We start from the raw sequence: 72,089 nt of genomic DNA on the forward strand, positions 1-72,089 counted from the left end.
TAAGCAAAGCTCCATCCCTAGCATGGAGCCCCACATGGGGCTTGATCTCTCAATCCTGAGATCATGAGCTGAGCAGAAACCAAGAATCTGATGCTTAACTGACTAAGGCACCTAGGTTCCCCAAGAATTATATCTATTAAGATAACTCTATTTAATAACTGTTTATGGAGTGGCAGGAGGGCTAATCAGGCTAGTTTTAAATGCAGACTTTCGAGGGGATTCATTTGTATACAAAGATAAATGGGATATTGAGAGTTTTTCTAGATAACAAAATAAGCTTCTGAACTGCAGTAAATGAGCAATTTTGTATCTGCCTTCTCCAGTTTTCATTCCTTGTACAATTGGCTATAAAGCCACCAAATGCTCTGTGCCACGTTAGGGAGACATTATTCAAACCTGTGGAAGGGAAGCCAGTTCTGTTGGATGCATCCCAAATGATACTATTTTTATTATTTGTGTGCCATTGAATCTATGATTTATAGGACACTTCATGGAGAGTAAGAAATGAAAGATAAAGGAACCATATTGCAATAGACAGACTGAAGACATAGATACCATTGAGCTTGGTTGAATTATATATGTGACCTGAAATCACACTGACCTGGATTATGCCACTGGTACAGTAATTTTAAGTCATATGGTTTGTCCTATATTGAATCATTTCTCTTTCATTTTCTGAATGCGTGGTTGTATGATTTCCAAAGCAACACCCCTCCATTTGATTTATAATGAAACTAGAGTAGCCAAGAGCCCTCTCCATTTGATCCATATATATACTGAAAGGCAACTGAATCATTTCTTGCTCAGGAAGTTAAGTCCCTGAGAGAACTTGGAACCAGCCTGACTTCAGATGAAGGATAATGCAGGACTAATAACTCATAAAGTGCAAAATTCAATACAGATTAAGGAACCAATGCATAATTAGTTTTGCTGGGAACTTCTTCAATCCAAATCGGATTCTGAAACTATCTGGGGAATGATTTCCTAAGGTCTGGAATGGAAAACACCCTGGTTGGCAGATGCTTTAGGTTGTGGTATAGGCAGTACCAGTCAATCTGATATTCCTTGCTATTATTTGTAGGGTATATGATAACCTTAATGGTCTGTAATCAATCAGGAGTAATGTCATTGAAACTTCCAGATAACTAAAGCCTAATTCATATAGTTTGAAAACTTAGTTTTAACTATTTTCATGCCCATCTTTCTAAAAGAGAATACATTGAGTAGGATGTGTTGAAGATAATTTAGGTAATATAATTGGACCTGAGTGAGTGCATATGGCAAGAGTCTTTATGAATGTCCTCCAGTAGGCACCAGGATAAGTCTTTATCAAAAGGAACAGATTTTATTGAGGCACACACATATTTTTACAGAGGGAAGTGACATATTTTCAGTGATTTTTAGTAAGCAATATCAAATAAATTCATATGGTAATCAGTAATGGGGCAAAGGAGTAGAGAAAACTCATTTCCTTGACATCTTCTCTGAGTGGTTGGGCTTGCCTTTGTGTGGCATCTTCTAGTTAATGTTAGAATTTGTTTAGCTGCAAACTTGAGATCATCATTCTCTAAATCAGCCTTTGAAGTCTCCTCTGGAGACCAATACAATATTCTTGGAAGTTTGCTTATCTTTGTAGAGGTGCGTGGTGACCCAGGTATCTTTAACATGGCACAGTGGCCCCTGAAGGCACTACTGAGATGTCCTTATGCGGCAGAGTTGTAAATTCTCCATTTTTCTCATTTCTGGTTCTGTTCTGTCTTCCCAGTGCTTATTCTTTGTTGTCATTTTGAATTTCTAAGATCACTCTTCTGGTTTTTTTTCCTCAATGTTTTGGCTTTTGTACTATGTAGATTTTTTTGTGTCTAAAATCTTCGCTCTGATTTTAAGTAATATTTATTATTAAAAATTGGAAAAAATTATAAGGTTTAAAGAAGGAAATTTTAATCACCTTCTATTTTATAATTACATATACGCCTTTTTGTTAAACTATTAAGACTATACTATACATTCAATTTTGTAAACACTTAAAAACTGGACATACTATAAGCATTCTACAAAAGATTATTTTGGGTTTTCTATTCTGTTTCATTGATCTATGTGTCTGTTTTTGTGACAGTACCATACTGTCTTGATGGCTACAGCTTTATAATAGAGCTTGAAGTCTAGGATCATGATGCTTCCAGCTTTGCTTTTCTTTTTCAGGATTGCTTTGGCTATTCAGGGTCTTTTGTGGTTCCATACAAATTTTAGGATTATTTGTTCTGGCTCTGTGAAAATTGCTGGTGGTATTTGGAATAAGGATGAAGATGAAGGAAGTAATGAGGTAACTAATATTGCCTTAGTGATTCCTCTGTGCCAGGCCCTGCTCTAACCACTCTATTTGCGTTTGTTCAATTAATCTTCTATCACCAGTCCTGTAATAGGACTTATTATCCCCATTACAGATAAAGAAGCTATAGTATAGAGAAATAAGTAACATGCCCAATATTCCATAACTAGTGAGTGGTTATATATATATATTTAAATTGACATTCATTTTCTTATGTCAAAATATTTTATAAATCCCATTTAAAATGATTGAATACAATTTCACCACATGAATACATCATACTTTACTATTATTGTTAGACATTGAAATTGTTTTTCAGTTTGGGTATCATTCAGATAATGCTGCTATAAATATCTTTATTGGCACTTTTCGTTATTTCCTCATGACAGATACCTGGACATAAACTGATGTGTCAGGAGGTGAAGATATTTGTGGCCTTTGACATTGCCAATTGCTTTCTAGAAAGACAGTGCCCACGTATAATTTATAATTCACAAGATAGTATCTGAGATTATACACCTCATTGCATTTTATAAATATTAACATTTAAAAATATCTTGTTAGTTTTAAAAGTAAAAATAGTGTTCCATATATTTTTAATTTAGTAGTATGGATTTTGTTGTTGCTGTTACCAGTCAGTGGGATTGCTCACAGCACATAGAAAATTAGGACTAGAACATACCCTTATTCCCAGTTGTGGAAATTGAATAGAACAATCAATCCTGGTGCTTGGAATCTTTGCTTGTTATTCTTGGTTGCCTTTGTCACAGCCCATTTTTTTTCAGAATTGCCAGCTCACTACCAGACATGCATATCTGATACATGAGTTCCCACACATGCCCAGTCCTATCCTATAGTAAAACAGAGCCATAGTACAAACTACTGGATAGTAACTAAGTTGTGTTATATTAGCAAATTTGATCCACACACTATCCAGTGTTAAAAGAGAAAAACACTTAGTGTAATCTCCTCCAGTCCCATCCAAGTTGATGCAAAAGTTGAATGCTAAGTGAAATAAGTCAAACAGAGAAAGTCAATTATCATTGGTTTCATTTATTGTAGAACATAAGGAATAGCATGGAGGACATTAGAAGGGAGAAACTGGAGTGGGAGACAAAACCATGAGAGACTATGGAGTCCAGGAAGCATATGGAGAGTTTTAGAAGGGAGGGGGTGGGAGGATGGGTGAGCCTGATAATGGGTATTCAGGAGGGCACAGATTGTGTGGAGCACTGGGTGTTATATGCAAATAATAAATCATGGAACGCTACATCAAAAACTAATGATGTACTGTATGGTGACTAACATAACACAATAAAAGCAAATAAAATAGAAAAACAAAACAAAGAAACAAGTTAGGCAATGACCTCTGTACGGTGAGGTAGCAAATTTGATTGACACTCAATTCTAAAGTTAATAGCTGTGTTGAGAACAGTTTCTTGTAATAGTTCTATGAGCCTGCAGAGTTTTCCTCTTATTTCCTGGTTCCTGGATATAGTGTAAGTGTAGATAAGGAAGGTACACAGGACGTTGAATTAAAAATAAAATGTGTTTCCTTATGGAGCCTTAGCTACATGATTAAAAAATGAGGTCTATAAGGGGAACATTTAAAAATTATTTTCTGGGACATTAGGGAGGGTATGTGCTATGGTGAGTGCTGTGAAGTGTGTAAACCTGGCAATTCACAGACCTGTATCCCTGGGGATAAAAATACATTATATGTTTATAAAAAAAATAATAAATTAAAAAATTAAAAAAATATTTTCTGAAAAAAATGCATGAAAAACTGGTTAACATGAGATTTTAGTTATGTCAGATAAAATAGTTCCTTGTACTATTATTCTAGAAACATTACTGATCATCTTGTCTGGGTCAGTTGGTTTAGTTCCACCTGTCTGCAAACAGACCTGACTAATGTTAAGATGGATCTATGAAACGAGAAGGATGATTCAAAATAGCAGAACTGCCTGTGTTCAAAATGCTAACTTTGTCACTATCTGTGTGACCATACTCAATTTGTTGGACCAGTCTGCCTCCGCGTCCTCATTTGTAAAATGTGGATAATAATATTACCAACCTCATAAACTTTCTGGGAAGATAATGAGATAACAGAGCAGAAGCTCTTAGAACAGTACCTGGCACATAGTAAATGTTTGCTCTTCTCATTATTACTACTAAATAACAATAAGTATTCTTGTTATTCTTATTATTCTGTGTATTCTAATTATTACTACTAAGGAAAGTCACTTGCCTCCTCTCTCTTCATCAAGCTAATGTTTTATGCATAACAATAGTATCATTGCCACTATGTTGCTGGAGCCAGTCTGCCAATGAATCAACCTGGAAGTTCTTGGCTATGGGGAAAAGAATGTCTGAAAATATGAGGCTTGTACAGTGTTGATCCAGTTCACACAACTAAGTGTCTGTTTCATGAGGGACTAAGGTAAACTGATTAAAGAGGTTGGTGTCCAGATTTCCACCTACTGTGCTTAAATACTACTGAAGTCATTTACCAATGGTTTCAGGCAGCTTACTGAACTCCAAGCCTTAGTTGCTCATCTATATAACTAACTTTCTTTCTTTCTTTCTTTCTTTCTTTCTTTCTTTCTTTCTTTCTTTCTTTCTTTCTTTCTTCTTTCTGAGAGTATTAGTAGTGTGGGAGTAGAGGGACAGAGGAAAAGGGAGAGAGAGAATCTTAAGCATGCCCAGTACAGAGCCCAACACAGAGCTCCATATCACGATCCTGAGATCATAACCTCAGCCACAGTCAAGAGTCAGGTGCCCAACTGACTAAACCACCTATAGCCGTTTAATGTGACATTTCTACCCTTTAGAGTTCCCTGCTCTGGCTCTTTGATAATTGCATCTCCCCCAGGTCTGGCTTTACAGGCCTCATCTGTGTAGTCACAAATGGCCCTCTACTCAGAAATGCCCTGTGCTTGGTTTAATGCTTTGCTGTCATTGTCTTGAAATTCTCATTAATTTTGTCTTTGAGCTTGTGTTTTGTAAATGAAGCCATGCATTTAAGTAGAGGAAATACATGCACTTGAGCATGCACCATTCCTTGCAACCCGGTTTGCATAAAGCATTCATGATATCCCATAAACACAGAATTCTGAGTGGACCCACAATGCACTGGAGTTCAGTGAGACTCAAAGTGAGTACCAGGTGAACATGTTATGTCTATAATCGAGTAGGTGTCTCCCTGACAGCTCTGAGAGGCTGAGCTTTCAGTTCAACCCAGAACTTTCTTTGAACAAGAAAAAGGCAATGATAATCTAAGAAATACAAACAATGAAGAAATTGTATTGTATTTTTTCTTACTTTTGTTACTTCCCTTTGTTAGCCAACTACTTATGTTGAAAATGATGGTATAGAAGGAAAGAGAAAAATAGGGCCACCCATAGTTCCTTTTTCTTTCAGTTCTTACAAGGAAGTTAAAGGTAGAGCACATATAACAAGATGTGAAATTTAAAAAAACAAAAACAAAAACAAAACTTGAGTTGGTTTTGTGCACTGTTTTCACCATTCTGGCAAGAATGAAATACACATGCATGTACAAGCTGCAAAATACAGATTGTGTGTGTTTCTCATACAAGCTAGGTGTTCTTATATTTGCATTTAGGACTCCCATTGTACATAGAAAGATGAATAGTAAAATCATATAAGCACTTTAAGATTATAATTTATTTTTATTTAGAACAACTTTAAATAACTAAAACACCAGGACAAGCTGAGAAAGACTATGGAAGAAAGGAAAAAGTTTTGCATTTTGGTAGCTTTAATAACATTAGTTACTGCTGCTTGAACAAGGAGTCCTGCATTTTAAAGATTTTTTTATTTATTTATTTGACAGACAGATCACAAGTAGGCAGAGAGGCAGGCAGAGAGAGAAGGGAGGAAGCAGGCTCCCTGCTGAGTAGAGAGCCCGATGCGGGACTCGATCCCAGGATGCTGGGATCATGACCTGAGCCGAAGGCAGCGGCCCTAACCCACTGAGCCACCCAGGCACCCAGAGTCCTGCATTTTCATTTTGTGCTGGGTTCCCATAATTACGTAACTGGCCCTTTCTATGGGGTATGGAGTCCAGAGGGCTAAGGAATTGTACCCTTCAAGTGGATGACCCTCCTCCCCACTTTTAGAACACATCACTCATGCCTGAAACCGGAAATTCCCTGATTCATTAATGATCCTTCTTTCGTGATCTATATGGCCCAGAACTGAGTTGGGTACCAGGGTCAGTTCTCCCTAGAGCAGATTGCATCAGAGGTGTGTGCATTTCCAGGCTAGAAAAATGGGCAAAGGGCTGCTGTTGATATTGTACATGGGCTTGAAGGGGCCACACCCACGAACATGAGGTCCCTCAGGGTGAGGACTGGAGGTGGGAAGAGTAGGAAAAAAAAAGGGTGCTCCATGGCCCATCTCTTCCTGACCTGCCATATTCCAGTATGACATGGGGGGGTGGTCTAAGGATTTTATTTTATTTATTTTTGTTCTTTCAAACCCCAACATGTGGCTTGAACTCATGATCATGCGATCAAGACCTGAGCTGACATCAAGAGTTGAACGCTTAACTGACTGAGCCACCCAAGCGACCCATAGAGGAGTCCAAGAATTTTAAATTTGAGTCTGGCTTTCCAAGTCATAATGAAGGTATATTTTTGAAGATAGTAGGTAAAAAAAAAAAACAAAAAAACAAAAAACAAAACATTTTTAATAGCTTGTTAGTCTGATTTTTTTTTTAAAGATTTTATTTATTTATCTGACAGACAGAGATCACAAGTAGGCAGAGAGGCAGGCAGAGAGAGAGGGAGAAGCAGGCTCCCCGCTGAGCAGAGAGCCCGATGCGGGGCTCGATCCCAGGACTCTGAGATCATGACCTGAGCCGAAGGCAGAGGCTTCAACCCACTGAGCCACCCAGGCGCCCCAAGCTTGTTAGTCTGATTTATAATGTTTGCATATTTAGACATATTTAAGTGGGTCCCTTGTTTGTACTTTTGCCCCCAGGCCTCTCAAATATTAGGGGAGGGCCAGGTTGTGAGTATGGAAAGCACTTAGTGCCTAGCACTTGGTAAAATCCAGTAAATGATGGCTGTAAGCAATATCAGGTAACAGAGCAAATGATGATGGTGATAATGTAACACCTTTCTCTTTTTTGTGCTCAAAGCCCTGAAACCCTGCTCACAACTCCCTCCACCAACACCTCTTCCTCACCCCCAAGTCAGTGGGATAATCATGGTCATGGTAGTATTCTGCTTTCCAACCCCCAGATACTGAATAAGGCTTCCTCTAAGTAGACTGGTTGTCTGGTCCCTTTAAGTATTGCTCTGGGTCTCACAGCTAAACCAGTTCTGTTCCTGCTGGAATCATGCATGAGCTTGCTCTGCCCTCTACAGTATGCATTGTGCTATCCATTCTGCACCTCATCACATGTGTTTTGTTGTTGTTGTTGTTTTTCTAATGGATTTGGGATTACTTCTGATATTTAGGAAAAGATTTATCTCTACTAACAATTAAATAGGCTAAGAAGAACAATTTAATATGTTTCCCTTTTCACATTGGGTGCCCAGAACTGGGTTAAATAGATTTTTCTCAATTACAATAACTATGCTCTGCTTAGGCTTCCTAATTCAACGAATTTCCTGCCCTCTTTATTTAGTTCTTATCAGGATTGTCATCTTTGACTATTTTGGTGAAATTTTACTGTAAGCTTTCTTGAACATTGTCTCACTGATTTGTCTTCTGTTTTAACGAACACGGTTAGACAGCACGTTCTTCGGAAAGATTTTGATATTTCCTTAAAAGTCTGAAACCATGTAGGATTATCTGGGAGCATGTAGAATTCATTGGGTTCACATGCAGATAGCTAAAGTATAATTTTAAAAACATGGTGTTTATATTTTCTTTCTCATTCTTTTCCTGATGTTGCTCACTGGATTATCATTGAGTGAATGAACAGAACTTGATTCCAGAGTCACTCCAGCTTCCATCTGGCAATAAATTTTGACCAACTGGAAAGATGTAGTAATATTTGGAGAAATGGAAGTTTGTTTAGGATCATTTTGTTTCTTTTCCTTCTCTTAGTTTTTAGCCAGACATTGTGACATTAAATATCACTTCCTTTGGCAGACATCACGTGTGGACTGGCTACCAAACCATAGGTTCTTAAAATAGGTGCTTCCCCCAAAACAGCACCTACATATTGTGCATTGTTACTTGCCTGCTTGCTTGTTTATTGCCAGCTGGCTATAAACTCCTTGAGAGCAGAAACCATTACCTGATTTGTTCACTCATTGTATCCTTGGCATCTAACACAATACTTGGGACACTGTGTAGATACTTAAAATTTTTTTTTTGTTGAATGGATAAATGAATGCCTCTAGCACACAGACAATATGCTTAATGCAAAGCTAGGGACTTTCAGGGCAGGTATGGTAACAAGAATAGTAGAAGTAGATGAGAGAATGGAAGGGGTTGTCAAAGGGATACTTGAAGTGACACACCATATCAGGGTGTACAGAAAAAAAAGAGAATGGGCTGGGTAATAGAGGCTATCGAGTAAGGAGAGGTCATCATAAAATTGCAAAGCCAGTTTAGTGGGTTAGGAAGTGAACAACTCAGAGGTTAAGACGTTGTGGTCAGAATAGGTTTTTGGATTTTAAGATTTCATAGGTGAGGTTGTTCTATGCTGTTCTATTAGTTCTGGATTGGACCTTAGAAGTATTAGGAGATCAAGTCCTTCATCCTGTTCCCTGCTAAGTGGGGATCCTGCTTCTCCCTCTCCCTCTCTTCCCCTGAGCCCCGGCTCTGTGCATGCACTCTCTCTCCCTCTCTCTCTCAAATAAATAAATAAAAATCTTTTTTAAAAAGAAGTATTAGGGTGCCTGGGTGGCTCAGTGGGTTAAGCCTCTGCCTTCAGCTCAGGTCATGATCTCAGGGTCCTGTGATCGAGGCCCACATCGGGCTCTCTGCTCAGTGGGAGCCTGCTTCTGCCTCTCTGTCTACTTGTGACCTCTCTCTCTCTCTCAAATAAATAAATAAAATCTTTAAAAAAAAAAGTATTAGATCAAACCATGTGGAATTGTCAATATTCTCTCATTTTTTTTACTTATAAAAAGGCACTTTTGTGGCACCTGGGTGGCTCAGTCATTAAGCATCTGCCTTCGGCTCGGGTCATGATCCCGGGGTCCTGGGATGGAGCCCCTCATTGGGCTCCCTGCTCAGCAGGAAGCCTGCTGCTCCCTCTCATACACCCCCCATCTTGTGTTCCCTCTCTTGCTGTCTCTCTCTGTCAAATAAATAGATAAAATCTTTAAAATATATATGTATATGGGACACCTGGGTGGCTCAGTCGGTTAAGCATCTGCCTTCAGTTCAGGTCATGATCCCGGAGTCCTGGAATGGAGTCCTGCATCCATCTCCTTGGTTGGCAGGGAGCCTGCAGCTCCCTCTGCTTGTGCTCTTTCTCTGTCTCTCTCTCTCTCAAATAAATCTTAAAAAAAAATATGTGTGTGTGTGTGTGTGTGTGTGTGTGTGTGTGTATGTGTAGGCATGATTCAGTCCAATAGTTTGCTAAAGTTTAGTGGAGATAGGGTGAAGTTCAAAGAATTTTGAGACTAAGATATTGATGGATTCATTCATATAGATTCTGATACTAGGCAGTATGATTTTAGGAGGCAAGGGGGAAACATTGTTACCCAGGTGCCTGTCTTAGGTGAGATTGGTAGATGACAGTGCAGAAAACAGATGGATGATGACATAGATCAGTGATAGATTAGGATGAAGGCTTTCTCCAAAAACCCATGAAAAAACAAACATGAGACCATAGGAGTAATGAACTAGTTTGGAAGTTGCAAAGGGGAGCTTAGAGAATACTGCTCCCCACCCAGCCTGGTACCTGGGTATTGGGTGGAGTAGTATCTTCTAGAGGAAAGGGAGTCTTCCAATAAGGGTTCAGGTTCAGTTAAGTAACAAAGGCAGAGAGAAGATTCACAGAGGAAGCAGAGTAAAACTCTGGTTCAGATGAAAAATCCTACATAGGACACAGGCCTTTATTTGGAAGTCCTAAGTTACTAATGTCTTAGATATATTCACCAGATTAACCCACTCACTTAAGTGGCTTAGGAGAAACTAAAAAAAACTAAGGTGGTTATGGGGTAGTAATGGCATAAGGCAAAATTTTGGGGGTTTTGTTGCTGTTGTTTTTTGTTTTTTTTACCACATATGACTCCAGATTCATTTTGCAACAAGCTTCCTTACATCCCAGAGTACATAAAAATGTTTTTCTTTGCCATTCTCTGCTTTCTTATTTACATGCTGACATTTATCTTTTCTCTGAACTAACACTATACATCCTCGTGCAGTTCCTGGCCTTATCCCATGGTACATTCCACTGAGTTTGTCCAAATGGGACATTAAAATCTCAATGAGTGATTTAGACATTTTCCAAGTGAAACCCATAGCAGCCAAGTTCTATGGGGCTGAGTTGGAGAGGTCAGGTCCATTTTTCCACATGGCTCAAGTGAGTGGCCGTCTGGTCATATGTGTGCCTCAGTTTGGTTTTGTAACTTTCAGAAGAAGACTTTGATTTGACCTTCTGTCCATTTGGTTGGCCGAATACCTGGATGTGTCCTTAATAAGCAGTGCTGAATTTTAGAACATCAGTGTTTTCCTAGCCTCAGAACTCTCTGCTGTTCACTTATTATAACAAACTTGCTAATGAAAGTTTGACTTAGAAAATGTTCTGAAGGACAGGCAATCCATTACTCCAAAATTTATCTTCGGAGCAAACTCAAGAGCTTGATTCCCCCTGTATAATTGTCTTTCCTAAATAATGCTGGGACATCACTCCACTGTAACATCACAGTGACGTGGGATTACAGAGAAGAATACTGTGATCTGCACTCTGTTAAACTTGCTATTGTGATTATGATATAGATGCCACTGAGGCTGCAGCCCTTAATATCACAGTTCCCTAATTTATTAAGAATCTATGGGTAAAACTTCACCTGGCTCCTCCTGAGCCTCTGATGTGTTTTTCACTGTAGACTCTGTTAATTTTGTTACTCTGTATATTTCCTTTGTTCTGCCTGCTTGGAAACACAAAATGAAATGTGCGACTAGGCTATAGCAATTGTACAGAACATTATATTAAGCATTGGATGTACTGAACCTTCCTTTTATTTTTAGTATATGCTTATTTCACATCATTTTAAATTTTTCTTAATTTTTTATTGTGTTTATTGAATGTATCTCTAAGGTACCTGAAATCCTATTTTCAAATAAGAAAGATCTACATAGAAATAAATTTGGGGCCTATGTAGAAAAATCTCCTATTGAAAATAGTTTATTGTCAATCAGAGAGCCACCCACATCTTGAACTCATTATGCTAATGAACTGAGAACTTGAACCGTCTTTTGCAGGAATACTTCTGGGAGGCCCTGCAATTTGTGGTCAGTCTCTATGGGGACTGTCATACTGCTAAGTTTATTTGGCTCCTTTTTTCCTTTTCTTCTCCTTCCCTTTTAATCTGTCACACATCTCCAACCTTTATTCAGTTCTTCACGTGGTCTCAAAGTACCTCTTCTGATGCATAGCTCTGATTATACCTGTCTCTTAATTAAAAAAAAAATCAGATATTCTCAGATGTTCTTTATTACCTAGAGGAAAAAAGCCAACTCTTACTCTTTTTTTTTTTTTTTGTACTCAGGACCTAGCATGGGCCTGGAATATAACAGGCAGCTGAGGAACATTTGTTGAATGAACTGAACTGTATTACATAAGATAATGCATATGGGGCATTAGTAGAGCATTTAGCACAAAGTACACACACACAAAACATTTATTTCTTAGTCACTTCTACTTCACATCTGGCTTGAACCTACATTTCCTACCTCATCTCCCACCACTGTGGCTTTAAGCATCACTGACTTGTAATTTCATGCACATAACATACATTTCTATGCCTAAGGAGACGTCATCATCCTACTGTTTCTTTCTGCAATGCAATCTCTTCCTGAAATGCGTAATCCTTGCAAATTTAGAGAAGAGAATTCATTTTCCTGGTAATGTTGATACAAATAGCAAACTGTGCCTTTTATATTTAGATAGTTGGACCTAGTTGGGCATCTGGCACCTTTCACATGCAATTACATGTTCTTTTTTAATTGGCAAAGCTCCTTAAAATGAATTAAACATACTTCCATTTATTGATGCAAGCACCTCTTCTTTAAAAATTATTAATAGGGGCGCCTGGGTGACTCAGTGGGTTAAAGCCTCTGCCTTCAGCTCAGGTCATGGTCCCAGGGTCCTGGGATGGAGCCCCTCATCGGGCTCTCTGCTCAGCGGGGAGCCTTCTTCCTCCTCTCCCTCTGCCTGCTTCTCTATTTGCGATCTCTGTCTGTCAAATAAATAGATAAAAATCTTAAAAAAAAAAAAAAAAGCCTGACAATAAGACTCTGCCTGTCTCTCTACCTACTTGTGATCTCTGTCTGTCAAATAAATAAATAAAATCTTTTAAAAAACTTTTAAAAAAATCACTAATAAATGCCTGTGTGATGATTAAACTTCTGGATTTAAATGATAGTCTTTATACATATGTGGCCAGTTGTTTAGCATTTGATTTTATTATATCACCCTCTACAGGAAAGTTTAAAATACATTTTGGAGAATTTTATAATCAAAAGAAGGGTGGATGATTTATTCATCTCATGAAACTCAGCCCAAGGCTACTGACAGCTGCAATTCCCCTAGCCACTTCCACATTATTTTTAAAATGTGAAGGCCAGGAATGGTGCTATTGACATTAATATCAGGACAAGGAGGAGTAGGTATCTCTGGAGGAGTTGGTGGAGGAATAAACAAAGACACTCCTACAATATTAGAGATTTCTGACTTGAGATTGGACTTATCAACAGCCTGAACTGCAATGAAGAGATCCGTGCCGTTTTCAAAAGGGATGTTTTCCGGTGTAAACACGAAGACTTCCTTAGAGTTGGCCTCCTTCGGGATAAGATCAGATGTGTTCACTTGAAGTGATTCACTGAAATTGTCTCTGAGATTAAGAATACTTGCACTTATTCTAATGATATACTTGAGAGCTAAAAAGAAAAAAAAATTGTGACTTGTAATTCTCAAGTGTTAAAGAAGTTTTAAGTCTATAAGAAACTATATTACCATTCCATAAAGTTCCAGTGAATAAATGTAATTGACGGTCCATATTTATAAGCATTAGTATTCTTTTTACATTCTTGTTTGTGTATCTCAACAGAGTGATAAATGTAGAACTGGATCAAGGGGTACCTGGGTGGCTCAGTTGGTTAAGCATCTTTACCTGATTTTGGCTCAGGTCATGATCCAGGGTGGTGAGATTAGGCCCTGAAGGGCTTCCTGCTGGGCATGGAGCCTACTTAAGATTCTCCCTCTCCCTCTACCCCCACTCCTTCACCTGTCTCCACCTTTCCCCATCATGTGCATGCACATGCTCTCTCTATAAATAAATAAATAAATAAATACTGGGCAGGCATGAGCTAAAGCCTTGATCAGTATTTCTGTATATGCATCTGGCTGAGAGAGGAAGTCTTTAAACTATTGCTTATTGCTTATTATTTATAGAGGAGTTTTGGGTACCAGTGCCTCTCAAACTTTCATGTACATAAAAAATACCCAGGGACCTTAAAAGATTCTGGTTTTGTAGGTCTCGTTGGGGACTGGAGTTCTGCATTTCTAACAAGCATTTCTATGATGCCCATGCTGCCATCTGAAGACTATACTTCAAGACAAAAATCTAGTAGGACCTGAGTTTTCTTCCAAAGGTCAGTTCTGCTCCATAGAGATCTATGCTGTATTCCGAAGCCTTTCCAGAGTGATTGCTAAGAATGGGGTTTATTAAAAGACAGTTTGGCAAGATTTCAAAAAAATCTAAAGATTGCCTGTTACTGGTTAAAACCTCTTAAAACATAAAAGTGGGCCAGCTTTTCAGGTTCTAAACCTCTCCTATTTAAAAATCCTAACCTTTCATTTCAGAGGACATTCACAATCCCTCTTGCCTCCTGTCTTCGCCATGCATCATAACATGTCTGCCTGCCTCACCTCCTTCTGCACCCCTGTTGGCTGGAAAACTCCTTTACACGGTTCACACCACATTCAGCTTACCTCTTCCATGATCATAATCATCCCCAGGAGCTGTCCAAGTCAAATTAATAAATTTGTTCCCATGGATTTTTGCCTTAAGATCAGTGATTTGACAGGGTGGGAAGCGGTCAGGTATGGGAGCCTGTGGGACACCAGAGGCCACAAATGAACCTCCTGAGGTTGTTCTACTGAAACACACTTGGTTGCCTTCAAGATCATTCTTAATAATTTCAGGTCTTGGTGGATTCCATTTTATTTCACCTGCAACACATTACATTACATTACATTACATTACATTACATTACATTACATTACAAGCAACTATATAAATATACTTCCCTTTGTTTTGTTGTCAGATTGCCCTCTTCCTACTCTCACCTTTGCCTTCTTTCCTTCCACACACAAAATTAATTTTAACTATTTGGTGTAAAGATCCCAAATCGGGTTGCATTAGAGGAAAAAAAGCAAAGAGAGAATCACAGTTTTTTTTATCTTACAGGTATTTTCTGGAATAATAATTCCCATAATATATTTTCATGACGTTTGTCGTGGAGTTGTTTCTCTTCCCATCTTTTTGCCCATCCTGATTTTATTCTTCCTAGATCAGTTTAAATCCTACCTCCATTTTAAGCCTTCTTAGACTACCTCAAGAAAAATCTCTTTCACCTAGTTAATATGGTTGGTTTTATTATTTTTCCTATTTATTTGGTAATTAATCATTCAGACCATCAAGAATTGCCCTGATTATTTCTTCCATGCATTTTCCCCCTCTTTCTCTATGTTTGTGTTTTATCATTCTTATTAGATTGCAGCTTCTCATAAACTATTTTATGTTAGAGGTTCTAAAATTTTATGCTTTTGGAAGACTTCTGATTTTCCATTGAATGCCTAGGAACTTAGTGCTTGTAGCAATTTCAATATTCTTCACATTCTTGCTGAAAGGTTGTATAAAAATAATCCTGGAACTCAAAGAATACCCTGACCTGCTCAATCAGTAGGGTTCTCCGATTCTCATTTCAATAAAAATATTCCATAATACCCTAACATGGCATTACACAGAATTTACTCTTTCCTAAAACCTACTTCTTTAACCCTTAAAATTTTTGTCTGTAAAGACAGATTGATCTTCATACCCATCAATCTGGCCTTGGGCAAAGATAAAGTAGATACTGTAGCAGGTTCAGAGTTAGTATTCAGTTCACCAATAGAGAACATCTCTCTTGGTATTCATCAAGGGATAGAGGAGAAAAATATGGCTCTCCAATGCCAAGCCAAGTCCTATTACAGACCAATAACCTCTCTACTCTAGCCTCTGTTTCTCTGTCTGTAAAATGGCATAATTAGAAGAATGTAATGTCCTAATGTGAGCAAAACACTGAGCATGAGGCTAGATATAGTCATTAAACCAAGAAGCTCCTGACTTTCCCCCCTAACTCAGAAAGAAAAACAAATGAAAATAAACTAAGCCGAAATATGTGAAAGATCTTTGGAAGAAATGTCTTTAAAGCATTGTTTTTTCTTGTGATCACCTTTGCATGAAACACCACATATCCTAAAATCCTCCTTTTACTGAGCACACACCCAATTAAACAGGACAATGGGAAGCTTCTTGGAGGAGCTACTTTTACAATACACCAGGTGCTAAGAAAAAGAGATTGGTGGAAAACAAGTCCTGGAACCCATCAGTACTAGTCTTGGTCCCAATTCCAGCTCTAATCCAGGGCAAGTGTTTATGACCAAGAGTGGTATAGGACTGTCTATTTCTTGGAGCACAATTTCCCCACCTGCTTACATGTGGGCTTAGTGTACTGGCTGATATTAGGTTCATCTACTATTCTCCCTGGTCTGAGCAAGAGAAAGGAGACAGTGGGGCCTGTGATATTGATGCATATAATAAGCCATAAATTCCCTTATTCTATGGAAATGCCACTATCAGTGGAAAGAGCTTTATTATAGAATGTTTTAAAATTTATTAAAAATAATAGCAAACATTTATTTAACACTTTTATTTACCAGCAACAGCTCATTAGATGTATTTCCTTGTTCATTCCTCATAACTAGCTTATGAAGTAGTTACCATTGTTATTCCCATTTTATAACTGAGGAAAGTGAAGCACAAAGAGATTATCTAAAATACTTTGGTAGAGGTCTGGAATGTGAACCCAGGCAGTAGAAAGCTGCTTTCAAACTATTGGCTTTCATCTGAGGGTTATTTTGCCTCTAGAGGACAGTGGATGATGTTTGGAGACATTTTTGATTGCCATGACTGTGGGGGATGCTTCTGACAGCTAGTGAGTAGAGGACAGGAATACTAGTAAACGTCCTACAATGCACAGGACAGCCCCCACAACAAAGAATTATGTGGCCCAAAATGTCACAGATGTAGTGTTGGCCCAAAATGTAGTGTTCAGACTGAAAAACCCTGATATCAAATCACACCATTCTCCCCACAGGCTTATTGTTTTTCTCTTGATCCCAAGCCTTTTACTCAAGCCAGGTGTGTTATTACAGATTACTTACCATTCTCAACCCAGCCAGGCATGTGCATGGCTCCATTCTGCTGGGGTCTCACCCTCTGTCCAGCTGCATTTATTCCTCCCAGAGCCCACACTTTCACACTGTATCTACCATTTGTATCATAAGCCGTAAAATACCTCGAATAGATACCATCGTCCTTAGTAGCATCGGCACCTTGACAGGAAAATGAAGAAATTGATGAATATCTGAAAGGCAGACGCGCATTTGTATATTTCCAACTCATATGTGGGTTAAAAATTTTCAAAGCAGGGGTGCCTGGGTGGCTCAGTTGGTTAGGCAACTGCCTTTGGCTCAGGTCATGATCTCAGGGTCCTGGGATGGAGTCCTGTGTCGGGCTCCTTGCTCAGCGGGGAGCCTGCTTCTCGCTCTCCCTCTGCCTGCTACTCTGCCTGCTTGTGCTCTCTCTCTCTCTCTCTCTGTCAAATAAATAAAAATTTAAAAAAAATTTTTCAAAGCAAAGATAACCTTGCACTATTTCCAAGAGAGTTTAGGATTTGATTCCGTTAAAGATGAAATCTACTTTTTCTCTTAGGCGCACATGCACATGCGTGTATATGTCTCTCTGTGTGTTTAGCTTCATATGTGTATATTTTATCTTCCTGAATTGTTGTCTTTCTTTCTGAAATCAGAGGTCATGCCATGTGTCTGCTACATCCAACATAGCTCAAGGTAACTATTCGTTAAGTATCTGTCAAACTGAGTTGAATTGTTGCACATTACTATGAAGAAAAAAAAGTTATATGATTATCTTTTTTTTTTTTTTAACTTATGACTTCTCACCAGGGCAGATTTGCGTAGGAAATCCATTTACAGAATTTGTTCTAATAAGGTTATTTGCATCAGAGTAAGCAGTCATGTGCCTTCTATAAAGTAATGTAGAATTCTCTTTCTCTCACTCCCTGTTAGATTTCTTTAAAAAATAATGGGCAGGGGGTGCCTGGGTGGCTCAGTGGGTTAAAGCCTCTGCCTTCAGCTCAGGTCATGATTCCAGGGTCCTGGGATCAAGCCCCGCATCGGGCTCTCTACTCAGCAGGGAGCCTGCTTCCTCCTCTCTCTCTGTCTGCTTCTTGGCCTACTTGTGATCTCTCTCTGTCAAATAAATAAATAAAATCTTAAAAAAAAATAATGGGCAGGATTTTCATTTTGGGGGCAAACTAATGCAGAGTCTGCATACATATAGCAGGCACATATAACTGCACTTGAATTTATCTCTGCTGCTTTCTAAATGTGAAATCCTCAGTTTCTTCATCTGTAATGTAGGGTTAATAATATCTCAAAAGTATGGTAAAGATAAAAATGAAGATAATATAACATAAAATAGCTATTAATTTTCCTCCTTCCCTTTTGGGGAGTGTGGAATACCCTCTGACAACTCCCTAGAGTATCTAAGTGTATTAAAGTTGAGCCACTAATGTGTTTGGTCTTTGCAGAAGCTAAAGGTAAGCCCTTCTTCATGCTGTCCAACATTTTAAAATATAGGAATTGTGGGGAAGCAGAGAACTCTCCCAACCAGACCCCCAGTGGCAGACTCCCTGATTCTAACTGTCCTCACCAGATCATGCCCTCCTTCTGTTCCTTGATTGCTTTTTGGAAAAGAAAGATGTGTTTTCCAATCTTTGGAATGGTTACCTGCTCCATTGTCCAGTAATTCAAGGTTAACTGTTTTACCATTCACTGATTCTATTACAGCTGTGACAGTGGCCCTGAGGATTGGCGAGGATCCTTGATGAATCTTTGCATAAACGGCCATAGGGCTAGGAAATTTGCCTTGGTCTTTGTTCATTTTAGAGGTCACTGTAATTGGAGGCAGAGTAGCACTTGAAGCACGGGAGGTTACAGTCAGAGTCAGGGTTTGTGAGCTTGCTTTCAGACTGTAACTCCAAGTGCCAACCTAACCAAAACAAATGGAGACATTTCCAATTAATAACTGTAGGTGACACAGACCTGACTTTAATGCTACCTATAGGAAGAACTTATCTGGTACAAGCATGTTACAAAAGCATATCTAAGAAGATCTCTGATATTTTGTCAACCAAGGGAAATTATGGTACATTTGGATTAACTACATGGTTATTACTGTCAAGAAAATCCTAGTTGGGGAAAATGAGGTCAGAAAGCTGTGTCTTTATTTCCTTGGTTTCTAAAAAGCAGTATCAAATCAATGGGTTCCTGAGGTGATATTTTTCATGATCCTGAAGTTTCAAGGACCATTTTGCATCTTGACTTCTATGTAATTTGAAACTTCTCCCTTTAGTTCCTGTGGAAAGTATCATCAATTTCCTTTCCCTTGATTTGCTGTCATAGTAATGAGATAGAGAATTGGATAGAGAATTTTCCTTGTTCTCTCTTTCGTCCAATACTAACTCTTCTTCTAGCAATCACCCACATTGAAAAAGCTATGAATATTTTGTAAAAACTTCAACTTATCTTCTCAAATTGTGGGAAGGATAAAACCTGAGCCCATACCTTCGCAGTGCCTGGGATTTGGAGGTAGGCCATTCTGGTGCTTTTGTCCACTACCAAGCCATCTTGTTTCTTTCCACTAGGATCCCTGAGAAGGATTTGGGGAGGCTCTGTTGTCCAAGTGATGAGGAATAACGTGTCCTTTCCCACAGTGCTATCCACAAGCACTGTGCCATTCATCCACTGATTGTTCTGGAGGGTTAAGCCTCTACTCTCAAGCTGTTAAGAAAGAAAAACAACTCTTTACATTCTGGAGAATATAGCCCCCATCACACAGTCTCTTCCATTCTGCCTCCAATTCCCAGTTGCCCCATTAAAAGCCTTCCGTGATGCCTGAGTCCTTGGCTTGGTATTTAGGTCTTATCATTATCTAGTTCTATATTACCTTTCTTCCAGCCTTAGCTTCCACAGTGTTTATTCCTACACCCAAACTAGACCACTTCCCAAATGACAGTCATGAAACCCTGACTCTGACTTTATCATACTCTCTGCTTTTCCTGGAAGTCTACACATTCATCTCCATTTATCTAAGCCTTACCAATCCTTCAAAACTCAGTTCAAAGGGCACTTTCTCTCTGAAATTTTCTCTAATGTCCATCTCATTTACTGACTGAGAATTATCTCTCCCTCCTGTGAGTTCTCACAGAATCTTGATTCTGTCACTCCTTTGATATTCTCCCAGTGTTTTCCTTTATACCTACTTGTGTTTATATCTCATCCTGTTTAGTAGACTAAAACTTAACTCTTTAGGGGCCTGACTGGGACTTTTTGCAAATAACCAATGCTGGATCAAGTGTTATTGTAGTCCCTGTGAAGATAAATGAAAATAAGTCAAAGGCCAAGGCTGATTTGTTGTTTGGAGAAGAATGAAGAAGTGGTTAGAACAGAGACTGAGGTGGGGAAGGGTTAACAGGACTTTTACAGAGAATGTGACCTTGAGGATTGTCTCCTAGATAATTTTTTCTTGTCCTTAAACTGATATCTAAGAGAAGATAGGGTGGCTGGGTCATAGAGTCAGATTTCTAATTTCATAGGTAGATTTTATCTTGGATGTGGAAAAAGTAAAGGGCTCTTTGTGCTTGCTTTGGCAGCACATATACTAAAAAAGTGAAGGGCTCTTAAATCTGATTCTTAAGGCAGGTGGGTAAATGAATTCTGCTCATTTCTCTATCTCTCTCACTGTTAGGCTTCTTAAATACAAAAGTAATGGGCAGAAACTGCCTGACCGTGAACTTGTCCTTTCATCAGTTTAATCATTTTTTTCAGACACCTTCCTCCAATTTCCGGATTGAACTCTTGAGTTCAGTTTTCTAAATCTGAGCTAGGATAACCCAAATGAGTATAATTGCTATCTTCTTTGATTGAATAAATTCTACCCTGGTAGACCAGAAAACCTATTGTTTCAAAATCTGTCAATATTTGGCTTTAACATGACATTGTTTTTTTACTTTCATCCAAACTCCAACAATAAAATTATCACAATAAAAATAATAATTCATATAGATGTGATTTCTGATTATTTACTCTCTAGCTTAAAAATTCATATGAGTAGCTTTTGAAACTCAAGAAGAACATTTAAAATACATTTGTCCTTTTCTTAATGAATAGTCCCAAAATTTTTGAAAGAAAATATGGTTTTCTTGAAATTTTAGAACCAGAAGGGCCCATGGTTCTTGTTCATATCTGGCTGAGAAACTGAGGCCCAGAAAGGTGAAGTTCTTAACCTACAGTTCGAGAGTTAATGGCAGGCCCAGGACCAGAATCCAGGTGTCTTGACTGACATCATGGGCTTTTCACAGAGCAAAACACTTTTCATCCATAAGGAAATCCTGGCAAATATCAGAGATTTGAGGTAATGGAAAAACAGAGCACATAATCCACGAACACTGACTTGTCCCAGAAAATTTGTGTTAAGTTGATCTACTGTGAAGAAAATTTTGAGCCAATTATATTGCTATGGGTGCTTGTTAACAGATGTTTAAAAAAAGAAATTTTGGACCCATTATATTGTATGTTGCTGATTTCTGTGGAGAAGTCAGTATTGTTTCCAAACAAGTAAACACTAATTGCTTTGCTTTAAACAGTAGTGTTATACTTTAGGAATAATGTCCAATATCAAGGTGAAATGTCTTTTTTTTAGTTTTAACTTACTACTAGACGAATGTAGCACTTAAAAATTTTAACCATTAGGGGCACCTGGGTGGCTTAGTGGGTTAAGCCGCTGCCTTCAGCTCAGGTCATGATCTCAGGGTCCTGGGATCGAGTCCCGCATCGGGCTCTCTGCTCAGCGGGGAGCCTGCTTCCCTCCCTCTCTCTGCCTGCCTCTCTGTCTACTTGTGATCTCTCTCTGTCAAATAAATAAATAAAAATCTTTATAAAAAAATTATAAAAAATTTTAACCATTAAACTCTCCATTTTGGTTATAATTATTTAGAAACATGAAAAACCAGAGAGTAAAAATTCTGACCTGGATAGCACGCTGGGAGGCAGCTCCATTTCCAGATGAAAGGGCCCCAAAAGCATCAATGAGTCCATTGTTCTGAGCCTGATCTGAAGCATATGTCTGTAAACCTCCTAAAACACAATTATATTATCAGAACTTGTTTTCTAGAAAGCAAGTATTTGCACCATTTTAGCTACTGTTAAGATAGCAGAATACGTTACATAAATATTCTATTGCAGTTTTAAAATATTATTCAGTCACCATCAACCAGGCATCCAGATTAATTCAGAAGTCGATACTAAATTTTTAATCCTACTGAATAATAGCTTCAGCAACATCTCAGTTGCCCAACTAGGTCAATTATCTGCAAAGCAGGCATGAATCTCTGATAGGTCAAAACTAATAACATAAAATTTCATGTTTTAAAGGTCATATGCTTCATATAAGAGAATTCATTAAGCCTTATTCCAAGCCTATTGATTTATTCTTATTTTAGACATAATCTTAACAAGCTTGACTTTTGGGTTTTCTCCTAAATTATAAAACATATGTATGTTAACAACAGCAAGAAATAACAGCTGCAAGGGACAGTTACGGAAAAGTACAATATATAGTAAAAAATAGATTATACACCAGGTCTCCCAGTCTTGGGCTATTTAGAACACGTGTAACTAAGAGAGTTGATGTGAAAACACTTTTAAACCATTAATGCCATCCAAGCTTTAAGGTAAGTACTTTGGTAATGCTCTTGGGGCCCTACTCAGATACCCTTACCGAGGCAATCGAATCTTTCCCCTGCTGCTCTAAGTGTTAGCTGCTAATGGCATATAACTGCTCCTTTTTCCAGAAAATTGCCTTACCAAAAGAGGCTATGCTTGCTGGAGAAGTAACATGCTCCCTCACGTCCACCTTGCCTTGATTGTCCACGGCCGCTGACTGATGGACACAGTGGTACAAAAGGTCAGCCCTTTGCCTCAAGATTGTACCAAGTGTATGATGCAATTCCAGATTGAGAGCTCCCTGTAGTGTTAGGCTTCAGCTAGACTCTAAGTCCACTTCTGTGCTTGGGTCCTTCCCCTGTCCAATCCACTTCCCTTTCTCCTGTTCTCCTGAGAGCTCTCCCTCTATAAATCACATGCGCCCAAATCCTTGTCTCAGGCTCTGCTGCTAGGAAACCCAGCCCATCATTTTAGCTCCCTCAGGAGGCAACTCAGCATAATAATTGATATCCATAATGCTGGCCCTAAGTTAAAAAAAAAAAATTGTGCCCACTTACTCTGCTAAAGAAGCCAGGCACATATGGAATCTTTTTAAACCATCTGTGTGTGAGATTAGAAGCTCGATATATTAATATTTTATGGAGAAACTGCATTGTTTTCTACATTGTCAAAATGACCTTCTGTGGACTCAGTGGGTTCTTTGCTCTTCCCCTGCTACTCCTTATTAAAGTCTCAACTTAGAGGTCACCTTTCTGGACCTTCTCCTTCCCTTAATAAGGTCAAAGGCTTTCCATTCTACTGTGCTTTCTATTGTTAATAGAGTACTTGTATCATGGTGTTATATAGTTAGTGGCTTAGCATCTCTCCCCCCTGGGTCTGTAGACCAGCTGCCAGTTGGAAAAGAGTGGTTCCTGGCTAATCTATTATGTTCTTTGCAGTCCTTACTTACAAAGTGTATGGGAAAAGAGATCTGAGTCCTAACTAGAGTGCTGTGCTGATCCCATCTTCCTCCAGACTGCCATAATCCTAGAACTGAGGCCTTAAAAGAAATGGAGAGAGTCAATTCTAATTGTCATTTGGAGGAAAAGGCAGGTAGTTGGTTAATAAGACTCCCCCTCTCTATATATAGCCCACCCTTCCCCTTCTCCCCTGTTCACTGGAGCTCACAGTACAGTGGAAGAGAAAATTCAGCAATTCAGTGGGACACAGCAGCAGCAGACCATCCTTCACCTGTCATTTTAGACAGCTCCTCTAGTTCTTTTGCTGCAGAGGGCCCCAGCGCGACTGTGTGGATGACAGCTCCACTTTGTTTCACCTCGTTGAAGCACGAGCTTATAGTGGTATCCTCTCCATCGGTCAGCAGCACGATTTCAGATCCATCTGTTGAGAATTTCTTCCTAATAACCTAAGAACATAATGCAGGATATGAGTTATCAGTGTGGCCAAGGTATTTGGGAGAACAGCATTTAACGGTAATGAGAAGAGACATTCCAGAGGGATTGAACAAAAGTGCCTGAGAATGGTCAAATAGCTCTCTGTCTTGAAGTGATAGAATTTTAAATCAGCAACACTGATGGAATTTGACAATAGTCTTTTCTCTTGGTTACCCTACTGCAGAGTGGACTCTGTAAAAAAAGGGTAGTTACAGAGATTCATAGCACTGGGGAAGCAGCAAAGGAGGTTTTTCTAGTTTCCTTCATATGATCTCTCCTTGACAGGCTTTTGGAGGTTCCCAGATGCTTTCAGAAACCACCCTCATTGAATAGGGATCGTTTATGGGAGATATTAGACACAGGGTAGAGTTAGCTTGTATGATATTCACCATCTGACTATACCAGCTGTTTATGGTTGGCATTAGTTCTGACTGGTAAGTACCCAGGTCACAGGATTTATTAAAATTTTTAATATTCCCTCTGACTAAAATAAATAATTTTATTCTATTAACCCCAACTCCTAATGGTCTTATGACATCGATGTTTCAACTATTCCTGATTAACATGGATTATAGTTTTTTACATTGTGTAGAAAGCACAGACCTTTTTTTTTTTAAACCAGTGTTGGATAAGATTTTGATAGAAGGAAAATTAGATTTAAAAAATAGTTTTACTCATTTCAGAAGAGGAAGGCAAGAGTCCACTCTTCCCCTAAAAAGAGTAGAAGGAGAGACCCAGAAGGGAAAACTAGCAATCAAGCCTGAATAACCTCTCTTCCCTGGACCAGACTCAGAAAGGGAAAGCATCTTCAGTAGGTTGAAAGGAAAGCTAAGAGCAGAGGGTACTTCTGCTGCACTGTTTGAACTCTGAGGGGCTGCCACACAAGGGAAGAGAGCAGAACTGTGTCTGCTGCTACATGATAGAATCTAGAGCCCAGGATCCTCTCAACCATGGCTGTGGCCTTGATCTGACCAAACTGAGAGGCCAGAGAAAGGCCTTAATTTGTATTCCTTTGTCCTACTCCCTATCACTGCTATGTGCTGTGGAAAATGTGTGTAAGTTCCACATATCCCACAGGGAAGACAGAAGTCAGCAGGAAAGAGAAGAGGTCATCTCACCAGACAGGCTGAGGGGTGTTCAGTCTGCTCAGGAGCTGGATGGAGGACAAAGTGGTGCTTAGGGCTCTGCTTCAATAGTGGGAGCCAGGGTGCAGCTGAGTCAGCAAAAAAGATGACTGGGCCCAAATCAAGCCCAGAGAAGTCCAGTGGGCACCTCAGCAGATACAGGAGCCCAGAACAGACCTGACAAGGGCCCTACTGTAGGAACCAATGGGGAACTTGGGACAGTGTAGGACCCAAGGCTCTTTATCTCATCACACACAAGCTCCTCCCATCCCATATCTGGACTCCATTGGACAGGGGGAGCATCTAAATTCCAGTTGTATCTTTCACACTCTCTCTCACCCATCTAAGTGGAAAATGCAGAGCCAGAAGTTCTCTCTTCACCACCAGGCCATCTGGCATTACTCATCTCCCCTAAGATTTTGCATAGCAGGAGTTTAATATAACATGTCAGCGATTTCACTGTCCATTCACCTCCCTCATTTGCTTCTTTAATCAAAGCTTGGGTGAGTGGCAGAGGCGAGAGAATCCAGATGCCCACAGGCATCTGGACAAGGGTTCTGCAGCTGACTGTGCATACAGTGGAAACCACTTTTAGGGAACTGAACATAAAGGTGGAATAAAAGGTCCCCGGGGACAGACTGAATTTGAGGAAATGGTTGTCTGTTGTCCACATACAGTAGTGTGAGTTGGAAACTAAAATGTTCCTGCTGCTGCTTGGGAATCTGGAACAGCCCCGGTGCGTGTTGTGCCCCCTATTCGACAGAAGGCTGACCTGCCCAAGATGTCACAGAGATTTTGAGACCTTAATCAGCTAGCTTCTTTCAGCCTCTTATTCTTTGTTTCATGGGACTAAAGATCTTCTAAATAACTATGGATTATTAGATTATGTGTTTGGAGCAAAGAGGCATCAGGTGCTATCAAATAATTCAATTTTATTGAGACCCTTCTGTATAAAAGATACTGTGCAGCAGCCTCAGAGGTCAAGAGGCAAGTCTTATCCCTAATGAAATTTTGCTTGAGTGAAGCACGTGATTAGAAAATCAGACAGAAGAGCCTAGAAGTCATAAGAAATTTTTTTGTTAAAGTTCACAGGATTTAGAAAGAGTGATTCTGTACAACTGAAAGAATCAGGAAAGATGTCCAGAAGTAGGTGATGTCTGGGATCAGATCACAGAATGACTGTGATTTGAGGGACAGAAGAGGAAGGAGAAAATATTCTAAGGGGGGAGCCTGGCAAAGGTGTGGAAGCGCTGAAGGACAGGTGATCCAAGTTGCTGAGATATAGGACACCTGGAAGAAAGTTCCTGGTATGGGACCTCAGAAAGGTAGGTAGGTGGTGCTCTATTATGAAAGAATTTAAATATTGGAGAAAATTTGACTTAATTTTGTTGAAAACAGAGGTAAGTTTAGGAAACAGAAATTGTAAACATTGACAAATGACAGGGCAACTTGTCTTACAGCAAATGCTGATCGAAGCCCGGAGCAGATGGACGTTCCTCCTGTAGCCACTGCCGGTAAACTTTTGGTGAGGGCATCCCTTTCCGCAGCACTGTTTATCTGGACAAGTTCACTTTGTACATGGGCAGCACTGTCAAATGTCACCATCCCAACCCAGGAGCCTTGCTCAACTATTTGCAGAAGGAAAAGTTTGCCGGCTTGATTTAGTCGGTTAAGGCGGTTACCATTCTGAATGGAAAAGTAAAAGAAAAGCAGTCAGGTTGGGTTTAGATGAGCAGGCTAATAACAAAACAGTATAGAGGAAATTTGAAAATGGCTGCCTTAACATCGAGTAAATGACAACAAGCCTATTCAGGGGCCTTTATATTAAATTAAATTTCCATATTAAATTTCTCCTTTATAATTAGTAACATCTGGGTAGAATTTTAGGGCCTTTGTTTAAATAGCCCTAAAAGACCAAGCCAGATTAGGCATTAGTTAGATCATTACTGCTTTAGTAAGAGTTCTATAGATGTGAAACATTAAAAAATGTCAAGGCTATGTACTTCAGCAGATCTTGCTCACAAATTAAAAGCTAATTTTATTAGCTTTATTAACAAATGAGACTCTTGCTGTTGAATTCCTGTTGAATAAAGTTGAGGTGGGTGTTTCTAATGGTAATGTTATTGCTATAACTGTTCTGACCCTAAGAGTTGTGTTTATTCCCAGCCTGTTACAAACTGTGGTCCAGATCCTATCATACACAAACGCGAGAGCAGCATCCTGAAGACCAAGACCAGTTAACGTACCGTCATGCTTCCAGACTTATCAAGAACTAAACACACAATTCTTTGTCCGATCTGCAGCAGTGAGAATGTGGGTGCGGGTGGCTGTGTCGTCATAGGAGTGGTTTTCTTGAAGTCCTCAGAATCACGTATCACTTCCCATGTGCTTCGGAGATTGCATTTTTGGTTTTGTGGGTTTGGGGCCTCTTTATTGTGGTTTTTTTCTGTACAGAATTCAACCACCTGAAATTGTCAATAAAATTATAGAGATAAACAGTAGAGAGGATATTTAAATCCCTTGCCCTCCTTCCTAGTCTGCCCTGCTAACCCATAAACTTGGCTTAATCCCGCAATCACTACAGGGTACTGCTGGGGAAATTCACAGTCATAATTCAGACTTCCTGTCTCATACCACATCTTCAACCGTATTGGACCCTTAGTACTCCTCAGCAATCTATTTATCTGCTCTTGGCTTCCTTCCTACTTCTCAAACTACCATTTCAAGCATCACCACCATCTTCAAACCACCCACTTCCTAACATTTCTCTGCTGGTAACATCTTATCTCTCCATCCTTTTATTTCCCACTCCCTCTTCCCACTCACTTACCAACACCCTGCATTCCAGCTCTTTCCACTAAGATGTCCCACCAGCTCCTCAACCTTCATGTGTTCGCAGTTGAACTCACCACCTTTCCTTTAACTCTGCTCCTCCTCCTGTCCACACAGTCACCTCCATCAGGAAACCCTATCTTCCTCCTTCTACAAAATAACCAAGATCCATCTATTTCACTGCTTCTCTAGTTCATTATCTTTCTCCTCCATTGGAATCTCCATCATTCAAAGCCTTATGGTCCCTGCCTCAGACTATTTTGGTCTCCTACCTGACTTTTCCATCTTGTTTGCCCTCCAATTGGTCCACTCCACAGTTTCCAGAAATAGCTTCTTTCTTACTTCTGTGCTCAAGACCCTTTGGCAGCTCCTCATTTCTCACACACTATTTCTGGACTATTCGCAGAGTGAGCAGCAATCTCCATGATTCAGACTTTGCTTCACTCTCCATCCTCACTCTGGCTGTGCATTCCAAGTCTCTAATTTCCCCTACTGTAATCCATAAGTTCTCAAACTGGCCTTTGCTCATGGTTTCCCCTTTGTCAAGGAATTCCTCTTCCTCTGTCTTCTGCATCGTGAACTTTACCCTCATGTTTCAGCCAAAAGGTCATTTTCAAAATGTTTTCTCATTTCCTACTCCCCCCAAAGAATTTTCACTCAACCCTGTGGCTTCACAGTACCCTAGAGATACTTCAGTAAGACCTCTTTAACATTGTTAGTACACTTATTGGACTACAAACCCATCTATGGTAGAAAATTGTCTCATTAAATTTTGCTTCCTCAAAACTTGGCTTAGTGTCTGACACATAATAAAAGCTCAATATAAGTTTGTTGTTTTTTCAGTAACCTAAAATCTACATGGCAGGTTTTTTTTTTAAATCTACAAAAGGGCAATAGTTATTATGCAAGAATTACATGAGAACATATGGAATAGGGTCCATACTAACACAGCCGATAAATGACAGTTTCCTCCCCTATCTTTAAGATTTGTATCTCTAGCATTTGAGGGATTAAAAAAGGATCCACAGTACCCAAAGCATGTGTAATTTCATTCCTCTTCTCAGATTGTTATTCATAGTATTATCGTTTAATTAAAAATCCTAAATATCCAAGATTCTAGTAACTTAGAAAGTAACCATTATCTGTAAAACACTTATTTGCCTCCTCATTGGCATTTCCCAGGTCATTTTGGTTATGTTTCCATAATATCATAAGGCTCTATTTTAGCAGGGGTCGGAAAAACTTATATGTAAACTGTAGGTGGAGGTTCCCAAACCTGACTGTACAACAAATTTAACTTTGTGGTTAATTTAAAACACAAAACCACAAAATCTGGGCCCCCTCTTGAAAGTTTCTTTCTTTTTATTTTTCTATATTATACTTTTTTTAAAGATTATTTATTTATTTACTTGCCAGAGAGAGAGAGAGAGAGAGCAAGCACAAGCGAGGGAGGGGCAAGCAGAGGGAGAAGCAAGCTCCCCACTGAGCAAGGAGCCCACCACAGGATTCAATCCTGGGACCCTGGGATCATGACCTGAGCTGAAGGCAGACTCTTAATCGACTGGGCCACACAGTCATCCCCCTCTTATGAATTTCTGAGTAAGTCTAGAAATGGATTGCAAAGCCAGACCAAAGGATGGGCCTTTTGAAGCATGGTAAATCACATTTTTAAAACTTAGACCACCAGTAATTCTGATAAGTTACTTCATCCTCTATTCTAAAAGGAATACAGAATTTTATATAAGAGGCTGAAAGATAAGGGACTCCAAAGTCTCTCCACTGACTTTAGTCAGTGATAACTGATGCATTTAGGTTTAGTTTGTCCAGATTTGCCAAAATGTTTATTTAGCACTAATAAGGATAATTTGTCAAGTTTATTTTATCACCTGTTTGTCATTAAAAAAAAAATTAGGAAGTATTTTAAAACTACTTAAACCTATTAAAACTATGACAAACTCCTTACAAACTCCTTCACCAATGCTCTTAAAAAGATAGAAAATTACAGTTAACAACCAAAAGCGAATATGCAGGCTGAAAAGATCTCTGCAAGTCAGATTTAAGGCTATTAATCATGTCCTTATTAAGAAATAAAAAGAAATGTCTGATCCTTTTGGGTAAATTTCTTATTTAACTAAGAATTTTTGTGATTGTCTGACTTTAAGGATATTTGAAGTAATTCTAAGCACTGAAACTCCAAGCTTCTGGAGCACCTGGTTGGCTCAGTTGGTTAAGCTGCTGCCTTCGGCTCAGGTCATGATTCCAGGATCCTGGGATCGAGTCCCACATCGGGCTCCCTGCTCAGCAGAGAGCCTGCTTCTCTCTCTCCCTCTGCCTGCCGCTCTACTTACTTGTGCTATTTCTCTGTCAAATAAATAAATAAAATCTTTAAAAAAACAAAACAAAAAAACTCCAAGCTTCTGGGAGGGAGATAATGGAGCCGCAGGAATTGACCTAAGGAAAGGGGAGGGGGAAGATACGACTTTATCCCTGATTTTGTACTTCCAGCTTGTCCCACAGAGAATCAGCTGCTCACTGGTGATTTCCCAAAATAAGATCCTTCCTTGCAGCAATCAGGAATAAGAACCTCACTAAATTCGTAAGTGCCAAGAAAGCAAAAGAACAGGGTACTTACAGAATTAATTCTTGGTGAAAACATTATGGAAGCCTTCTCAGTCTGGCCTTTATTAGGTATGAACTCACACCCTTCTTTGTACAGCCCTGTTGCTGTGTCGATTTTACATGGTTTCGGGACACAGCTGCCTCCCTGACACTGTAGTGCTTGATATTTACCAGTAATCCTTGCCGAACATCTGAAAATATATTAAAGTTAGAAGTTTAGGTGCTATAATCATTTCAGAGGGTTAGACTCTGTGGTCAGGTTGTTTTGATGTCTACCACTTCCTCTTATAATTCAATGAACAAATACATCACCTTAAATAGCAAAATTATGAAATTCACATCAGTGTCATTTTTGTTTGCCAGACAGTGAAGGGTTCCCAAAACAGTATCAGAATTTGTTTCTCTGCAACAGAAAAGCTAAGTCTGGCTTATGATCACCATCAGGTAATAAGGATCCACATCCTTAGCCACGTCCTCATCTAGGACCCTCTTTCCTAGGTCATAAATCAGAAGCTCTCTTTTGTTTCCCTTAAAAGGCTTGTGAACATTTCCTGGTTTTCTTTTCCAGTTAGTTTATGTCATACAATTTTTGCATAGTTCTTGTATGTTCGTAGGTATTTTAGATTTTTCCTTATATGCTTATGAGTTTGTGGCTATTATAAATGGACTGCCTTTACCCAACATTTTATTTTTTGAGTATATAAACAATATATGAACACTAGAGGAAGTTTGTAAAATAGCAAGAATATTAAGAAGAAAAGAAAAAAATCATGTCCCACCATAAGAAATAAGCTATGTTAACATGTTGAAGTATTTTCTTCTCTATATATCAGCATAACATTGTACATATAACTTTGCTTCCTGCTTTAAAAAACTTGGTATATTAGTATATTTAAGATTTTAATATACTATTATAATTCATAGTATTCTTTTAAAATGTGATTTTAATAGCTATATGTTTTGATACTATAATATGAATCTAGTCTTAACTTACTTAATATGTTTCCTCCAATTTGTCAGTACTAAAAGTAAAACTTCAATGAATAAATAAAAATTCACATAAAGTTTTGACACTGTTCCAAGTTTGCTGCAGGATTAATTCCCAGAGTAAAAGTTTGAACATTTTAAAATCTGTTGATACAGCCCACTCTATGATTTCCCTTAAAATGGATTTTTAAAAAAGATTTTGTTTATTTATTTATTTATTTATTTGACAGAAAGAGAGAGCACAAGCAGGGGGGAGCAGCAGGCAGAGAGAGAGGGAGAAGCAGGCTACCTGTTCAGCAGAGAGCCTGACTCATGACTTTATCTCAGGACCCTGGGATCATAACCTAACCTGAAGGCAGATGCTTAACTGACTGAGCTACCCAGGTGCCCATTAAAATAGATTTTTAAACACGAAATTACAGAATCAAAAAATAAGAAAAATTTCACAGATTTTATGTGTCATCAAATTGCTTTATAGGAAAGCTGTGCCAATTCATGCCTCTTAACAGCCATCTGTGGGAATGCTCATCCCACTGAGAGTAATAATAAACAATTCTCATCTTTGTCAAATTTGTGCTAGTAAGTCTAAATATTTATTGTATGTTTATCAGCCATTTTTATTTCTTCTTTTGTGAATTATTTTTTCTTTTACAGTGTCCATTTTCCTATGAGAATGTTACTGTTTTCCTTATGGTTTCAAAAGTTCATTTTGAGATATAATACTAAGCTTTTAAAAGCCTGATTTCTTAATTTTTCTAAATACTTTGTTCTGTTTTTACCTTTTTATTTAGTTTATGTTTGATTTGTATATAATAACAATTTTAATTCTTAGGTTACCAAATTTGTTATTCTTTTAGTTATGACTTTTTCTGACTCTTGAATGCATAGAAAGACCTTCACCACAAAAGAGTTATTATTCATCTAGTTTTTCCTACTCTCTCACTATATGATGACTCTATCCAATTGGAGAAGGGTCTATTAATTTTTCCCCCACATATTTAAAAATTGTCCTGATCTCTTAAGAAATTTTGCCTTTCCTCATAGCTTTGTAATTCTAGCCGTTTTTGTTTTTTTTTTTTACAGACAGAGATCACAAGTAGACAAGGAGGCAGGCAGTGAGAGAGAGGAGGGAAGCAGGCTCCACGCTGAGCAGAGAGCCCGACGCGGGGCTCGATCCCAGGACCCTGGGATCATAACCTGAGCCGAAGGCAGAGGCTTTAACCCACTGAGCCACCCAGGCGCCCCTGTAATCTAGCCGTATTAAATAATAAATTATTATATATGTGTCTACCAGTCCATACTGTTTTAATTAATGTAGCATTAGTGTATACTTAAATTCAATAAGTAGAATTTCCCTTTATTATTACTATTACTCTTTTTTTAAAAAATCTTGTTAGCATCTTAAATAGTTTCATAAAACCTATATATTAATTTGGGTTGAATTTACATCTTCCATGAATTGAAAGCCTCCCAATTTATCTTGATATTCTTTTAAACCCTTTAGAAGGATTTTGTTGTTTTCTTCATATTGATTTTCATATTGCCTAGAGTTTCCCCTACTTTAAAAATTATTTTATTTTATTTATCTATTAAGTTTTTATTTTAATTACCTGGTGCTTATCATGACAAGTGCACTCCTTAATCCCCATTACCCATTTCACTCATTCCTCCACCCCCACCTCCTTCCTGGTAACCATGAGTTTGTTCAGTTAGTTAGGAGTCTTTCTTGGTTTGTCTCTCACTCTTTTTTTCCCTTTGCACATGTGTTTGTTTCTTAAATTCTACATATGAGTGAAATCATATAACATTTGTCTTTCTCTGTCTTTTTAAAATTTATTCTATCTTATTTATTTTTTGTCTTTCTCTGTTTTATTTCACTTAGCATTATACTGCATTCATGTGGTTGCAAATGATGATATTTCATTTTTTATGACTGAATAGTAGTATTCCATTATATGTATATGTGTGTGTTGTGTGTATATGTATATGTATACATATATATATTCCATTTTTATATATTGTATTAACAGCATATTGTATATATAATGGAATATATTATTCCATCATTCCATTCCATATAACATATAAGAGTTTGAATGGAATATATATATTATACACATAGAGTGGAATATATAATATTGTATATATCACATCTTCTTTACCCATTCATCTAAAAAGTCAAACAGGTGCCCCGCCTGTCAGGTTTTAGTATTCTGAATTATGCTAGCTCTTCAAAGTAGATTAGGAAGTTCCCTGTCTTTCCTGTTTGTGCTAAAGAAGTTTATATTCACTGAAACTGATCTCACTCATAAAATAATGGCAGCCAAGAGTACTTTACAAGTATTCAGTTTGCTTTCTATTGACATCACAGAAAGTTTAATTTAAATTGGGATGGGGGCACCTGGGTGGCTCAGTTGGGTAAGTGTCTGCCTTTGTCTCAGGTCATGACCCTAGAGTCCTAGGATTGAGTCCTGCACCGGGCTCCCTGACCATGAAGGAGTCTGCTTTTCCCTCTCCCTTTGACCCTCCTCCCTCCTCATGCTCTATCTTTCTCTCTCTTCCAAATTAAAAAAAAAAAAAAATTAAATTGGGATAAATTCTGTTTTAATATTTGGATTGTCATTCTTTTAAGTTCTACTGTCCCTCCCAGGCCCAATCATACTAATGAAGTCTGCATAGATATCATTCTGCCCTGAAGGCACTGAAGAATGCGTTAGATTTGTTTATGTCTCTGATTCTGATGCAGGAAGATGGAGACACTGAACATAGCACCTGTGGATTTCTTATAGTTACACACACACACACACACACACACAAGCAAATAATTTGTAGCTACACAGTAGAGATTTCAACTATTTGAAGCACTTACAATGTGAACAAAATTGGTAGTTTTTGGGAAGCTGAAAAAGAAGACACTAAGAATGAGAGATCAAAAATAAGATGAAAAAAACCTGATACTTTTAATGTCATCAATTCCTAAAAAATTGGTATCAATTTAAAATAGTTTGGGAGAAGTTAAATCAAAATATACATACCTTACTGCTTCTCTTTTTCCATTGAGTAAGTAGAATTTCTGGTTATTATTGTACTCATCAAATACCCCCCATCGTAGATGAGCCCATTCATGGACAAAGACCCTTTCTGTAGGAAATATTTGAAACACCCAATTACAATAAGAATGGCAAGATTATCTTCTCATGCTGGGAGAAAATAATTTTTCCAAACATCATTATACTTTGCTATGTTAATTTTTTTAAATTAAATATTTGATTTCCTTAGGAAAAAATCAAATAACAACTGCACATTTCTTGAAAATGTAACTCCTTATTTTGACTCCTCAAATGTTAATTAGACACTAGTAAGTGCCAGGCAGTTGCTCATACAAAGATGAAACAACTGCCTTGTCCTCATACAGATCATGGTCCAGCAGATGACGCAGATGACCAGATAACTAAATCCCAAGTTGTGTAAGTGTCATGATGGAAGTCAGTGCGGGCTGCTGTGGAGCCAGAGGTGGTCACGAGGCAGCCTGGGCAGCATCACCAGTGTGTCCTTCTCCCTCATGGCTCATTCTGGTTAACTGTCAAGGCCTGCCTACTATACTTTGCCTTTTTGCTTTGACCTAGTCTCGTATTTCTAGTCTTACAGCCACCTACTCCTGAATCACTGCAGTAGACACCCACCTGGCCTCCATATCGCTAGTCTTTGGTGGCTGCCCTGTGGTGCTCAAGTTAAATCCCGCTCCTCAACATGGCATGCAAGGTTCCTGATGATCCAGGCCCTGCTCTTCTCTGTAGCCATATTTCTTGCTGTTCTTAACCCAGTTCCAAGCCCAGTGAATTCCTAAACTCCCTTTTACTTTCTAGGGTTACACCATGCTCTTGCTCATCTCTGGTTCTTTTCATGTATTTTTCCTCTGGCTCAGAACACTGTCTCTCTCTCTCTTTCTCCATCTGGATAACTCCTACTTCTCTTTCAGAATCAGGCTCATAGTCACCCAGAAGCCTTCTCAGACACCCTCAGACTAGTCCAGATACTCCTTCTTTGCGCTTTCATTACATTCCATTATGGCACTTAATATGTTATATTTTCATTGCTGCTTACATGCTAGTCTTTCCCCTAGACACTTGTTTTCATAAGAACAGACACCATGATTTCTTCACTGTCTGGCCTTGGAAATAGTGCCTAGAACTAAATAGGCACTCAGTATTTGTTAAATTTGCATGAATCTTAGTGACTTGTATTCAGCTCAGTTTTTCTGGAAAGTAAATTCCTAGGTATGCTGAATTTGGAAGGTTAAATGAGAGGGCACTTGCTAAGAAAGACCTTGATTATCACACTGAAGATTTAAACTATTCTATCAGTGCTGGGGAATAACTCATGGCTTCTTAAAGGAAAGGGTAGGTTTTGGGGGAGCGGGCATGGAGTCACAGTACAGAAAGGAGAGATTATAAAGGAATGGCATTATACGTGGTGACCATGGTGGCTAAGGTGGGCTCAGGAGTGGGAGGGGGCAGTTAGGTAAATCTATTCAACACATATTGAGCCATATGTTGGGAATTTTCTGTTTGATATGGCGTTGAGATCGAGTGTTGTAAAAGAACAACAAAGAAGTACATTTGTTTGACACCTCTTTCTGATAAGGTCTGTCTGTGTTCTAGGGTATTTGGGGGTGGGATATGGAAGTGCTAGCACTCTTTTGTTTGTTTTCTCTGCCTTGCCCACTTAAATGAAGAAAATCAAACTGGTTCTAACCTTTTCAAGATAGTGAAGAAACCTGCTACTAGTTATTAGTTAACCTAATTATCTAAAAGGAATCATATTTTATTATACTTGGAAAGTACATAATATGTATACTCCATTGCTCGTTTCTTTTAATATTTTCTCCAAAGGTTGCTCTAAATAGCTGATATGGGAATGGTAGTTTATTTTGTGAAGGAAAATTGGACCTTTTTTTTAGTCACGGGTTTTTGAGATATTCTGTCTGGTACTCAAAGTGTGGTCCATGGCCTCACAGTATCAGCATTATCTGGGAACTTATTAAAAATGTGGATTCTTGAGTCTGGACCCACACCTATTCAACAGCATCTGCATTTTAATCCATTTCTGAAGTGAATGCACAGAAGAATCTGAGTGCACTGCGCATCTCTGCCATCTGGTGGCTACTACCTAAGTTGCAGGCAGGAGGTTTAATCTGTTCAGGTGTTCACCCCCCACCCCAGGATCCATAGAAACCTAATATACATATAAAACTATCTTACAGTTATTATCTCATACTAATATTACCAGATAACAGTCTCTAAAAATTAAAAATACTGCATTTACACATGTATGCTAAATACGAAGAAGTTAAACTTTAACTGGGAAATGCATTATTCTTATTCCCTATTTTAAGTGGAAGTTATAATAGTTTATTTTGCTTATATATGCTCACTCAGATCATGTTGATTGCTGATCTACTTTGAACATAAAATTATTAAATTGTGAGAAATATAGCAGAATATTTTATTTCTACCCCTACCTTGTGATCCATATATATCCAACTTTTTTCCTGCTAGGAAGTCAGGAGTGAAATGAATCCTTTCACCCTTTTCTCCACAGTGTCCCATCTGCTCCGTGTAGGGTTCATCGTCACCTGGAGTATTCGGTTCAGCAACTAGAACATCAGCCTGAAATTTAAGGAAAAGTCATTATTACAAAATATTAATGTAAGAAAGACATTAGGTTTCAAAGCCAGTGGTCAAGAAAGAATTCTTGAGACATCTTTGGTGCAAAAATGTGGGCTTATTAAAGCACAGGGACAGAACCTGTGGGCAGAACAAGCTGCATTGGTGTCAGGAGGAGTGGCTCCTTATAAACTTTCAAGTTGGAAAGGGGTTAGGGATAGTGTAAGACTCCCCAGTATTTTGGAAACAAGGTTTCTAGGATCCTGAGGGGGCTAGCTATTGTGAGGAAAGGTCATATATTCCTATTTAGTAAAACCTAGTCATAAGACCTTTCAAATGTATATCACTAGGTCATATGCTTGGGGGATGTATCCCAAGTATCTTGGGAGGGTAGAGATAAGGAAGTTTCCAAAGGAATTTTTATATGTTAAAGTAGACTTATGGGTTCCAGGAAGTTGGGCTAAGGTTGCATTTGCTGCTAACAAAGTATCAACAAAGACAGTTGAGTCCCTAGAGGAATGTCATTCTGCCTGTTTTAAAGACTTGTCCATGGGCTGTAGGTAGTAAGGAAACTTAGTAAGTTTTCTTCTATTTTTGTTTCCCACATCAATATCAGCAAATAAATGACTTTATTCACACAGGAGGATTTTGAAACAATTTCATTTGATTCTAGAATATTTTGATGAAAAAAATCTGAATCAGAGAAGGAAATTGAACTTGAAAAAAAGAACTTGAGATTCTCACATTTTTGTAGGTCTCGAGTTTTGGTCTCACATACTCAGGCTTTGTCTTCCATTTTTCAGGAATCAAAATGGCAACACTTTTGAAGTAGAATCTTTTTTCTGTAGCTTCAAACAAATATGGAGATGCCTGGGTCACCATGTCCTGGGAAAAAAGAAAACATATGTAACCAGCACAATTATGACAGAAAATGGGCAGAGCTGCCAATCATTCAAATTTACACCTGTATTTCACATCTCCAAAGACTAGCTATTTATCAGGCTGGGAAGGGGAAATGTGGAATTGCCTTTTATTAATAATAATAGTTAACCTTTTCTGAGCACTTACCATATGCTGTGTCACGCTGTAATGGTTGACAGTATAGACCCCAGAGGCAGACACTAATTCTCGCTCCACCACTTACATTAGCACATCATGCAATTTTCTCAAGCCCTCTTGAACCTCAGTTTCTCCAGGTATAGAGTAGAAAATATTCTAGTGACTAGATCATAAAGTTGTCGTGAGGGTCAAAGGAAGTCAAGAAAGCACTTCAGACCATGTTTACTTAGCACAAGTGCTTATGAAATGTTAGCTATTGGTTTCATTTCATTTGCTCTTTGGAGTATCAATAAACCTTTCAGGGAGAAACTGACAATTAGAGAGTATAGGGCTCAAAGTCACACACCAAGTAGTACTAGGAGAGAAACCCAAATTAAAATGAGTACGACCTTAGCGCTGCTCATGTCACTGTAATAAATTGGGGGTTAACTAATTGTTATGAGAGCATTTATTTTTAGTATAGTACCAAGTGTTCAATATAAGGAAGTGGCATAATTAATTTATCTTCAAGTTACACCTAACTTTATTTCTCTGAAATGAAAGAGCCATAGTGTTAAATTTTAAATGCCTCTGCAGATTCCCTGAGTTGCTTCATGACAAGAGAGTAGAGAGGGCATTATAGGAGATTCATTATACCAGAGGGCATTGGGTCTACTGGGACCAAAACCCACTGAAAATCGCAAAAGCAACTACAGATAGAAGAAAAAAGAGGGCTGAAGACTGAGCCTCAGGCCCCCAGCATTAGAGGTGCGGTGAGGAAGAGCCAGCAAAGGAGACTCAGGGAGCAGCAGGTGCATGGGGAGGAAGTCAAAAGGCACTGGGGTGAGAGTGTTTCAGGAAGGAGAAAGGCCTTGTCGGTGTCTCATGCTCCTGGGCAATCAAGTGTGGTGAGGACTAAGAACTGAGCAATGGATCTAGCAACCTAAGCAATCCGTTTTAGTGGAATAGAGATGATAGCTCCATATGAGTGAGTTCAAAAGAATAGGAGTTGAGGAAGCGGAGGCAGTGAATACAACAGATCAAGAATTTTTTTTATGAATTAAAGAGGAATGCAGAAATGAAGAAGTAGCTGAAGGAGGACTTCAGGATAAGGGGTTTTGTTTTGTTTGTTTTTTAAAAATGGAAACTATTATAACATACGTGTACACTATGGGAAAAACAACAACAACAACAACAAAAAACAACCCAGATAATGTAAGAAAAAACAGACTTGCGGGAGCAGAGCCCTTGCAGGAGCAGACCAAAGTGACTAGCCCCCAGTGCCCGGTGGGGCTGGCCTTAGAGGCACGAACAGTTCATCATTACATGGGGAAGCAGCGCTTGAGCATTGATACAGGAGGACTCCTGCTCTGCCACTTCCTAACAGGATAAACTTGGGGAATTTATCTCTAAGAGCCTGTTTCCCTCCTTTCAGTTAGTGATAATAATTATGGCTGCCTGGATATTATTTTAAAAGTTCTTGTAATGATTTGCATTGCCTCCTTCCTCCAAAGACAGATTTTTAACAATCCACTAGGAGAATTCAACATTGTATCATTTTTAGAAATAAAAACACCGAGGGGCACCTGACTGGCTCAGTGGGTTAAAGCCTCTGCCTTCGGCTCAGGTCATCCCAGGGTCCAGGGATCGAGCCCTGCATCAGGGCCCTTGCTCAGTGGGGAGCCTGCTTCTCCCTCTCCCTCTACCTGCCTCTCTGCCTACTCTGTCAAATAAATAAATAAAAACTTAAAAAAAAAAAAGTAGACTAGCCGCTTAAAAAAAAAAAAAAAGAAGGAAAAACATCGAGTCAAGATCACCAAAAAGTTGAAAAGTTGATATAAAACTTCCGACCTTAGGGTGTTATATCACAATTTGACTTGTGAAATGTGAATTTTCAGTATCTCCCGGAAGAATAAGCAGCATGAAATGCTCTTATCTTCCATGTTTTAATGGAACCATTAATAAGGGATCTTTGCTTCGGCATCTGTTCCAGGTTTTGAGATGACCTCATATCCAAATAGACACTTAAACTTTTGAGGTTTGGAGAAAGTTGAGGATGACAGTTTATAGGAAGGGCTGATAATTCCGTAAGGACAAGGATATCATATCGTTCATCACTAGGTTCCTGGTGCCAACATAATGTAAATGCTCTATAAATATTTGTTGAATGAATGAACAAACTGAATGAATGAAGTAAGTGGTTATGATGAGTGGTAAACTGTCCAGGAGTGCCAAGTCAGGAAACGCCTGGGCTCCCATGCATTGAGGAGACCCCAAACAACTCCGATTGTGTATCTTTGTGTGTGTGAGAGAGAGAGAGAGAGAGAGAGAGAGAGAAGAAGAAGAGGAAGAGAGAGAAGGGGGAAGAGAGAGAGGACACACAGAGAGTGAGTTTCTGACTCTCATTCCCTCATCTTGTAGATGTGCTCCCATTGCTTCTCTAACGCTGGGCGGAGTATTGGCGCGGTGGCTAGAACAGCTGCAGCGCCATCTGCCGGCCTTGTAGGTGGGAAAAAGTTGGGGACTGTCCTGGGGAAGCTGTTATTTAAGAGCTGTAGCTTCTGTCCCTATGAGGGCAGGAGGGAGAAAATCCCCTCAGAAAGCAGAGTCAGGAATGGCCAGGAAAGGCGGCAAAGCCCACAGTGAGCTCCCTCAACTCTGCGGATCTGGAACATCACATAGGGGAAACCACTTTTATTAGCTACTCAGGGACACTGAGCACACTTACTGCCCTTCCCAGTGTTCCTTTTATAGAGAAGATGTGGAAACGAACTTACAGGCAGCATATTCAGGACTTCAACCATAAAGTCGAACTGAAGTGAGAAGTGCATTTTTTTCAGGAGGAAAACCCCCAGAGATATTAGGTGAAAACACTTTGAAAGCTCTAAGGCACCATATAAATACAAATGAACTTTGTCATTCAAGGTAAGTCATCTGTATCCTCCTTCTGTATCCTCCTTTCTGAGCCCTTCTCACTGTCCAACCAGAGACAGAAACATCACCGGTCACATTTTTCTTCCATACTTTGTCTGTTGCTCCAAGTGACTACTTCATTTTTGAAGTAGTCATTTCTAAATTTAGAGGTAATCAAAAACTTACCCAAGGTTTCTGATATTGAGAGATTTCAAAAGGTGTGAATTTCTCTTTCACCAATGGTGGTAAACCTGATAGTCTTCTAGTTCAATAGGTAAGCTCCCTGCTCACATCAACTGCTGCACTTCTCCAACCCTAAAATGCTCTTGGTGATAGAAATGGTTCTCTCCAAACTTATCTTTTTAGCCTTGCTGCTGCTGAGAGCAAAGAACCTTTGAGGGTGACCTTTGGAGCCCTTGCCCTACTAACCTCTGAGCTCACACTCAAGAACTTTGCCCAGAAACAAGCTTCAGTCCCTTTGGCTTGGTTAAGAGGGAGGAACTCCTGATCTAGAAGAATTAAAAGTGGTACTGGTAGTTGATGACTATGCCTACCATTTACTGGGCTCTCATTACATACTAGGCACTATGCATATGTTTTTGAAGTTTTTTTTTTTAATTTTGAGATAAATTTAGGCTTATAGAAGATATACAAAAATTGTACAGAGTTCCCATATACCCTTTACTCTGCTTCCCTTATATTCATGCATTGTTACATTGAATCCTCACAAAGTCCTATGAGGAAGATACTTATTATTATTCCCATTTTACAGACTAACACTTTTGCTCATTATACAATACTGCCTCTGGATGTGTGCTACAGCCTTTTATAAGGCATTTCCTTTTTATTCTTAGCTGTTTGCTGTTGCACACGAACTCCCTAATCCCTCTACCTTATAGCAGTCATATGCCTCTGCTGGAACACAAAGAGTCTTTTTCCCTAGTTTTTCCTTCTCCCATAGGAGAAGTAGTAAGTGAAGTGAGGCCGTCTAGCAGCCCTGAGAGGGTTCCTTTGCATTAGGGCTGGTAAAATGCACAGTTTCCTCTCATTGGAAGGGTTGGGATCGTTCTAAAATCAGAGATTTGCTTCCTAGGCTCCTATATTAGGATAACAGACAAGGGGGTTACAATTGGAACCATAAAAGAAGAATATTATATAAGCCAATGGTGAAATTAAGCAAAGGAATTAACCTCCCCATATCTCACAATATCTGGCAAATAATGCTGGCCCTACCTTAGTGTGAAGCTAAATAGTTTTCAATGAAATCGTCTATAACCTGTCATGTACTAAGCTCCCACAACGTATCAAACTCTGAGTTATGTGACTGCATTTATAATCTCATCTGTCACAAGAATCCTGGTGGTTTCGTGTTATTATTTTCATTTTATAGCTGAAGAAACAGGCTCAGATATGAAAATAATTTGTTAATGTCACACAGCTGGAGTTAGAGAACTCACGTTTGCTCTATCACAAGATTACACTTGATTTTTTTTTAAAGTATGGATAATTACCATTTTGAATTTACCTTGATTGATTGATTGATTGATTTTTTAAAGATTTTATTTATTTATTTGACAGACAGAGAGCACAAGTAGGCAGAGAGGCAGGCAGAGAGAGAGGAGGAAGCAGGCTCCCCACGGAGCAGAGAGCCTGATGTGGGGCTCCATCCCAGGACCCTGAAATCATGACCTGAGCCGAAGGCAGAGGCTTTAACCCACTGAGCCACCCAGGCGCCCCGATTGATTTTTTAAAAGATTTTATTTATTTATTTGACAAAGAGAGACACAGAGAGAGAGGAAACACAAGCAGGGGGAGTGGGAGAGGGAGAAGCAGGCTTCCTGCTGAGCTGGCAACCCAATGCAGGGCTTGATCCCAGGACCCTGGGATCATGACCTGAGCTGAAGGCATAGGCTTAACAGTCTGAGCCACCCAGGTGCCCCTGAACTTACCTTTATATTTTGAATGAGTGTTTCATCTTCTGGCACATTAGGGTCAATTGCAATGACAATGCCTTCATAGCCATTATTATTGAGCTGAATGAGTGAATTGCTCAGGGCCCCTTCAAGGAGATGAAAGACCAAGATGAAAACAGAACTCTTAAATGACCCCATTGCTGTACATTGCACTTTGATTTCTCTCTTTGGAGAATGATGCTTTTAGAGGTCTTCTTTACCCCTATATATATCTATATATATATATATACATGAATATATAGACACACATTTTTTCCAAGCTATCAGAGGTAGTTTATCAAAGTGTTTAACCCTTTGACCCAAAATTCTTTCACTATTGCATTTGTTTCCTCCATAAGGAAATAAAGTTTGGTCTCAAATTCTGTGTACTTTCAAATGTTTCATTTTGAAAGGATTATTAGCCTTGCCTTCACCTGTGCCAGATGCTGGGAATGAGGGTGGGGAGCCCACATCCGGTTCCCTGGAGGGACTCACAGGTGACAAGCAGCTTGGCCATTGAAAGATATTTACTTATTACAAATGTTTGCCAACCAGGGACACTGACCCACCCAACACCACCCTCCAACATTCACCTGCCCATGGAGGTCTGACTGTTCTACATATTCAGTGAGCATTTATTAAGTGTAAGCCATATACCCAGTTATCCTTTATGGTGTCCCCCCCCTTTTTCTAACCCTCATTGATTTTGACATAGCCTCATCACCTCCTCGTACTCCCTTACAGAATCCACTTGCACCAAAAAACATTAGAGAGCAACATACTATTGGATATTTTATAATGGAGAGAAAAGATAAAATTTACATATCACTGTGCAAAGCAAACTCCCTCCGGTTTCCTCATCAGACCTCTATTTCTCTATTCCAAAGCTCCCATTGGTTAATGTAATGAAAATTAACAACATTAAATTATTTTATTGAAACTAAATGTCTCTCAGAATATGAATTATGGACTGCCAGCTACTGTATAGACACTTTAAAGTTTGCTAAACGTTAGATGGAAACACAAATTGGTCCACCATTTCACTGTATTCAAATTAGTTGAAATATCCGTTCATCCTGTGGCTTCATTTGGTCTTCACATTGTAGTAAGCATCTAGTTCACCTTGTCCACCCCCTTTCTTTGACATTGGCTCATAAAAATTAGGTTAGTATTTATAGTTAATAAATAGAACTTACTGCTTAAATACCTAATCTTTAATACAAAGTGAGCCATTGAGATAGAGTGGAAATACTCAATTATAAAGTGGTTGTCCAGATGATCTAAATATGCTTTTATGCAAAATAACTTATTCAATAATTGAATAAGCATATGCATTTATTATACATAAAAATTTATATCTAAAACATCTCACACCCCCAACTATATACATTTTTTCCTGAGTTCCCTAAAAAACAGAGCCTAAGGCAAGCTTATGTGCTAATAATTAGAGAATTTAATCCCGGAACAGTGAGAATGAGGGAAAGGGGAAAATAGTCAGGGATGGCTGCGAAGCAATAAAAGGTGAAATGTTATTGAAGCTGACGACTGTACTTCCCTGATGTTTGGGATGTCTACTAAGGGGCTATGGAAAGAAACCATGCCTTAGAACAGTCTGTGGGAGGGAGGAAGGGGAAGTGTTTGGCTTCTCATCTCCTATAGGTGATCAGCTCCCTGAACTTTCTGGCTGTGTGTCCAACCCCTTCAGCAGCAGCTTAGAAAGAGAGATCCCATGCTTAAGGAGGTACATTCCAAGTGGTGAATGATTGGTCTCTGGCAGTGGAACCATTCGGGCCCTCAAGTAGGAGGTAGGGACTGAGGGGGAGTAAGTAACTGAGGGTCCAGTTGCACAGATGGGGCCAAGAAAATCTAAGGGGGTTCTGTAAGATTAATCCAACATAATTTACCCCTTCAACTGCTGGGATCCACTCTTGTCCTTCCATAATATTTAGCTCTAATATCATAATGTAAAGTTTACATTTTGTGTGTGTGGGCCCAAGCTATTTTTTTTCCTCTGCAAGAAGGTACAAGTCTAATCATTCGTAGAATCTCCTTCAAAGTGGTCGCCATTTGCAATCTCCTAAAATACCTAAAGCAAGAGACATACTGAAATAAATTAAAGTCTGCTGCTAGAGCTGGTCTCAAGGCCATGTTAATCTTAAAATAAAAGTCAGTTCTTTTGCCAGAAAAATGGGTTTATTCAGGAATAATAGAGAATTATAATTTGGGGCATGCGAGCTATGGCAACTCCAAAAAAAAAAAAAAAAAAAAAAAAAAAAAAGGAAGGGAAGGGAACATTTTTTGAGGAAATTGGGAAGAGTGGTTTTGAAAGAAAGTCCATCCATTGGGGAAATTGACCAAGTTGCAGGGGTAGTTGATTTCTCATAGGAGATGCCATGTACATCTTTCCTGTTGAGGCATGTAATGGATTATTTTTTTTCCTCTTGATGATTCTCTTTTGGGGTCTATAACTGACAGTTCTTCCTGCAATTGATGTTGAGTGCTATGGTTCCCCCTTCTAGCCTCCCCTCCTATCCTCCTGATTCCACTTTACTGATGTTGCCCTATATTAATTTTCACAGCTATTATGGATATTTATCACCTTCCTTTATCTCCAATTTCCCTCACTTTTAGTCAGCATTTTGGCTCATCTTATTGTTTGTTTGCCTATTGGTATAACCAGAGACTTCATTCCTGAAGGATCTGAGCCCTTAGCTGCCCTGCTCTTATTAGATTGTGGCTTCTGCAGTTGTCTATGACAAAAGAGTGATAGACCCAGTTTAGGCACTTCCCCAGATTTGCCTGGCCTTCTCTGCTGACTGGGCCTTGGCTCCTTGCTCAATGGAGAGTCCATGCAGCTGCCGTGACTGCCTCATTTCCTCATCTTCGTCTCATCTTTGTCCCCAGGGAGAGTGCCTAGTTTAGTATGAGCTGGAGTGGCAGCTCCACTCTCACTGGTGTCCACATTCAGCCTAAACAGATTCACAGAGTCTTTGGCTCAGATAAAACATTGTATGATGGCACACGGGATCTGGTTTTGTCAGAGACAGCCCAGATGGGCCAGATGACACTAAGCAGAGGTACAGGAAAACACCCTGAGTGACAACTTTTGCCAAAGGTGTAAAGTATTTTCAGCATCCCAGAGTCTCTTTTTTGTTCCCTTCTAGTCAGAAACCTTCATCCAAATGGTCATCACTATTCTGACCTCCATTGCCACATAGATTAATTATACCTGTTTTTGAACTTCATGTAAATAGAAGTACACAGTACATCCTCTTGTATCTGGCTACTTTCACATAACATTTACTGCATGAAATTCAGCCATGTTGCATGTAGCAGCAATATGTTCTTTATCCACTGTATTCCATTTTAAGAATATAGCACAGTTTGCTCACTGGCTACTGTTGTAGAACATTTAGATAATTTCCTGTTTGGGACTATTGTTAATAAAACTATAAGCATTGATTTCGGTTGTATATATACCAAGAGCAGAATTGCTGAGTCACAGGGTATACAGAGGTCTAGCTTTATTTATATATTTATTTATTATTAACTTTTAAGATTTTATTATTTGACAGAGAGAGAGAGAGAGCACAAGCAGCGGGAAGCTACAGAGGAAGAGCATCCCTGTCCAGCTTTTTTAAGTTGGTCTGCCAAACACTTTTCAAAGTGGTTTCACTGCTTGTTGCACATTTCTATCAGTATGTGGTAATGTCAGTCCTTATGATTTTAGCTAATCTAGTAGGAATGTAATCATATTGTACTGTGGTTTTAATTTGCATTTTCCCTAATGACTAATGTTGGTAAGTACCTTTTCATGTACTTTTGATCATTTGGATGTCCTCTGTTGTAAAGTGCCTGTTCAAGTCTTTTTGCCCAATTTTAATTTTTTAATTTTTTTATTTTTTAAAGATTATTTATTTATTTATTTGCCAGAGAGAGAGAGAGAGAGAGAACACAAGCAGGGGGAGTGGCAGGCAGAGGGAGTCTAATCTTTTCTTTTATGGGTAGTGTTTTTTGTGTCATATTTAGGACAGCTTTTTCAAGTTCATGAATATACACAGTATTCTGTTCTGCTGTATTGTTCTGCCTTTCGTAATTAGGTCTGTGGTCTATCTCAAGTCATTTTTTTTTTACATAGTATGAGGTAAGATTCAAGATTTTTGTCTTATTTTGTTTGGTTTTCCTTTATGGGTGGCCAGTAGGCCCAGACCATTTATTGAAAAGACCATACTTGCCTCCCACTGGATTGCAGTTGTGCTTCTGTTGTCAATGAGATGGTTGCAAATATACATGTCTGTTTCTGGACTCTTTTCTGTTTCATTAGTCCATATGACTCTCCTTACCTCAGTAGTATAGAGTCTTAATTATTGCTGCTTTGCATGTCTGGACATCTGGTATCATTCTAGATTTGTTTTTCTTCAGGATTATTTGGAGATATTTTAAGTCCTTTGCATTTTGACATAATATTTAGAATCAGCTTTTCAGTTTCACCCCCCTCCCCAAAAATCTGCTGGGTTTGATAGGATTCCATTGAATTTGTATATCAGTTTGAGGAGAATTGACACCTTTATAATACTGAGTCTTTCAATCCATGAACATGACCTATCTCATTTTAGGTTTTATTTCATTGATCTCAATCATGTCTTACTGTTTTCAGGGTAGAGGTCTTTCATTAGATTTACTTATAGGTTTTTTGGGGGGGTGTTATTATAAATGATATTTTTATAACTTTTCATTTCCTTATTGTTTATGCTGGTATATAGAAATATAATAGGTTTTTATGTATTGACCTTATATTCAGTAAATTTCCTAAATTCCTATTATTTTTAGTAGCTAGATTCTTTTGAATCTTGTACATATATAATTATGCCACCTGTGAATAATAACCTGTTTACTTCTTCTTTTCCAATCTTCTGTCTTTTATTTTGTTTCTTTCACATATTATACTTGCTAGGATTTCTAGTATAATGTTGAATACAAGTGAAGAGAATGGACATCTTTTTTCTTGTTCCCAATCCTAAGTGGAAAGCACTCTATATTTTACCATTAAGAATGCTTGTATCTAGAGATATTTTATAGATATCTTTATCAGATTAAGAAAGTCTCCTTCTATTCCTAGTTTTCTTTTTTTAAGCTATGAATAAGTGTTGAATTTTATCAAATGCTTTTTTATAATTTTTTTTTTTAAGATTTTTTTTACTTATTTGTCAGAGAGAGTGCATAGTCAGGGAGAGTGGCAGGCAGGTCAGGCAAAGGGAGAAGCAGGCTCCCCACTGAGCAAGGAGCCCTGTGCGGGACTCAATCCCAGGACCCTGGGATCATGATCTGACCTGAAGGCAGATGCTTAACTGACTGAGCCACCTACACATCTTGGAATTTTACCAAATGTTTTTTTTGCACCTATTGAGATGATTGTGATTTTTCTTCTTTGTTTGGGTAATGTGGTTACTTACATTGATTTTTCAATATTAAATTAACATTACATTTCTAGCATAAATTCTATTTGATCATATATAGTATCCTTTTCAATTTGCTTATATTTTGTTTAGGATTTTTGTATCTATGTTCATGAGAAAGATTGGTCTGTACTCTTCCTTTCTTGTAATGTCCTTGCTGGGTATTAGAATCAAGGCTATCTCCCTCAAAAAATGAGTTGGGAAGAATTTCCTTTTTTTTTATTCTCTGAAATAGTGTGCCTGAAACAGATATTATTTCCTTCTTTAAATTCCTTTTGATTCTTGCTTTAGCTTCATCATGTAAGAAATTTTGATATGTCACATTTTAATTATCATTCATTTCCAATTATTTTCTAACTTTCAATTTCTTTTTTTTTTTTTTTTTAGCATAGGAACCATATAGAAGTATGTTGTTTAATTTCCCAGACATTTGGGGTTACTTTAAGTTTTTACAGATTTCTAGTTTAATTTCACTATAGTCAGAAAACATACTGTAAAATTAAATACTTGGAAATTTGTTGAAACTTGCTTTTTGAATCAGATTATGGTTTATTTTGATAAGATCTTCCATGTGCTTCTGAGAAAAATGGGCATTCTGTAGTTGTTAGGAATAGTATTCTATATATGTTAGGCCAAGTTGGTTGATCACATTATTCAGATCCTCTTTATCTTATCAATTTCTTGTCTGTCTGTTCTTTCAGTTACTGATAGAGTTGTGTTAAGATCTCCAACTATGATTGTGAATTTCTTTCTTTTTTTCTTCTTTCTTTCTTTCTGTTTCTTTTTTTAGTTCTGTCAACTTTTGCTTTTTGTATTTTAAAGCTATGTCATTTGCTGAATACAAATTTAGGATTGTTATATTGTTGTCATTATAAAATGCCTTTTCTATAGTACCTATATTTTCTCTAATATTTCTTGCACCAAATCTACTTTTTTATGACATTAGCTGTGGTATACTGGTATTTAAATATTGAAAAAATAAAGCAAAATAAATATAACACAGCACAATGCCTGGCACATAGAATTTATTTAATAAACAAAAAATAAAATAAAAACAAAAACAAGCATTTAATAAACAAAAAATTTATTTAACAAACAAATAATGTGCTTCTCCTTCTCTTCCACTCACCCAAACCTGAACTTTGTGGCGAGAGATAGGAGAAAAACCAACAAGCTGGAGAAAGCTGGGGCTTTATATTAGATGGTATCAAGAATGACCAGTATGTATTTTAAAGACATGGATACTTAAGAGTCAATTATTTTTTTTTAAGATTTTATTTATTTATTTGACAGACAGAGATCACAAGCAGGCAGAGAGGCAGGCAGAGAGAGAGGAGGAAGCACGCTCCCTGCTGAGCAGAGAGCCTGACGCGGGGCTGGATCCCAGGATCCTGGGGTCATGACCTGAGCCAAAGGCAGAGGCTTTAACCCACTGAGCCACCCAGGAGCCCTCTTAAGAGTCAATTTTAAGCTATTTGTCATATTGTATCCCAATATGACTCCTGTCTCTACCTCTCAGTTCATTACCTCTTCTAGTAATGGCCATTAAGAAACAGGCATTCAGGGGCACCTGGGTGGCTCAGTGGGTTTAAAGCCTCTGCCTTCAGCTCAGGTCATGATTCCAGGGTCCTGGGATCAAGCCCCGAATCTGGCTCTCTGCTCAGCCGGGGGGCCTGCTTCCTCCTCTCTCTCTCTGCCTCTCTGCCTACTTGTGATGTCTGTCAGTCAAATAAATAAATAAAATCTTTAAAAACAAAGAGAGAGAGAAAGAAACAGGCATTCATACACTATTGATGTAGAAAAATTGGTACAAATGCTTTGAAGGGAAATGTTTACCAAAATTTATGTGTGTATATCTTTTAACATAGCAATTCCACTCCTAGGAATTTACCCTACAGATGTACTCACACAGGTGCATAAGATTATATGTACAAGCATAATATAATTTGTCCCTCAAAGCCTACTCTATAATAGCAAGAAACTGAATTACTCAAATGTCCTTTAATAAAGGAATAACTAACTAAGCTTATTTATTTCACATCTATTTTATTTATCACGTCCTACGTGACCATCTGTATTTTTACGAAAGCATGTATTGCTTTTTTAATTGAAACACATTTATACATAAAAATAAAAATTTTGGATTAAAGACCATTATTTTGAAATCCTAACATGTTCTCATAAAAGTCCTGTCTTCTCTATCCTAAATTTCTAATTTTTTTCATTACTTTTCTATTCCACTCTCTTTTCTTCCTTTTATCTTCTCCATCTTCTTGCTTCTTTCCTATACAGGTGTGAAATGAACTCATGTCAATTCTAGAAAAGTTCCTTTAGGATGTTTGTTAATTTATATTGCTTCTGCACCACAGAGCCAGGGAGGTAGAAAGCAATTGCCCACTGTACTGGATGGCTTCCTCCTTGTGCCCTTGAGGCAGTTGTTTTCAGAAAGCAGCATTTTTGATAAGACGGCCTGTAGATAAGAGGGAATGGGAAGTAAAATTAGCCACAATCTGGGTCACTCTCCACCCAACACAGGAACCATCTTGCTGATAAGAGTTAAGATATTCTACATGCCAGAGGGATTTATGGAGGGAGGCAGTCCCTTTGAGCCTTGGAATCAGGCTCTAATTACCTCCATGGATATGAGCGTATGTTTCTGTACCCTTGAGTGCTTCTCTCTCTATCATCATGTACTCTATAATCAATATCCTTAACTTTCATGTTATTTTGTCTCTCTCTTTGTGCCTGATCTATGCTTTTTCTACATCCTAAGATACACGATAGATCAGATTCTCATTTCATCAGAGCCCATTTCTCATCTGACTTTCCCTCTGCTTCTGTTCCTCATTTCCCTATATTTTAAATTCATAAATCATCACACAGATCTTATTATGTAATGCACTATCCCCCAACTTTATATTCATTCCCCTTTTTAATTTTTTCGTCAATTAGATTTTCTACCAGCATTTTGAATCTGGATCCTCTAACATAGACCATCTTTATTTAAATTATTTCTTCTCTTCATTCTTGTCTTCTCAACCACACTTAAATCTGCCTCGGTTTTGTGTCCCTTTCCACCTCACGAAGTCCACTTTTTCTTATATTAATTTATCAAATATCCTTACAAATGACCCCTTTCACTTTCCTACTATAAAGCATGGTTTCTCAGTCTTGGAACTATTGACATTTTTGCTGAGTAATTATTTGTTGTGGGGCTGTCCTGTGCATTGTAGGATGTTTAGCAGCATCCCTAGCCTGTATTCACTAGAGAACTCCCTTGCCTGTGAAACAAAAATGTCCACAGGTATTGCCACATGTTTCCTGAAAGGGTAAAATCACCTCTGGTTGAGACCAATTGCTATAAAGATTGCTATAAAGGTAAGGATATAATAAGTTTATTCATATTGTTTCTTTGAGTTAACATTTATATACAATAAAATGCACAGATCGAATGTACACAAATAAATGAATGTTGACAAATGTATACACCCATGTAAACCACCGTCCCAATCAATATATATAAATTTTCATGACTTCAGAAAGCCTCCTTCTGCCCCTTCCGGCAACTCCAACACTTCTGCTCTGAGACAACAAACCACTATTAGATTTCTCTGTCCAAAGAATATTATTGTTCTCGAACTTCTTAGAAGTGGAGTCATACAGTGTGTGTTCCTTTGAGTCTGACTTCTTTAGCTCAAGATAATGCATCTGAGATTCATGTACATTGTAGCATGTATCAGTTGTTTGTTTCTTTTTGCTGCTGAATGGTAGTTTCTTGTGAATTCATATAAATGGCAACCTTTATTTTATCCATTCTTTTAATAGAAACTTGATTGTTTCCTGTTTGGGGTTATTATGAATAAAGTAGCTATAAAAATTCTTTTTTTTTTTAGAAGACTTTACCTATCTATTTGAGAGATAGAGAGTATAAGCAGGGGGAACAGCGGAGGGAGGGGAGAAGCAGACTTTCCAATGAGCAGGGAGCCTCACATGGGGCTCCATCCCAGGACCCTGGGATCATAACCTGAGCCAAAGGCAGATGCCTAACTGACTGAGCCACCCAGGTGCTCCTAAAGTGGCCATAAAAATTCTTGAGGAAGTTTTTTGGTGGACATCTTTTCATCCCTTTGGAAGTGGAATTGCTGGGTCATGAATTAGATATATACATAACTTTAAGAAACTGCCAAGCAGTACTCCAAAATGGTTGCACATTCACCAATGTAGGAAATTCCAATTGCTCCATATCCTTGTTGACATTTCTTACGGTCAATCTTTATTCTTTAGTTGTTCTGGTGGGAATGGAGATGTATTTCATGATATTTATTATTTTCATTTGTTGATGACTGGTGGTGTAGATAGCCTATGTATGTGCTTATTGGCCATTTATATATACTTTTTGAGAAGTGTCTGTTTAAATATTTTGCCCATTTTTGTGGGGTTCTTTACCTTTTTATTACTGATTTTTAACAGTATTTTAAATTATATATTTTATCTATAATTTATAAAATATTACATATTTTATTTATAATAATTTTTACATATTCTAGATAAGACTTCTTTGTCATATATACATCTTGTGAATATTTCTTCCACTCTAGCTTGCCTTTTCATTATTAGCAGTGTCCTTTCATGAGCACAAATATTTAGTTTTGATGCAGTCCAATTTATTTTTTTCTTTTATGCTTAGTATTTTCCCTGTTCTAAGAAACCTTTCTACACTATAGTTGTGAAGACATTATATTTTTTCTAGAAGTTTATATCTTAATTCTATTTTATATCTATGATTCATCATGAATTTGTATTTTTATAAGGTAGGAGTAAAATTATTTTCCCACACTACATTTAGTTATTCCAACATCATTTATTGAAAAGAACTCTCCTTTATCCATTGAGTTGCCTTCCCCCATTTGCCTTCCCCACACACCTTTGAAGAAAATCTATTGACCATATGTGTATGGGTCTATTTCTGGGCTCTATATTCTGGGATGTTTTATGGCCTACCTCATGATCTCATTTGGTGACTGTTACATGAGTGCTTAAAAAGAATGTGTACTGTGCAGTAGTTGGTTGCAGTATTTTATAAATGTCAAGGTTGAATTAGTTGATAATGTTGTTCAAATTCTTGTTCCATTGTTGAATGATATTCCATTCTTATTGAGTCTTTCCATCTAGTTGCCACAATTTTTGACAGTGGGAGATTTATATATCCCAGGTTGATTGTTAGTTTGTCTATTTCTCCCTTTAGTTTAGCCTATTTTTATTTCTGGTATTTTGAAGCTCTGTTAATAGGTATATGCATATGTAGGATTTGTATACCTTCTTAGCAAATTTATGTTTATCCTTATAAAATGACACTCTTTTCTCAAGGCCTGTTTTGTCTTATAGTAATATATTAATACCAGCCATCTTATGCTTAACATTTGCATAATACACTATTTCCTTGTTTCATTTTTACTTCTATGTCATTGTATTTATTTATTTATTTATTTTTAATTAATTAAAAATATTTTTTATTAACATATAATGTATTATTAGCCCCAGGGGTAAAGGTCTGTGAATCACCAGGTCTACACTTCACAGCACTCATCATAGCACATACCTTCCCCAATTTCCATAGCCCCATGACCCTCTCCGTCCCCCCTCTCCCCCCGGCAACCCTCAGTTTGTTTTGTGAGATTAAGAGTCTCTTATGGTTTGTCTCCTTCCTGATCCCATCTTGTTTCATTTATTCCTTTCCTACACCTCCACAACCCCCATGTTGCCTCTCAACTTCCTCATATCAGGGAGATCATATGATAATTGTCTTTCTCTGCTTGACTTATTTCGCTAAGCATAATACCCTCTAGTTCCATCCACGTCATCACGAATGGCAAGATTTCATTTCTTTTGATGGCTGGATAGTATTCCATAGTATATATATATCACCACTTCTTCTTTATCTGTTCATCTGTTGATGGACATCTAGGTTCTTTCCATAGTTTGGCTATTGTGGACATTGCTGCTATAATCATTCAGGTGCACCTGCCCCTTCGGATCACTACATATTTATCTTTAGGGTAAATACCCAGTAGTGCGATTGCTGGGTCATAAGGTAGCTCTATTTTCAACTTTTTGAGGAACCTCCATGCTGTTTTCCAGAGTGGCTGCACCAGCTTGCATTCCCACCAACAGTGTAGGAGGGTTCCCCTTTCTCTGCATCCTTGCCAGCATCTGTCATTCCCTGACTTGTTAATTTTAGCCATTCTGACTGGTGTGAGGTGGTATCTCATTGTGGTTTTGATTTGTATTTCCCTGATGCTGAGTGATGTGGAGCACTTTTTCATGTGCCTGTTGGCCATCTGGGTGTCTTCTTTGCAGAAATGTCTGTTCATGTCCTCTGCTCATTTCTTGATTGGATTCTTTGTTCTTTGGATGTTGAGTTTGATAAGTTCTTTATAGATCTTGGATACTAGCCCTTTATCTGATATGTCGTTTGCAAATATCTTCTCCCATTCTGTCAGTTGTCTTTTGGTTTTGTTAACTGTTTCCTTTGCTGTGCAAAAGCTTTTGATCTTGATGAATTCCTAATAGTTCATTTTTGCCCTTGCTTCTGTTGCCTTTGGCGATGTTCCTAGGAAGAAGTTGCTGCTGCTGAGGTCAAAGAGGTTGCTGCCTGTGTTCTTCTCAAGGATTTTGATGGATTCCTTTCTCACATTGAGGTCCTTCATCCATTTTGAGTCTATTTTCATGTGTGGTGTAAGAAAATGGTCCAGTTTCATTTTTCTGCATGTGGCTGTCCAATTTTCCCAACACCATTTGTTGAAGAGACCATCTTTTTTCCATTGGACATTCTTTCCTGGTTTGTCAAAGATTAGTTGACCATAGAGTTGAGGGTCTATTTCTGGGCTTTCTAGTCTGTTCCATTGATCTATATGTCTGTTTTTGTGCCAGTACCATACTGTCTTGATGATGACAGCTTTGTAATAGAGCATGAAGTCGGGAATTGTGATGCCACCAACTTTGGCTTTCCTTTTCAACATTCCTCTGGCTATTCGGGGTCTTTTATGGTTCCATATACATTTTAGGATTATTTGTTCCATTTCTCTGAAAAAAATGGATGGTATTTTGATAGGGATTGCATTAAATGTGTAGATTGTTTTAGGTAGAGTAGACATTTTCACAATATTTGTTCTTCCAATCCATGAGCATGGAACATTTTTCCATTTCTTTGTGTCTTCTTCAATTTCTTCTATGAGTACTTTATAGTTTTCTGATTCTTTGCCTTTTTGGTTAGGTTTATTCCTAGGTATCTAATGGTTTTGGGTACAATTGTAAATGGGATTGACTCCTTAATTTCTCTTTTTTCTGTCTTGTTGTTGGTGTGTAGAAATGCAACTGACTTCTGTGCACTGATTTTATATCCTGAAACTTTACTAAATTCCCATACAAGTTCTAGCAGATTTGGAGTGGAGTCTTTTGGGTTTTCCACTTAAAGTGTCGTATCATCTGCAAAGAGTGATAGTTTGACTTCTTTGCTGATTTGGATGCCTTTAATTTCTTTTTGTTGTCTGATTGCTGAGGCTAGGACTTCTAGTACTGTGTTGTATAGCAGTGGTGATAATGGATATCCCTGCCGTGTTCCTGACCTTAGTGGAAAAGCTCTCAGTTTTTTTCCATTGAGAATGATATTTGCGGTGGGTTTTTCATAGATGGCTTTGATGATATTGAGGTATGTACCCTCTATCCCTACACTTTGAAGAGTTTTGATCAAGAAAGGATGCTGTACTTTGTCAAATGCTTTTTCAGCATTTACTGAGAGTATTATGTGGTTCTTATTCTTTCTTTTATTAATATATTGTTTCACATTGATTGATTTGTGGATGTTGAACCAACCTTGCAGCCCCAGAATAAATTCCACTTCATCGTGGTGAATAATCCTTTTAATGTACTGTTGTATCCTATTGGCTAGTATTTCGGTGAGAATTTTTGCATCTGTGTCCATCAAGGATATCAGTCTGTAATTCTCTTTTTTGATGGGATCTTTGTCTGGTTTTGGGATCAAGGTAATGCTGGCCTCATAAAATGAGTTTGAAAGTTTTCTTTCCATTTCTATTTTTTGGAAGAGTTTCAGGAGAATAGGTATTAATTCTTCTTTAAATGTTTGGTAGAATTCCCCTGGGAAGCCATCTGGCCCTGGGCTCTTGTTTGTTGGGAGATTTTTGATGACTGTTTCAATCTCCTTACTGGTTATGGGTCTTTTCAGGTTTTCTATTTCTTCCTGGTTCAGTTGTGGTAGTTTATATGTCTCTAGGGATGCATCCATTTCTTCCAGATTGTCAAATTTGCTGTGTATAGTTGCTCATAATATGTTCTTGTAATTGTTTGTATTTCTTTGGTGTTGGTTGTGATCTCTCCTCTTTCATTCATGATTTTATTTATTTGGGTCCTTTCTCTTTTCTTTTTGATAAGTCTGGCCTGGGGTTTATCAATCTTATTAATTCTTTCAAAGAACCAGCTCCTAGTTTAGTTGATTTGTTCTACTGTTTTTTTGGTTTCTATTTCATTGATTTCTGCTCTGATCTTTATGATTTCTCTTCTCCTGCTGCATTTAGGCTTTCTTTGTTGTTCTTTCTCCAACTCCTTTAGGTGTAGGGTTAGGTTGTATATTTGAGACCTTTCTTGTTTCTTGAGAAAGGCTTGTATCACTATATATTTTCTTCTCAGGAATGCCTTTGCTGTGTCCTGCAGATTTTGAACCGTTATGTTTTCATTATCATTTGTTTCCATGAATTTTTTCAATTCTTCTTTAATTTCCTGGTTGACCCATTCATTCTTTAGAAGGATGCTGTTTAGTCTCCATGTATTTGGGTTCTTTCCAAATTTCCTCTTGTGATTGAGTTCTAGCTTCAGAGCATTGTGGTCTGAAAATATGCAGGGAATGATCTTTTGATACTGGTTGAGACCTGATTTATGACCCAGGATGTGGTCTATTCTGGAGAATGTTCCATGTACACTAGAGGAGAATGTGTATTCTGTTGCTTTGGGATGGAATGTTCTGAATATATCTGTGATGTCCATCTGGTCCAGTGTGTCATTTAAGGCCTTTATTTCCTTGTTGATCTTTTGCTTGGATGATTTGTCCATTTCAGTGAGGGGGATGTTAAAATCCCCTACTATTATTGTATTATTGTCAATGTGTTTCTCTGATTTTGTTATTAATTGGTTTATATAGTTGGCTGCTCCCATGTTAGGGGTATAGATATTTAAAATTGAGAATGATGCAGTGTCCTTCCTCATCTCTTATTATAGTCTTTGGCTTAAAATCTAATTGATCTGATATAAGGATTGCCACCCCAGCTTTCTTTTGATGTTCATTAGCATGGTAATTCTTTAAATCTGGAGGTGTCTTTGGGTCTAAAATGAGTTTCTTGTAGACGGCATATTGATGGGGTTCAATTTTTTATTCATTCTAATACCCTGTGTCTTTTGATTAGGGCATTTAGCCCATTTACATTCAGGGTAACTATTGAGAGATATGAATTTAGTGTCATTGTATTGCCTGTAAGGTGGCTGTTACTGTATATTGTCTGTATATTGTATATTCCTTTCTGGTCTACTATTTGTAGGCTCTCTTTTTGCTTAGTGGATCCCTTTCAATATCTCCTGTAGAGCTGGTTTGGTGTTTACAAATTTTTTTTAGTTTTTGTTTGTCCTGGAAGCTTTTTATCTCTTCTATTTTCAATGATAGCCTAGCTGGATATAGTATTCTTGGCTGCATGGTTTTTTTTTCATTTAGTGCTCTGAATATATCATTCCAGTTCTTTCTGGCCTGCCAGGTCTCTGGATAAGTCTGCTGCCAATCTAATATTTTTACCATTGTATGTTACAGACTTCTTGTCCCTAGCTGCTTTCAGGATTTTCTCTTTGTCACTAAGAGTTGTAAGTTTTACTGTTAGGTGATGGGGTGTGGACCTATTCTTACTGATTTTGAGGGGGTTCTCTGCACCTTTTGGATTTTGATGCCTGTTCCCTTTGCCATATTAGGGAAATTCTCTAAAATAATTTGCTCCAATATATCTTCTGCTCCCCTCTCTCTTTCTTCTTCCTCTGGAATCCCAATTATTCAAATGTTGTTTCATCTTATGGTATCACTTATCTCTTGAATTCTCCCCTTGTGGTCCAGTAGTTGTTTGCCTCTCTTTTGCTCAGCTTCTTTATGCTCTGCCATTTGGTCTTCTATATCACTAATTATCTCTTTTGCCTAATTTATCCTAGCAGTAAGAGCCTCCATTTTTTATTGCACCTCATTAATAGCTTTTTAAATTTCAGCTTCGTTGGATTTTAGTTCTTTTATTTCTCCAGAAAGGGCTTTTATTTCTCCACACAGGTTTCTCTAATATCTTCCATGCCTTTTTCAAGCCCAATTAGCACCTTGGGAATCATCATTCTGAACTCTAGATCTGTCATATTACCAATGTCCATATTGATTGGGTCCCTAGCTTTCAGTACTGCCTCTTGTTCTTTTTTCTGTGGTGAGTTTTTCCACCTTGTCATTTTATCCAAATAAGAATATATGAAGGAGAGAATAACATGCTAAAAGGGTGGGAAATGCCCCAGAAAAATGTGTGTTAGCCAAATAAGAAGAGACCTCAAATCATGAGGGGAAGAAAGGGGGTAAAAAGAAGTTTAAAAATTTTAAAGAAAAAAGTAAATATAGATATTATACTGGTGAATAGAACAGAGCCACCCACTTAATTTTGGGAGACTTTGGTCTTTTAGAAGAAACTACCTCCCAAAATTTTAAAGAAAGAAAAATGTGTGTGTGTGTGTGTGTGTGTGTGTGTGTATACACACACACACACACACACATAAATAAGGGTAAACATGATGAAGGGATGGAATATGACTGTAAAGATGAAAATTTTTTAAAAATTCTAAAAAAATTTTAAAAAATTTAAATTTAAAAATTTAAAAAAAATTCTGAAAAAGGATTTGATAAGATAAGTTGGTTGGGAAAAGAAAGAAAAAGAAAGTGGAGAGAATTTGCTTAGGCTGGAGACTAGAACAAAGCCCTGTGCTAGATTTAGGGTATATTTTGATCTATTACAAGAAGTTGTATCCCAAAATTTTTTAGAAGAAAAAACCCTATGTGTATACAAAAAATAAAGTTAGATACATTGAAAGATAAAATATGAATATGATAATGAAGGTTCAAAAAAATTTTTATGAAAGGTATTGTTAAGATAAACTAATTAAAAAACATTGAAAGAGGAAAGAATAAAAGTTAAAAAAATAGAATAAGAAAAAATAAAATTAAAAAAATTAACATTGCAAAACTAAAGAATCATGGGGAGAAAGCCATGAATTCCTTGCTTTGCTTTCTCCTCCTCTGGAATTCCACTGTTCTCTTTGATAAGTGAGCTTGGTCTTGGCTGGATTTCTTGCTGATTTTCTTGGAGAGGGGCCTGTTGTAGTGATTCTCAAGTGTCTTTGCCCGAGGCGGAATTGCACCACCCTTGCCAGGGGCCAGGCTAAGTAATCCACTCTGGTTCACTTTTGGGAGCCTTTGTTCCCTGATCACTTTCCATAGAGTTCTGGAGGACGGGAATGAAAAGGACGGCCTCCCAATATCCGGCCCAGAGGACCTGAGAGCTTGGGGCCCCCCTCCTCAGTGCGCCCTCAGAGAAAAGCGCTCAATCACTCCCATCTCCCTGGCCTCCAGCTGCGTGCTGAGCTCACCTGGCCTGTGACTGAGCGTCTCTGTCTCTGGCACACAGCCCGGCCTGGAGTCTCCAAACCCAGCAGATCCCTGCTGCTCTTCCAGGGATGTCTTCTCAGATCTGCCACTTGTGCGATCCCTGCTCAAAGAGCAGTGGTCTGACTGTGCCACGGATCACTGTGCCCTGAGCTGGGAGCTCACTCCTCGACTCCATCTCTGTACCAGTTTCCCTTCTCTAATACATGTGAGCTCTGTGATACTCAGACACTCCTGATCCTTCAGTGACCCCATGGGACCTGAGACCACGCTGTCCCCGTAATGGCTCCACCCCCACTTAGTCTCTGGAACGATGTCCCTCCATGGAGCAGGCTTTTAAAAGTTCTGATTTTGTGCTCCATTCCTCCGCTGCTTGCTGGGAGCCAGCCCCTCCCCCCGCGGTCTATCTTCCCATCGCTTTGGATTCACTTCTCTGCAAGTCCTACCTTTTCAGAAAGTGGTCGATTTTCTGTTTCTAGAATTGCTGCTCTTCTTCTCTTCAATCCTCTGTTGGATTTGTAGGTGTTCAGAATGGTTTGATAAACTATCTAGCTGATCTTCTGCTACCTGATGTCATCTCAGACTGCTACTCCTCCACCATCTTGACTCCCCTATGTCACTGTATTTAAAATGAACCTATTGTAAATTCTGTATAGTTGAGTCTGCTTTTTTTATCAAGTCCGAAAAATCTCTGCTTTTTAGTTGAAGTGTTTAGTTCATTTATATTTAATATAATTATTAATTTAGCTGACCTTAAGTCTAACATCTTGCTATTTGCTTTCTGTTATTTACCTCTGTCCTTTGTCCCTTTATTCTGCTTTACCTGTTTTATGTTAATTGGTTAGTTTTAGTGACCATTTTTATCCCATTTATTATCTTTTTAGATATATCTTTCTTTACTATTAATGTGTGGCAAGAGGTTTATAAATGCATCCTTAATTTATCCCAGTGTACTTGAATATACAACTTTAAGAGTAGTGTGAATACCTTTTAACAGTGTAAGTCCATCTGTCACCTGTCTGTTCTGCTCTTGTTGTCATACATTTTACTAAATTTTGTTATTAATAAAATAACACATTGTTTTTGTTTTTACTTTAAACAGTTAATTGCCTTTTAAAGGAATTAAAAGTAAAGAAAGCCAACAATATATTGCATTTACCTATTTATAATTTCCAGTGATCTTCATTCCATACTGTAGCTCTGTATTTTTACCAGACATCATTTTCCTTTAGGTTAAAGACATTACTTTGGTATTTCTTGCTGGTGAACATGATTTTGGCTTTTATTTATCTACCTTCATTTTGAAAGGGATTTTTGCTGAATACAGAGTTCTGCATTGACAGATTTTACTTTTGGCACTCAAAGATGTCATTTTGTTGTCTTCTGGCCTCAGTTGTTTCTGATGAGTAATCAGTCATTATTTCTATGATATACTGAAGTGTTATTTTCTTTGCATAGATCCTATGTTAGGTTTACTGGGCATCTTAGAACCATGGGTGGAGAGTTTAAGATAAATTGGGAAAAATTTCAACTAGTATGTCTTTGAATGTTTTGTGCTCTGTTTTTCCTCCTTCTACTTCTGGGACACATTTATATGTATGTGAAACACCTTGATAATGTTCCACGGGTCATTTTGACTTTTCAATTTTTTAAAAATGAAATCTTTCAGTTTGCATGATTTCTATGTTCCTGTTTTCAAGTCATCTGATCCTTTCATCTGTAGTTCCAGTCTGCTGTTAATCTATTACAAAAATCTTCTTTCATATATTGTATTTTTCTGTTTTAGTATTTTCATTTGCTTCTTTTTAAAGAATTTGGCATCTTTCCTGAAATTTCTTCTCTATTCATTACTTATACCTATCATTTCCTATAATTTCTTAATCATATTTATAATAGCTATTGTCAACTTATTGTCTGCTAATTCCAATTCTGGAAAAATTTTGCATCTTCTCTTGACAGATTTCTATTCTTTTTTTTTTTTTAAGATTTTATTTATTTATTTGTCAGAGAGAATGAGCACAGGCAGACAGAGAGGCAGGCAGAGGCAGAAGGAGAAGCAGGCTCCCTGCTGAGCAAGGAGCCTGATGTGGGACTCGATCCCAGGACCCTGGGATCATGACCTGAGCCGAAGGCAGCCGCTTAACCAACTGAGCCACCCAGGCGTCCCCAGATTTCTATTCTTATTAATTATGGGACACATTTCCTGCTTGTTGGCATGTCTATTGATTTTTTATTAGATACTGCATGATGTGTTGCAGACTCTGTATATGTTTTCTTTTTCTGGGTTATGTTCTATCAGTAGTTTAGTTATTCACAAATCATCTTGATTCTGTGGAGACTTGGTTTTAGGCTTCGTCAGAGCAGATCTATATCTGTTTTGCTCTTGTTCTAGGGCATAACTTCAGTCTGGGGAGTGGTCCTTGGAAGAGTTAAATATTTCTAGGCATAATCCCCACTATCTTCCCATACCTTCTTAAATAGAAATGAAGAAGTAGTATGAGTACCTGGCTATACTCCTACATACCTCTGCTGTTAATCATCACAGTGATTTGGATTACTCCCTTAACCTTAATTTTCCTATCTATAAAATGAGGAAGACATTCAAAGGCTTAAAACCCACCACACTCTATCTCAGTACTATATAATATCAACTCACTGAAACTACAGAGAGGCAAATACCAGGCTAGCAGGCTTAATGGCAATGAAGGAGGAGGGACACACTGCCTAGGGACTTGAGTCTGCATCATCAAAAATTTAGGCACTGTGAGACTTAGAATATTGTATAAGACTAATGATTCACAGACCTGTGCCCCTGAAGCAAATAATACATTATATGTTAGAAAGAAAGAAAAAAAAAAAGAAAGAGAGAAAGAAAGAAAGAAAATAAATAATAAGTCAGACCTGGGATGAAGTCTAAGCTGTAAGGAGGCTGCCTGGGAACAGAGATTTACTGGTCATTTTACTCTTCAACACTGCTCTGAGTCTCTGACTCAGGCTTCTTTCTCTTTCCCCTTGTCCCAGTTTCCCACAGTTCCCTCCCTTCTTCTGCAGAATTTAATCAAATTTTCAATCTTAATTGGCCCTGGTTTTAAAATAGATCTATTCCACATTATTATTTCTATTATCCAATAAAGTTTGAAGTTCTTTAATATACAAGGCAAATTATTCTATTGCTCAATAATCTTTAAAAAAATAAGGATAGTAAAATTAGGTGAAACATGATTTTTATTTTCTTGTGACCCATGCTTCACTCTCTATTCACCACCCACACCCACAGATAAATAACCTTTGATGGAGAAAGGATGCCCAGACTCTTCTTTGAACAAAAGATAGAATCAGTTAACCATTTCCAAAGGTCACTTTTTTCCTTCCCCCAGGGTCCCACATGGCCTCTTCTGTAGTTGAAATAAAATAAAACCATATAGCCTGTGTATGCATTAAGATAAGCCCAGAACTATGTCTTTTATGCTTTATTTAAAGCCTTATGAGAGTTACAACCATTTTTATCGAATAGCACCAAAGCAATAACTTGGAAAGCTGCTTTGATAAGAATACAATCTCATATGCAATAAATTCAGTAGACCTCTGTTACAAAACTAATGTCATGGGACAGGGATAATACCCACATTTTAATAACTCTTAAAGTGAACAAAGATCTCTTTGACCACTAGTAGTGGGATTTGATCTGTTGTATAATTAACCAAATGTCAAGAGGTAAAGAACTTTACAATAGGGGCTTCATATATAAAATGCAGCTTGATCCTTAGTCATAGAAAAGCAACCTATTCTGAAAAGATAAGGGGAAATAAAAATTACTCAAAGTAACTAAGCAACTGTTCATATGGACGGTTATACCAACCTCCTTTCCTTTATCTGGGGCTATTTTTCCTCTATAATAAAACAAGCTTTTTTTTACTTTGGTTCAACCTTGCCCTTGCCTTTGCTTTTAAAGACATTACCTTGGAGAATAATTTTTATTATTTTGTCCATAACCAAAGCTTAAGAGTTTCCTAACTTCCTTCCAAAAATAAGTGTTATAAAAGAATTTTTGTCTGCTTACCATGTAAAAATCTGACCTGTATTATACAAAAACTCAAAGCATTTTTAATAGTTCTGGTGTTAATTTGACTTTATTGGTATGGTTTTGTAAAGTGTAAAGGCCATGGATTTTATATCTAAGGAGGAAGGTACTCTGTACATTTGCTCATATTAATTTTGTTCCATTCTTTTTCTTGTCTGCTCTCTTTTTCCTGTTTAAAATACAGTGTGTTATGACTATAATGAGGCAAATGATTCCTATTGAACCCACTGCTGTCAAAACTCCTTTCAATATAAGATTGTCTCTGGCAAGTATAGGAGCAGAATGTGGGGGAATAAACAGAGATGCCTGGGCAATGTTAGATACAGCAGACTTTAAGGAGCTCCTATCTATTGTTCGTATTGCCACATAAATTCTGTGGTTTTCTTGTGTCTCTTCATCAGGTTGGTGGTCAGGTCCTTTTGTGAAAAACTTTGGTGAGAATGTAAATACCTCCTTGGTCCCAGCTTTCTGAGGATTTAGTTTCGATGTATTCACTAAAATAGCATTGTTAAAGTCATCTTGAATATTCTGTAAATGTTTACTGATTCTTATTTCATAGCTGTTGGCTGAAAATAAAAAAATATAAATGGAAAGGTTAAGTCACTTGGGTAAATTTTCTAGTTTATTGAAATGACTATGAGAATAGCAACAAAATTAAAAATACCTAGAAATAAACATAACAAAAATTGCATGTGAAGAAAACTTTAAAACACTACATAAAAACTCATATTGAAACCTAGACAAGAGGAAAAACTTATTGTTTTTTGAATAGGAAGATTCAGCATAATAAAGGTGTTATTTTTCCCTAAGTTATTTGTAAATTTTACATGATTCTATTAAACCCTCTAGGGGGTGCCTGGGTGGCTCAGTCAGTTAAGTGTCTGTATTCCGCTGGGGTCATGATCCTGGGGTCCTGGTACCAAGCCCCATATCAGGGTCCCTGCTCAGTGGGGAGTCTGCTTCTCCCTCTGCTACTCCCCCTGCTTGTGTGCGCCCTCTCTCTCTAGCTTTCTGTCTCTCAAATAAATAAATAAATAAAATCTTAAAATAAAATAAAAATATATGTTACTTAAGTCAAAGGTAAAAGTTTAGTTCTGAGTTCTGGTAAGGGCTACGTGGCTTAGACTAACTCTCCAGAAGATAACAGGTATGAACTCTGAAGAAAGCAAAAATACAACAAAAAAAACAAAAAAACCTCACAAAGCTATTAAAGCACTGGATTCAGATAAAAATAGGCAGAAACCAGAGGTGTTACAATCCTTAAAAGAAAGAAATCAGAGTAGGGATGATTCATGTTTGTGCAGCTTTTTCTCTTAAGGCACTTCCCTGTCCTGTACAGATATGATAGCTGGAACACAAAGCAGCTACCTTTTGGATTTGAGAAATCAGAAGACTGAATATGGGATTGCCTGAGTAACTGAAAGTTGAGGGAGCTGGAGAGGGACCACCCCCAAATCTATGCATGGACTTTTTTCAGACCATTGGAAGACTTCTAATTATTCATGTATGTATGAAACAATAAGGGCTCAAGGGACAAAGAGCAGCTAGAAGGCTGAAAAACTGAACAGAGTTTTATTTTAATGCTCATCAAGGGGATAGAGTTTGGAGTGTGAGTCTTGTCAAGTTTGAGGAGTATGGTAAATATGTGAAGATATCCATTAAAACACTGAAACAGCCATGCTTTAGGAATAAAGATTGAGTTTCAGAATTAAGGGATATGCCCTGGATTAAGAGAAAAACTGAAATAGACAAACCCTAGCCAAAAGCAAAACCAAGCCTCCTCAAATTCAAGGTGAACCAAGCTATATATCAAAAACATTTCCAAACTCTTGGGGTGCCTGGCTGGCTCCATCAGTTGAGCATCTATCTTTGGCTCAGGTCATGATCTCAGGGTCCTGGAATCAAGTCCTGCATTGGGCTGTTTGCTCAGCAGGGAACCTGCGTCTCCCTTTTCCCCTCCCCACTCTCATGTGCTCTCTCGCTCTCTCTCTCTGAAAGGAAAAGAAAGATAGGAGGAAAGAAGGAAGGAAGGAAGGAAGGAAAGAAAGAAGGAAGAGAAAATATTTCAAAACTCTTCAGAAGAGTATAACAGATTCCAGAGTCTATAATTTACTACCACATGCCCAATATACAACAGAAAAATCCCTAGACATGCAAAGAAGTAGAAAATGTAATATCGGGAAAATATCAGGAAATAAAATGAGTCACAAATGACTGAGATTTCCAATTAATAGATAAGGACTTTAAAGTAACCACAATGAGGGGCACCTGGGTGGCTCAGTCGGTTAGGCATCTGCCTTTAGCTCAGGTCATAATCCCAGGGTCCTGGGATTGAGCCCCACATCAGGCAGGGAGCCTGCTTTTCCCACTCCCTCTGCCTATTGCTCCACCTGCTGCTGCTCTTTCTTTGTCAAATAAATAAATAAAATCTTTATAAAAAATAAAATACCCATGATGAGCATGTGAAAAGTCAGTAGGACAAGTTGGATATAGCAAATGGAGAGATAGAAAATTTGAGGAGAGATAGGGAAAGTTAAAAAAAAGAAGAAAATGGAAATTCTAGAATTGGAAAAAAAATGAAAAAATTCATTTGACATTAATAGCAGATTGGACACAACAGAAGAAAAAAATCAGTAAGTTTGAAGACAAGTTCATAAAAATCGAACTGTAGCACTCAAGACAAAAGATAAAAATTAAATACAATTTCAATGATTTTTGTGATTTACTGACATATCCATTTAGTGTATGTGGGTACAATATATTCATATCATATCATATTATATCCTATCATATCAATTCTAGGAAGAAAAGAAGAAAAAGGATAGAACACAAGTTTTTTGAAGATGTGTTAGCTGGAAATGTTTCAAATCTGGTCAAAAAGAATACTCTACAGATCCAGGAAACTCAGCAATCCCCAAACAGAATAGGCATCAGGAAAACCACACTGAGGTACATCTTGGTCAGTCTGTTGAATACCAAAGATAAAAACAATTTAAAGCAGCCAAAGGGAAAGAGAGACACTTTACACTCAGGAGAATAACAGTAAGAATGATAGCTGACTTCTCATCAGAAAAAAAAATAGAGCCATAAGACAATGAAAACATACTTAAAGTGCTGAAAGAAAAATTTATTGCCCTAGAATTTTATATCTAGTGAAAATGTACTTTTTTTTAAAGAGTGAAAATGTACTTTAAAACTGAAGATGAAATGAACACATTTTCAATAATTGAATCCCAAGAGAATTTCACCTGAAGACCTGAGCTACAAGCGAAATGGAGATAGAGAAAAATTCAGACCTACAGAAAGGAAGACTAGAAATGGTGACTATATGGGTTACTAAAAAGGGTCACTTTTTTTTCTTTAAAATTTATCAAAAAGACAATGGATTGTTTAAAACAGAAGCCATAACAATGCATTGTAGTCTTTATAAAAATATAGCAGCACAATATATGACAGCAGGGCCACAAAAGATGACAGAGGGTACGTGGGATTATACTTTTGAAAGATTCTCACATTATATGTGAGGTGGTATGACATTAATTCAGGGCAGACTGTGATAGGTTAAAAAAAACTGCGTGTTATAGAACAGCTAAATTTGGAGAAGCTGATGGCAGGAATTTTATTATTTTGATTTTCCTTATATTGTTTTGATTTTTCAAAATTGGAGTAAGATACATATAAAATAAAATTTATCATCTTAACCAATTTTAATGTGTACAGTTGAAGGTATAGTTCAGTGCTTTTTAAGTATTACATTCACATTGTTGTGCCATTTTGATTTTCAACCATGTGAATGTGTTACCAATTCAAAACTAAAATTATGAATAATAAATAATTATACAAAAAATGGAAGCCACCTTTAGTACTAACCAACTCTAATAATACCATAATTCTTACCTATAATGGCCAAAAATAAATTTAATAATGAATAGAGCAGCTTCAAAGAAGGATTTTGTCCTGAGGAATGAAAACCATAGGACATTTCAAGTTTTAGTTAAAAAGTGAAAATATTCTGATGACTATGTTTTGAATAGTTTCCAAATCTATAATAATTTTTGATAGTGAGACTATTTCTATCCCTGCCTAGTAATTAGAATAAAACACCCTTAGAGACAGTTGTCAAAACAAAATAGCCTTTATATTCAAATTTATCAATCAGCTGATTCCCTCTGAGTAAATCACTGGGCTTCCTGAGGTGGTTCCAATACAGGAGGACAGACATGGGTGAGAAGCTAGGCTGACCATCCTCTACACACTCACAGTGGAACATGTCCATTGCTCTCTCTGGAGAAAACCCTTTCCATGGTGCTTTCCAAGAGTCCTCTCCTAGATAATGAAACAAGTAATATTTCATAAGTCTTAGCATGGACAAAGATTTTCCACATCCGCTGCTCTCTCTCTGTGAAATTGATCATCTCATTTTAAACAAAAAGGTAGGGACTCAGGAAGTTAAATGTGCTACCATGATGAATAGTTAGGAAATAGTAGTGCTGGAAATGAATTCATTTCTTCCAACTCCAAATCCCATTCCTTTCTACTATGAGCACCTATTAAACTTTATGCAGAACAGCTATGCAACTGCAAAGACTCAAACTCAGTTCATGCATTCATGGAGAAGCACCTTCCATTTACAGTACTTGTTATGTTACCTCTCTCCTTGCGAGAAAGAGAAGTCAGGCTGGTTCTGCATTTTTGACCTCTTAGGTATATATCTCTATGTTTGGTCTCTCTTTTTTCACAGTGTATTTTAGCCAATGAAAGTAGCTCTATGGCCTAGGGCAAGACACTTAGACTCTCCGGGTCATTCGCTTACATTTGAAACAACGGGGTCAAACTAGCACATCTCTAAGATCTCTTCTGTCTCCAAACTGTTACAAATGCTGACATTTATCGAACACAGTATGGACCAGACACTGTTTTAATCCCTCTCTGTGCCTTACTTCATTCAACTCTCTTAACAACACTCTGAGATAGCTACTCGTCCGATCTGCTTTTGCAGATTAATAATCAGAAATTGAGAGAAATTAAGTAATTTGCCTCAGTTTACACAGGTAAAATGTGGTGTCTGATTCCAAGGCCCAATACCTTAACACTGTGCTGTGCAGCCTCCCACTAGGCTACACTCCCTGGCTACACTCCCTCCTATTTCTTATTTCCCAGTAACTGTGCTGCTTTTCCAGTTATTGAGGCTTACATCTCCATTAGCATTTTTATCAGTAAGTTCCTAGTAGGGAAAGCTCTGAGCTTGAACTGAGGTCTGGGACAGGAAGCTGAAGACTTGGTCCCATCTTCAGGGAGGTCTCTCAATTGTTAACAGTTGCTACTTCCTCTCTTCATTTGAAATCCAGTTCATCCCCTAAGGATTATTTTGGGTCTCTCCTACATTAAGTCTTCTTCCAGCTTATAGTATAACTGAGGGATAGAGGAGGGCTAGTGGAAACAACAATTGCTGTTATGGAACAGCTTCTTCAGAAGCAGTACATTTTCAACAATTTTTAAAGATAGTAAGTTGTAGCAATGGTTATATAAGAACATGGTGAAATGATGTCAGAGGAAGACTGTGAATGTCAGGCTGTTAGGCACGTAGGGAAGGTAGTCAGTGCAGGGAAGGAGGTAAAAGACTGGTACTTTTTGGAGTCTGGCCCCAGTCCAAGGGCTCTGCTTGGGCCCTGGTGTAAGAACCTGGCTTCTCCTCTGCTCCCACCCACACTGATCTCTACAGCCTTTTAATTTTTGTGGCTTCCAAGCCATATAAATGGCACTGTGTTAAACTGTGGTTTTTGACCATTTTATGCCTTTTTTTCCTCAGCGTATGATTATAAATTCTTAGAGTGCAATGACCATCTTAAATTATGCTTATATAATGTTTAGTGCTGTGGTGGGCATGAATAGTAGCTTAATAAATATATTTTCACTTTAATTTATTTTTTTAAAGATTTTATTTATTTGTTTTTTTTGTCAGAGAGAAAGAGAGAGAAAGAGCACAAGCAGGGGGAGCAGCAGGCAGAGGGAGAAGCAGTCTCCTTGCTGAGCAAGGACACCGATATAGGACTTGATGCCAGGACTCTGGGATGGTGACCTGAGCCAAAGGTGGATGCTTTATAGACTGAGCCACCCAGGTGTCCCTAATTTCTAAAAAAGAAATACAAAGGAGATGCAGAACATGCTTGGTACTCAGTTTTAGCAATTATTTTACCCCAGACTTTTAATGAAAACCCAACGAGGTAACCCATTTCCATAATGCCTAGTCTGTATACATAATGGCGATCTGATAATGTTTTGTTTATTCCACATAACGGGTCATCTTTTCTAGGACATTGAGTATGGTAAAGGGCTGCTACCTGGATAAATACTGATATACTTGTCCATATATGAGATATTCATTTATTGTTAACAGGGTTCCTAAGAATAGTCACATTTTTTATAATTGTGAAGCCAGAGACATACCCCCATTATTTTTAACTCTGACCATAAAGGTGAGAACGCCTTTCTAGACAATAACTTGTGAGGGGAAAATAGGCAATGAAACCACGTGTTTATGGATTAAACAGGTACCTATTTGTTAGTTGGTCTATTCAAGACTAATTGGTCAATTTTGCTTTTGCTGAGTCATCAAATCAGTTATGACAATGATTTTAGCAACTTAATACACATCCAGGCATCCCCCCCCCACTTATCTTTTGTGGTTTATGGTTTTTATATTATAACAAGCCAGGTCTACTTCAATCATCCCGCTCATCAGTGAAGATCCATGAAGAGCTCTCTATTCCCTTGATTAATGCCATTTGTGATGCCAATTCTAAAGTCCCATATGGTTGTATTTCTTCTTTTCAAGACGTTAATAACCACTAACACTGCACACTTCCTTTCTCCTCTTTTAATTCAGCAGTGTAGTTGAAATTCCTAGGGCTCTTGAAAGGAACAGTTTCCAGTAGTAATGGGAGACTGAACTTGCATTTGTCTCTTTGAGAACACTAGGTGTTTCTGAGGGAGGTACTGAGGCAAAAGTGAGAACACTAGGTTCTCACTAGGTGCCACTAGGTGGCACCACTCTTACCTTTAAATACAGGTAGGAGCGCTTGTGGCTCCTTGAATCTAAATAAAAAGCTAGATAGAAGGCAGTAGCAACAAACCAGCGGCCCAGGAAACTTGGCATACTTTCTCTTCCCTCTCTGATTTTATATGAGTCACTTCGTTTCCTCTTTATGATACCTTATGAAATAAATATTTGTAGTCCTATTTTCCGTATAAGGAAACTGAAGCCAATAGAGGCTAAGCACTAGCCAAAGATCAAACAGCTGGACTGAAAGCCAGAGTGGGAACACTTTTTTTCCTGACATGTAAATTACAGCTTTTTCCTTTATACAAAGGACATACCCATCCCAGAGTTTCAATCATTGCACATCTCCAATCTTTAAATTAGGAGAATCCTTAATTCAGAGTGTAAAGTATTTCACTTCTTTCTTCTCTGACCAGAAGAGATAGATTTTGGATAAAAGAGCAGGAAGACAAAGCTACAATATAGATGTTCCTCAGGAGCACAGAATTACTTGTAATTGAGATGCTTTCTGGTGAATGTAGTAAATGGGTAAAGAATTAAAAGCCAAATAAAGATGACCCAAGTTGGAA

At 38.0% G+C, this 72,089-nt stretch overlaps 2 protein-coding genes across 2 annotated transcripts in view; both read right to left on the reverse strand.

Annotated features, from left to right (window-relative positions):
* Positions 1-13,046: 13,046 nt before the first annotated feature.
* On the reverse strand, positions 13,047-43,348 carry LOC308341412 (calcium-activated chloride channel regulator 1-like; the record flags this gene model as incomplete). Its single annotated transcript, XM_080801340.1, has 14 exons — positions 13,047-13,429; positions 14,484-14,723; positions 16,983-17,153; positions 18,630-18,891; positions 19,467-19,682; positions 21,931-22,037; positions 23,856-24,030; positions 26,641-26,868; positions 27,429-27,647; positions 30,647-30,824; positions 34,656-34,761; positions 37,142-37,289; positions 38,031-38,171; positions 43,187-43,348. 14 exons carry the CDS (start codon positions 43,346-43,348, stop codon positions 13,047-13,049), a joined length of 2,736 nt encoding a protein of 911 aa, XP_080657466.1.
* Positions 43,349-63,844: 20,496 nt separating this feature from the next.
* The window catches only part of LOC308341676 (calcium-activated chloride channel regulator 2), a gene marked incomplete at its 5' end in the record, with an annotated part of 39,998 nt that continues 31,753 nt past the window's right edge, over positions 63,845-72,089 (reverse strand). Inside the window, one exon of the mRNA XM_080801683.1 lies at positions 63,845-65,026. Within this exon, the coding sequence (XP_080657809.1) occupies positions 64,584-65,026 (443 nt within the window). The 3' untranslated portion in view covers positions 63,845-64,583. The remainder of the gene's footprint in view (positions 65,027-72,089) is intronic.

This window comes from Martes martes (assembly GCF_963455335.1).
Source record: "Martes martes genome assembly, chromosome: 4".
Classification (NCBI taxonomy): Eukaryota; Metazoa; Chordata; class Mammalia; order Carnivora; family Mustelidae; genus Martes; species Martes martes.